General features: G+C 50.8%; 2 protein-coding genes across 3 annotated transcripts; one reads left to right on the forward strand and one right to left on the reverse strand.

Moving 5' to 3' along the window:
* The first annotated feature begins 24597 nt into the window (after window positions 1-24597).
* Window positions 24598-30104, forward strand: LOC110539353 (protein DGCR6). Of its 2 annotated transcripts, none has more exons than XM_060370025.1 (5): window positions 24598-24782; window positions 24854-25014; window positions 28195-28295; window positions 28866-29015; window positions 29655-30104. In XM_060370025.1, the coding sequence occupies exons 1-5, from the start codon at window positions 24673-24675 to the stop codon at window positions 29736-29738; spliced, it is 606 nt and encodes a 201-aa protein (XP_060226008.1). In that variant the 5' UTR covers window positions 24598-24672; the 3' UTR covers window positions 29739-30104. The 2 variants fall into 2 exon arrangements, with proteins under 2 accessions (XP_060226008.1, XP_021481877.1); XM_021626202.2 differs by having other exon boundaries at window positions 24601-24782; window positions 28875-29015.
* Window positions 30105-30563: 459 nt separating this feature from the next.
* Window positions 30564-48145, reverse strand: Prodh (proline dehydrogenase 1). The gene is made up of 14 exons (XM_021626201.2): window positions 47857-48145; window positions 43465-43673; window positions 40481-40515; window positions 39852-40001; window positions 38969-39033; window positions 38673-38789; window positions 38233-38312; window positions 37271-37352; window positions 35938-36030; window positions 35523-35669; window positions 34358-34533; window positions 32115-32213; window positions 31226-31314; window positions 30564-31118 (listed from the first exon to the last, which is right to left on the reverse strand). Exons 1-14 carry the CDS (start codon window positions 48124-48126, stop codon window positions 30931-30933), a joined length of 1800 nt encoding a protein of 599 aa, XP_021481876.1. The 5' UTR covers window positions 48127-48145; the 3' UTR covers window positions 30564-30930.
* Window positions 48146-70289: the final 22144 nt, after the last annotated feature.

Consider the following 70289-nt stretch of genomic DNA (forward strand, 5'->3'; position numbering starts at 1 on the left):
GCCCCAGTGACTGCCAGCTGAAAAATGAGCCCTTCCCAGGACTGCCAGCCGGACCCATGTGGTGGGCGGAGTTCAGGACTTAGCTCTGCCAACTCCCTTTTAGAATGGCTTCTCAGATGGCTGGTCTCTGGGGTGGCTTCCGGCAGAATGAACGCCTAGGTGTTGCAGATAACACCTTCAAGGGGTGGACTTCCAGGACCTTGCCCAGGGCAATGGTTAGGCATGGGCGGTGAGGAGGCAGCATCGGCTCACTTAGCAACCTCTCATTCTTGAGCACATCTACCGGGGCATTTCCAATGTGTCCGTGCACTGTGCCAGGCCCTGGAACTGCAGATGTAAAGGGGCCATGCTGAGCACGTGGCGGGGTTGACTCTCAACAAATGCTTTCTGTTCTAAAAAAGTGAATTGCATAGTCCATAACCCAAAATCACTGGGCAGAGGGGAAGAGAAAAAGTGAACAGTCTCAGGAGACCAGGGTAGACCCCAGAGGCATCCTGCTGGACATGTTAAAGAACTTACTTCCAACAGAAATGGGAGCCTCGGGGATCTGTGAACCAAGGGACTATTTCAAAGGGTAGGGAGGAGGAGAAGAGAAAAAAGGAGGAAGAAATGAGAAGGGGGGGGAACCACTGTGAGAATTTAGAATTGCCAAATATGAAGTGTCTATTCCCCCAGGCATAGTAAAACCTTTAAGACCAACAGAGGCAGAGGCCAGAGGAGCTCTGAGTTGAAGGCAAGTTGTGGCTACATAGTGAAACTCTGTCTCAAAAAAAAAAAAAAAAAAAAAAAAAAAGTCTACATGTTCATGCTCAGTGAATATTATTTTTTCAGCTGTTGACTCAATCAACGGGGCTCATGTCCTTCATTTCTTAGAGAGCATGAATGTTTTTACTTGGCATGTTGGCGCCATGAGTTTCTGGTTTAGTTTGCTATAGTGTTGGAGTGACAAACATGGTGACCCACAAGGGGCTGTCCCTCCAGCAACCAGCAATTAGGAAAGTGTCTTGCTGGGCAATGGTGGTGCAAGCCTTTATTCCAGCACTCAGGAGGCAGAGGCAGGCAGATCTCTGTGAGTTTAAGGCCAGCCTGGTCTGCAGAGACAGTTCCAGGACAGCCAGGGCTATACAGAGAAAGCCTGTCTTGAAAAACAAAGGAAGAAAAGAAAAGAACTTACAGGCCAATCTGATGAAGGCAATTCTTCAGGTGACATTTCTTCTTTCCAAGTGATTGTAGGCTTTTAGCCTCTCTGAAGTTGTGCTTGCAGCTTGGATAAAGCACTCAATGTCGTTGGGATGTCTGCCCGTGGCTAGAATGTTAGACACAGCTATGAAAGCTCAGCCTTAAAGAGTGTCAGAAAGTCAGCTATAGGCTTCACTCAGTCTGCCCTCTGTGTCTGGGGCTGGTGTCAGATGTGATATCTGGCAGCTGTGACTGTCATTCACTCTGTAGACGATGGAGGACTTGTCAAATTGACGACTGAATCAAAATAAATCCAAGACTTCTAGAAGAACGCTCAAGAGCTTCCAAAGCAGCCTGGCCTGACCACACTGGCCATTAAGTGCCTGGAAAGGGAAGCGATCTTGCTTGAACGGTCCCGCAAAAATTGTGCATTGTCTTGCTGTTAACGGCCGGCTTCAGGCGGAAGACGGGATGTGCTCTGGCGCCACCCACTGGCCCTTCTTGGATTACAGGCTCTTAAACAAAGGCACTTTCTTCCTCTCTTGGACATGCACTTAGGTTTGAAAGTGATTAAGTGATTTCTTATGGACTGTTTCAAGTGATAACTAGAGAATCACTAATACTCTTTGTGTCTCTGGAATCTCTGTTAACTTTTTCAACACCCTGACAAAATATTTTAGGTCCAATTGAAGGAGGAAGCTTTGGCTCAAGACGTCTGAGGGCTTAGTCCATCCATGCTGACAGGAGCTGTTTCTGTGCCTACGGTGTGGTAGGGTATTGTGCAGCAGAGATGCTCATCTTCCACAGCTTGGAAGCAGGATGAGACAAGTGAGGGCAAAGGACTGGGGACACAACATCACTTCTAAGGATGCGCCCCCAGAGACCCATCTCCTCCACTAGGCAGTCCAGTGGTCCAGTAGCCCAGCTCTCTGTGAACCTGTGAATGGGTTTATCTGCCGATGGCATGGAGACACTGGGGAACCAAGCTGTTCAGATACGTGCATCTCATATCTTGAGCACAGCCTTAGCCCGTACCACAGGCGAGAGCCATTTTGCTACCCACTATTAGAAGGTATCCAGGGGAAGATGAGGTGGAAGGAGAGACTGCCAAACCCCCCCCACACACACACACACGCACGCACACAGATGCAGCTAGCCATCATGGCCCATCTCTGCAGCCAACCGTGCCTCCACGGACTTCTGATTATCTTCCCCATTGCTCTCATGGAGGCTGTCTCACAGAGACGCACTCAGCACCATGCAAGATTCCAGCTTCCAGCTGTTGTTTCACCAGGAGTTCTCTGAACGCGCCTACGCCATGCACTGCTATTGTCCCCATTTTACAGACGGAGCGCTGAGGCTAAGGTAACTGAGGAGACCAAACATGTCCACTGTGTACCCTCTGCCGGCCATCTAAATCTACAGGATCTTTCCTCTCGCTCACCCCACTGTAACGAAACCTCCCCTGGACACAAGAGACCTGCTTGCCGGTCTGTTTTGTAAGCAGTCTGGTATAATAAGAATTCTGGAATTTGGGTTTCTTTGAAAAACAGATTTTTTTTTTTTTTTTAAATCCCAGGTGTGGGGATATGAGGCTACTTCAAAGCAGCTGACTGTGATTTGCCTCATGCTCTAGCAGAGGTGTGGTTTTGCCTGCTTCAGATAGTTTCTGCAATTGTGTAGCATTTGGATGTCAGGGAAATTTTCAGAGGGTGCATAAATGCTAGCACCCCGATAGGTGGGGTGGGTGGTCGTCAGTAGTTCAGGGAGTTTGTTGCAGTTTGTTAGTAGTAGTTATGGTTAAAGAAAAAAAAATGAGAAGAAAGAAATTAGATTCAGGGATCGATGTAGGCCTAAGATTATTGTTGCAATCCTTGTTCTGAGAATCTCCTGTGTAAACTCTACTTCCCAATTGTCCCCTGATATGTCAATAAGCAGCTTACAGCCAATTTACGAGCAGGGAAGAGTATAGGGCTGGACTTTCTGATATCCAGGGGAAGAGGACTTGGAGGAGGAAGTAAGGGATTCAGCCATAGGAGAGGTCCAAGACTTCAGAAGAGGGAGCTGAAGAAGAAAGCTACAAAGTGCAAGTATCTCTGGGATGTACACTGGAGGAAACCAGATTAGTTTAGAGAGCAAAGAATAGAGTAACAACTGCTCAGTTATTATGTTGTGGAGCTTATTATTAAACAAATATTAGAAAGTCTCAATTATTTGTGTGATAGCCAGGTTAAGACAGAAACTGAGAAACAGTTTTATGAAAATTAACCATACAGATCTCTCTCTCTCTCTCTCTTTCTGTCTCTGTCTCCCCTCTATCTTTCTTTCTCACCTATCTAGTGACAAGGGGTGAAACCATGGGAAAAGGGGTGGAGAGAAAAACTCACAAAGTAGCAAAGACCAGCTACAAGCAAAGAAGAAACAAAAGGAAAGAAATCAGATTCCAAGATCTCTTCTCTCCCCACTCCCATCCTTTTTTCTCTCCCATCTAGTAATAGCTACAGTCTGGTGCTCTAAGCTACCTTTGAGTCTCTGGCCTTGGGCCTGTGGACACCTCTTAAGGGTCTCTCTCCCTCTTCTTGCGGCCATCAGAAGTTAACTGTTTTTGCTGGACTCTGGAGCCTCCTAGTTAGACGGAGGGGAAAGGAAAAGATGGACAGAATGGCGGACTTTCCAGAGCTACAGTTCCCAGACCCATGTGCTCTACAGTGGGTCCCTATGCCCTGGAGCCCATCAGATGAATCTCACTTCTGGATGACCCCTCCCAGTGGAGTAGCCTGGAGGCATCATGTCTACAGCTCACCACAGGGGCATGTGAGGGGGTCCTCAGCGCAGCTCTGAGTGGGACTTGGAGCAGAGAACAGGGTCGCTCCTGGGCCTTCTCCCCCACCTCACCCCCATCTCCTACAGTACCAGAACCAGAAGAAGCATTCAAGTGGCAGTGTCTTCCCTTCCCACCTGTGACTGTGTGGAATGCCTGGACTACAACTCCTAAGCCACCCTGCTCTGTGACAACAATTTTCTGGTTCAGCAGGTGAGGTCATGGTGGGCTCAGATCTTGCTCTGAAAGTCTGAGTCTGGGTTGCCCATCCATAGACACCCTCCTGTTCATTTCATCCTTCTGTTGATATAACTATCCATCTATTCATCTGTCAGTGTCTCTAACCAGCTAACCAGTCCTATTCTGGTCATCCACCCATCCTTCTATCTGTGTATCCACACAGGTGTACGTTCATTCACCTATCTAGTTTTTCATTCATCCTCCCACCCACTTACCTACTTACCTTTACATCCACTCATTCATTCATCTATTCATCTACCCATTTTCTACTCCATCTGTTGTCTGGTATTGTAAAAGTGATAGAGCTATTGGCATTTCCTGGTAGAGGGGAGAAGGTAGTGAGTCCCTAGCCTGAGATTTAAGCTATTATTCCCGCCCTGATTCCCTTGCAGCTGCAAGTGACCATAGGAGATGTTAGTCTATGTAGAAAATGAAAGGTTAACTGTAAGGGGACTTTGTGATGCAACTCCCATGAGGTCATCATCCCTGATAGTGTGAGACTTTGTGTGATGCTCTTTTTGGGAGGTCACATGTTCTGTGAGTAACCGCCCACCTGAGCTTGCAAGAAAGCATAGAAAATTCATGAATTTGCCAAGGCAGTCTTCGGTGGAATCGTACTCTGGTCTGTCATTTGTACCCAGTCTGGCCTGAACAGACTTTTGTTTGCATCTCCACTAGAAGAAGTTAGCAAACCAGCCCAGCCTGGAGCACAGCAGAAGCAAAGGTGAGTGTGAGAGGAGCAGCTTTGCAGCCCTTGCTCTAGGTAGAAAGGCAAACAAAGAAGGCCGGGCCTATGAGGAAAATCCCCAAATGGCCATTGATGTAGGTTGCATGGCTAATAAGATGTGCCACGGACGCTGAGCTACCTGGAGACGGAGTGTCCGTGGGGGAGAATACCAGTGTCCATCGTCTTCTCTATGCCAAGCAAGATACTTGGCATGCTTGCTTGTGTGCAGATGAGGACACTCTGAAAAGGGCTAGAAGACTAGTGTGTTGCAGTTCCCGAGCAGCACAGACAGGGGGAGACTACCCCCAAGCTATCACTGCAGTTGTGTGACTGTTGCCCTGTGTAGGAAGACATGCACCCGAGGCCGCTGTGGAAGTTTGCTTCTGCATGGGAGGAGTTACACAGGAAAGGCAGGTGCTGGGATCATCCTCTGCATCAGCCTGTTCTTGGTGAGTAAATGAAAGGGTGAGGTGGAGAGCCGGAAGGAATGAAAGGGAAGGGTACAAGCTAGATCCGAGCTAAAGTGCAAAAGATGTGGACGCCATGAGGGGAGTCAGGTAATGAGGGAAAAGTGACACAGAGCTTTGGCAGGTCCAAGGGGCACTTTCAGACCTTGAGATATTTAATTTCATACTTTTCTAGCTTTTATGGTTGCTGACGAAAAATCTGGTGAGAGTCTGATATTTCTCTTTGCATGTGAATTGCTTTTACTGCTTTTAGTATTGTTTCTTTTTCTTGTTTTTTGTTTGTTTGGTTGGTTGGTTGGTTGGTTTGAGACAGGCTTTCGCTACATACCTCTGGGGGTCCAGGAATTCACTATGTAGACCAGGCTGACTGAATTCAGAGATCCAGTTACCTCTACCTCTTGAGTTCTAGGATTAAAGATGTGTGTCTCTGAGGCCAACTTTGCCTTGTATTTTCACATCCTGATTACGATGTATCAATGTGTCATGGAAAGTTTCTCCCCCGGATATGTCTGTTTGGGGTTCTAAACACTTCTTAAATCGAGATGCCTACTTCATTCTCCAGGGTGAGGGCATTTCTGCTATAATTTTATTGAATGGTCTATCTGTTCCGCTTGATTTTGCCTCGACTTCTTTCTACACCCTGAATCCTTAGGTCTGGCCTCTTGAATATAACCCAAACTTCTTGGAAATATTGTCACACTCCCAATTTTTTCCTTTTTTCTGTCTTTTGTATTATTGTTTTTACTTTTTATTGAATCCATGAGATCCAGTCTTCTGTGTGGACTCAGTCGTCTTTTGCTGTGCTTTCTGATGTAGACTTTATTTGACTGACAATTTCTTTCATTTCAACTATTCCTGTGTGGTTCTTTTTCAATATTTCTGATTTTTTTTTCTCAATATTTTTTACTTTCTACCCTCTGCTCCATTCCCTTTGGAGCCTGCTTTGTTGAGTTCATGACTAGATTTCCTTGGTTTGTGCATCTGTTTGCTTGAATCTTCTATAAGATTATTAATTTATTCAAACATCAAGACTCCAGATTCCCACCCATTCACTGTTCATGCATCCATCTGCCAACACATCTGTGCAGCCATCCTCTCGTGGGCACTCTCCCAGGTTTCAGCTCTCTCTATAATCCTGGCTTTTACCGTAAAGCAATTGACTGGGTAGCCATGGTCGTGAAGGTGGTTGCGTTCTTTCTTTGATGTGTTTTGTGCATCTATTGGAGTGCGTCCTTCAGTTTTGACTTCCCTGTCTTCTGAGTCCATCTGGGCGTTTTGTTTTCTTGACCTCCCCAGAGTGATGTCCGTGTGGAATTGTGCCATGGGCTCCGGGTAGAAATGATGCTGGCTGTCATAGAGTCCCAGAAACACCCCAACTTGGTCAGTGGTCAAGCTGCACACTGAACACCAAGGAGACTAGCCGGAGTCAAACCCTCTCAGAGTTTGGTGTATGTGGCACCCCTGGGAGCTGTGGCTTGTGGGACCAGCAAAGTACAACTCTCAGTCCCACAATGATCTCTGGGACCTTTGGATTCAGAATTTTGGGTCTCTCAGGGGACTCTAAGCCCACAGAAGCTGGAGTCCCAGCCCCGCACTGACTGCCAGAGCTGCTGGTACCACGGGCCAGCGGGTTACTTTCAGTTACATATACGCCCTATAAGTATACTTTCAAGAAAATAGAATTAGCTCAGATATTACTAAAATGTCTTCACACATCAGTTAAACCTTTTGCATCCCTCCTTGTCGTTAGTCATCAGGGTCTAAGTGTACATACATTGGGTTTTGTTTTGTTTTGTTTTGTTTTGGTTTGGTTTGGTTTGGTTTGGTTTTTTGTCCCTTCTAGAGAAAAGGTTGATGAACTCTTATGCTCATGGGCCAGATGCAGCCTTTTGTAAATAGAGTCACAACTTTTAGCTTCCGTGTTGTTTATGACAGTATTTGACCTGTGGTGGCAAAGCTGAGTGGTTAAAAACAACTGGAAAATATCCTGTCAGTCGAGTCCCATGACATGGAATGGGTGGTGACCACTAGCCAAGAGACAGAGAATGCAGAGTTATTTGTTTGTTTGTTTGTTTGTTTGTTTGTTTGAGCAGTGTGTATACCATGATGCTTTGTGTGAAAATCTGTGATGCTAATTTTGGTTGTCAGCTTAACTACATATGAAATCAACTGAAACCCAAACAGCTGGGCAGGCCTCTGAGGGATCATTTTTGACTGGATCGCTTGAGGTGAGAAGATCCAGCCCAATTCTGGGCCACAATCCAGCCCAATTCTGCTGGCAGCCCACATAAAAGGACACGGAAGAAGGACGGATTTGCTTTTTGCCTGCTTGCCCTCACTCTCACTTGTAAGCTCATCTATCCTGCTGCTGAGGCATTCCTCTCCTGGTGTTTGAACCTGCTTCTTCAGTATTCCCACATAGTCTGGCAGCTCTCTAGACCTCCCTGAGACCGGAACTGCTGCAACATGCAGTCTTGTGGAATTAACAGCTACGGAGTCCTCGGCCTTTCCGTCAGGAGACATCCGTTACTGGACTATCTGCAACACAGTCTGGAAGCCACTCTGATACCCCTCATCTCACAGCACACAAAGAATTTATCTTTAAGAAAGAATACATGAGCGAGGCTGTGGTGGCGCACTCCTTTCATCCCAGCACTTGGGAGGCAGAGGCAGGCGGATCTCTGTGAGTTCAAGTCCAGCCTGGTCTACAGAGTAAGTTCCAGGACAGCCAGGGCTACACAGAGAAACCCTGCGAAAAACTACACACATGCACGCACACACACACAAAGGAGGAGGAGGGAGGGATTGAGAGAGAGAGAGAGAGAGAGAGAGGTATGTCTCAGAAGTGCTGGCTGCCGCTGCAGCAATGGTACACCCTGGGGGGGTGTGGGCACATGAGGTTCAGTAGACACATGAGTGATGACTGAGACACACTCCATCCACACTTGGGCCTGTGTAAATTGGAACAGGTCTCCGCCTCTGGAGGTAAATCTGGCAAAGGGGTCGCCTCCTCCAGAAGTGGAGGACGTTCCCGTGCGGTCGGAAATAAAACGGGCGAAGTCTGCGAAGGCAAAATTTGGGGGTTTGAATGTGCAGTGTCTCCCACGGGCTCAGTGCTTAACACTTGGTCCCCGCCAGGTGGCACTGTTTGGGAAGCCTGTGGGAAGTTCAGGGGCCCAGCAGCCTTGCTGGAAGAGGCTGGTGGAGAGCAGAGCTGCCTGGTCCCTTCCTGATCACTCTGCTTCCTGGGTACTCTCTCCTGGATGCTCTCTTCTTACCATGTGGCTCCCAGAGATGGAATTCAGGTCAGCAGGCCTTGTCGCCAGAGTCTCAACCCATTGGGTCATCTTGCCGGTCCAGTTGCCTTTAGGTAGAACTCCCAGTTGATCGATGCCCTCACACAGTCTTAGCTACTTTACTCACTGGATAAGATACAGCAACTTGAGGAAGCCACTCAAAGGAGAAGTGGTTTATTTTGGCCTACAGTTCCGGAGGGATACAGTGTATCGTGGTGGAAAAGATGTCAATCATCACAAAAGGCGTGATGGTAGGAGCAGAAGGCTGGCTGATCACATTGCAGCTACACTCCCAGCGGTGGCGGCACCCATCCGCGCCCTGGTCCAGCACAGTCTCTCTACTTGCATCCTTGGGAACACCACGTCATCCACCATGACCTAAGTCTTCTCTCCCAGCCTTCCTCTCCAGCCGTATCGTCAACTGTACATCTCGCTGGGTATCCACCGTCAGCACACAGCTCCTCCTCCTGGCTCTCCACTCTCTCAGTGAGCCAGGGAGCAGTCTAGTCTTCACCTCCCCACATCTCACCATTGGCTCCCGCCGATGATCTTTACCAACAGCGTATCTCCGCAGGGCTCCTCCGGGTCTGGAAGCACTTAAACGGTAGCCTCCTTGCTCCACACAGCATGGCGTGCTCTCTGTGCAGCAGTGACTGAGATACGGGGCAAAGCCAGGCAAGCCCAAACATCACCAAGTGTCTTCTTGCTGTGCTCAGAGATCTTGTGTGGGCCTCCTTCACTGTCCCCCTTTCCCCAGGGGCAGCGTTTTCCCTTTGCCTTGATTTGAGTGGCAGGTATAAGCCCTGGTGATGCTGAGGGGCCAAGATGAATACTCAGAGCAGGTAGGTAGCCTGAGCTAGACACCGTCAGGTTAGAGGATGTCTGAGCAGGAGAGACTGTGAGTCTGGAGATGACCTCCCCTTCCTTGTGCCCACACTTACCTGTAGGTCAGGGCTTGCCTATCACACAAACGTGTAAGCTCTTTTTGGCTTTGTTTTATGGTTCATGAGGCTTTTTCTGGGCAGAAGTAGCCTTGGCTCCAGGACAAGCATAATTTTCAGTTTTTTATAGTTCCTCTTCCCATCGTTGTGACAAACTACCTGAAAGGGAACAACCAGAGGAGAAAAGATTTTTCCTGGTTTGTGGTTTCAGAGGGTTCAGGCCACTGCAGTGATTTTTAACTTGCAGTCCCAGGAAATGGCTAAGTGTTTTCACAGGGTGCTTGGCTTCTTTTATGAAATGCCTATTTACAAGTTCTCTGTCTGCCTCTCTGTCTCTGTCTCTGTGATGAGAGGTGGTCTCACTGTGTAACCCGGGCTGGCCTCACACTTAACAGAGCCCCATCTGCCTCTGCCTCCTGAGTGGTGGGAATTAAAGGTGTACACAACCCATGGCTGACTCGTTTGTAATCTAGTCTTAAAATACTATCATGGTTTTCATGTCAAGCCTAAATTTTCTTTACTTATCCCAGAATCCCCAAGTTTTATATTTTTTTTGTCCCTTCCCTCCCCTGTGTTCCACTCGCGTCTCTAGGTTAAGACCCATCTTGACTCTCATTAGGGACTCTTGACTGGGTCTGTGAGGTGAATTGGTTCATAGCCGATTAACTGGAGAAACACACATTTCTAATTTTTAATTGGTTATTTTTATTTAAAATTTTAAATTTATTTATTTTAAGATTTTACTTTAAAAATGATGTGTATGTGTGTGGGTTTGCGCACGCGCACCCAGTGCCCAGGGCAGCCAGGAAAGAGCACCCAAGCTCCTGGAGCTGCGGTTTACAGAAGGCTGTGAGCCACCCCACTCAGGGGCCTGGAGCGAAACTCTGGTCCCCTGTAAGAGGCAGTGCCTGCGCTTAACGACTGAGCCATCTCTCCAGGCCTGCGCACCGGAGGCAGGGTATCCCAGCATCCCAGCCTGCCTTATGTGACGGAGGATGACTTTGAACTCCCAGACCTCCCACTTCTACCTCCAGAGCACTGGGATCACAGGCACGTGCCTCTGGTATGCTGGGCGCGGAACCCAGGCCTCGTGCATGCTAGCTAGGCTTTCAAGCAGCTGAGCTCCCTCCCAGCCACCAAGTTTTGTTTCTATACATACCCGGAGAGCTTTGCAAACAAGTGAAAAAAAAGAAATGGCCAAAGCACGAAACTCTTACACAAAGATGAATAAAGGGGGTTTGGGACAGGTGAAAGAAAATCCTAGGGAGGTCACTAGGAAGGATCTGGAGGGAGGGGAGGTTCCTGAAAGCTTTATCACAGTGGTAGTGAACGGGGTAGCTGGGGCCAGTGACTCAGAGCTTGTAGCTGGCATTCTCACCGGCTTTGGGGCGCCACCTGGCGGTCTCTATTATAATGTTTTTCTCTGCCGCTGAGGTCAGAAGGATGGAGCCTCCCCCAGCGCCCCAGGCCGAGCCCCCAGAAGTAGGCTACCCTAGGCCGATAATTTCGACCACCACAAGGCATAGGTGCCCATCTGTTCTCAGGAGTGGGCGGGCAGCTAAGAAGGCTGCAGGGCTGCCCTGCCGGTGTCTCGGCAGGGACACAGTTCCAACTGACACCCTTAGCACCCGGGGACTTCCCCTGCATTTTAAAAGTCATCATCTCCGGCCAAACTGGGGCTTCTAACGTCGATGCTAGCAGAAATGTCTCCAACACATCCACCAGCCTTCAGCAGAACTTTGGAGACTTGGAAACCTGCCTGACCTGAGGTATTGCTCTGACAGGGCAGTGTCAGGTGACAACTATTGTAGGAGCGGCTTCCGAGGAATGCTGTTAGATTGGCGTCTGCCTTTACAAATCGAACCTCACTCAACCTGTGACCAAGTTCGTATCATGCTTCAAGATCATCTATAGCCACCCTCATTCCCCTTACACCCTGTGAACCCAGCCTCTTCAGAACGAACTGACCTTTAGGAAAAGCAGTGTGGGGGCTGGAGAGATGGCTCGGCAGAGCTGTGTGCTGCTCCTCGGGGCCAATCCCCAGCACCCGTTCGGTGGCTCACCCCCATCTGTAACTCCAGCTCCAGGTGATCCGACACCTCTGAGCACTGGGCATGCATGTGGTGTGCGGACACACAAACAGAAGAAACGCCTGGAAATAAAATTTAAAAACTAAAGTAAAATAAAATCAGGAAAAGCAGTGTGAATCATCAATCTTGCCATGCTTTGGACTGGCCGGTGTGCTGTTATTTCTCTTTCTCCCAAGTCACTCACTCTTCACAGCCCATTCAGGCCACTGACTCAGAACAACGGGTGTATGTGTAAGGTATGGCAGTTAAAGACCTAAGAGCATCTGCTGAAAGCAGGGAGATGTGGGAAGCAATGCCCACCCCACCCCCGTGGGGAAGGTGTTGGGACCAGCATCTGAGCGTGGACTGATATCCGGTTGTAGTTTTGTGCACTGTTCTGAGTCAACAGGGCCAGAAATAAAGTTTCTCCCCTTGCTAGACTCCTGTGAGAGTCCAGCACAAAAGCCCCTCACGCCTGTTCACTACCTTATCTGCCCTGGAATCAGAGACCAGGATGAATCAGGGTAAATCAGACCTGCTCTCGGGGAAACACCAGCAAGGATAACTTTATGTGGCATAAATAACCTCAATCTGGAACTCCCTCCACCCTTCTGAGTGTAGAGATGGGGAACCATTGCTAAGCTCACCTTTCTCAGGGCAGGAATCCGAGAAGTATCTTAAACCTCCAAGTGCCACCAGGGTCAAAGAGTTGTTTTTTTTTTTTCCTTAAGGGTTTCCTCCATGATAACTGTGGCACTGGAGTGTGTATGAGCAGGCCCTGGCCTAGATGCTGAGGCAGGGCCTGTGAGCCTGCCCCACACAGCTCACCCACACTGCCACAGAAGCAGAGCTGGTCAGACTGCACGTGGTACTGGAGTTGTTGGGGTCAGAGGCTGGGTGCTGGCAGCACTTATATGCCCGGCTCTGCCATCTATCCACACTGGACCCACTGAAGAGGCGAGGGTGTTGAGAAACAGAGATTTATGTAACGTGACCACAGTGTTGTAAAAGAGGCAAATGAAGAGGTCCGGTGACCTGCCATGTCCGCCTCCTGGGACACAGATGTGAGCAGTTTGGCTAGAAGGCAAGAGGCATGCACCAGACCTGGTCAAACTGTGGCCCAGCAAAGTCTGTTTGCTCGTCCACAGAGTGTCCCTCAAGATAGCCTAAGGAGGTGTCAAAACTGTGTGAAATCTCTTTCCCAAAGACAACTTCCTCTTCTAGCTGCCACCGGGGCCCCAGCCTTTTCTGTTCCCCACCATGAGCTCCTGGGGACACTCTGCAGTTGCTGTGGCCTATTGCCTCAACAGTCTGATAGCCAAAGCCAGGGACAGGATTGTCTGTCTTTGGAATATCTTTACTTCAAGAGTAAAGATTGATTGCAGAAGGATCTCAGCAGGTGCTGGCAACAGAGCAGAGACCTTCACAGACTATGCCAGAGGATAAAAGTTGTGTCATGTGTTTGTCAGCACAAAACACAGTTCTCATTTCAAAGAGAATAAGGGATAGTTTTTTTTTTTTTTTCTGAAGCCAAGTATGAGTGACCTTGGCCAAGGAACACAGGTTCAGGTCACCCCAATTGTGAAAAGGGTTTTGTGAAGTTTTTACAGTTATAAGAGAAAGCTACTCTCAAGGTTTGAATAAAAATGGCCCCTTCAGGGAACTCATGTTTGAATACCTTATCTCCAGTTTATGGAATTGTTTGGGAAGGATTAGGGGTTGTGGTCTCAGAAGAGGTGTGTCACTGGGAACAGAGTCTGAGGTTTCAAAAGACTCATGCCATTCCCATGTGCTCCCTGCTCCCTGCTTGTGGGCTAAGATGAAGCTGTCAGCTGTTCCTGCCAGCACGCCTTTGCCCTGCCATCATGGACTCTAACCTTCTGGGAGCATAACCCCAATTAAATACTCTCTTTTATAATTTTGTCGCTGTGTTTTGTCACAGCAGTAGAAACCCTAACTCATAAAGCTATAGATCAAGGCGCTTTCCAAATACATCAGTATAAATGCTAAGAAGGAAGGTTACAGCAAAGCCAGGAACCCTTTGCTGGGTTTCAGACACCATTCAATGACAGTCTTATCCTCTGGGCTGCTGGGAGCCTATTAATACATCCGAAGGTGCTTCACATGACAGTGACAGGATGTTAGGTTAGAGGAGGTGACCGGGAATGGATAGTAAGAGGCCTAAAGATAGCTCAAGATAATTTCGTTTGCGATCTGCAACATTCCCAAACTCTCTGCAGTCACAATCCATCACACAGCCTTACAGAATCTTCAACGTGGCTGTGGCATTCCTCTAGGAACTATTGCGGAGTTGAGACATGTGGGCTGGTTTGCTGAAGAAGGAAGCGGAATTCATTTTCTTTCCAAATGAGCTTTATTAGGAGAGAGGACCTCTACAACCCTGGGGCGATTAGGCCTTGAGCTGGAGAGCAATTAGGAGGGATGACAGGACTGGGCCTCAAACCTGAAGAGAGCCTCATTAAGAGGGATAGCTCAGAGTAGAGGAGCAAAATCAGGATGACGGGGAAACCCAAAGAGGGAAAAACAGGAAGGCAGGGAGGAAGCTAGGAGCCCTGGTATGAGAGCTAACACAACTACCACCATGTTCAGGCTGGTATCACTGTTGCCCCCTTCCTGTAAGGCAGCACAGTATGTCTGCCCTGGGTCCTGCCAAAGCACAACACCGCAGGGTCACTCTCGTCATTGAGCCGCAGTTGGAGGAAATTACTGAGAGCCAGTCCTTGTCCTGTCCACCCTGCTCTCTGAGGTGACGACAGATGTCACGGTGTCACTCCAAGCGTTCTGCCTTCCCCCTCACGGGGTGGGGCCAGCCTAAATTAGCACCTTCACCATTTCATTCAGAAGGCAAACCCCTTTACTGTAAAAGTACTCAGAACGCCAGTGCACACAGCAGGCACATCCAGGAGTGTGCGCGGTTGGAGGGAAGGGTTGGAATCACGTTGCTTCATTCTGGTTCTTAAAAGTAATAATAAAAAAAAAAATCTCTACAGAAATTTTGTGATTATGGTGAGTTAAAATGTTGCAAACCAAAACCAAGTTATCTTGGGCCTTTTTCATTCTCTCTGAAAGCCAGCGGTTGCCTGTCCCTGTGTCTGAGCATGAAAACCTTTAAAATGCATTCCTAGTAAACCACTATCTTCTACCAAGCCAAGAAGAGCTAAGGCTCGCTGGGAAGGTGGATGGGGCGGGGAGGTTCATGAGGGACATGCCCCATGGAAAGAATATTCTATGGCTTTTGTGATTGGTTGGCTCTTTGGTTTGTTGTGCTAGCTGATTTTGTGTTTGTTTGTTTGTTTGGTTGGTTGGTTGGTTGGTTGGTTGGTGTTTGGGGTACAAGTTTTCATATGTAACCCCGGCTGCCTTGAGTGTGCTATGTAAGAAAGGCTGGTTTTAAACTCCTGATCCTCCGACTGACTTCTCAAGAGCTGAGATTAGTCCCTGCTCACATTTATTGTAATCATTATAACAGTCTAGACTACGGGCAAGCCCAGCCCCCAGCGGATCTTCGCTAGCCCTGGCAGCCACCTTTGTACCGTGTTCTTGTTCTCTGGAGTCAGCCCGTGAGAACAGAGGTCCAGCGTGCAGCGTTAGAAGCGGAAGCTGTCTCAAGACACCAGCAAGGCCAGCAAAGGGTGCCCCTGAATGCGTCCAAGTGATTGGCAAGTGCCTCTATGCCTGTAGAAGGCCCCGGGGGTTTGCTTCTCCCCTCCTGCAAGGAATCCCAGTCCACAACGCGCAGGGTGGTCCTGGTGTCTCCAGGGACAAGAGGCATCCTGGTGCGGTTCCCCGAGTTAATGGCGGATGCTTCTAGTTCCCTCCCAGTCTGCCACTGAAATACAGATTGCATTTGATCCTGTCATGTTTATGGTGACAGCTCCTGGAGGTCACCAGCGAGACTTAGATGCTCAGATAAGCACTGAGCCTGTGGTGCACAAGCTGGGCCACGGGACCTGCCTCCCTGCCACAGATTGCCTCCCCCCATCGCTGCAATCTTCGTGCAAGGGGACTACAATCTAGGTTGCCATCCTCGGCGGCGTCCGTCTGGGAAATGTTCCCGGGTCTCACAGTGGGGTAATGTATCGCAAGGACTTGGAGGAGGCCTGGCTTCTTAAGCAGGAAGTGGGTCCCCGCTGGCCAGGCAATCCTCCTCCTTCACACATTCGCACAGGGTGTTTGGGCTTTCTGGTGACTGGTTTGCTGGTGTCCCAGAAGGTGGACCAGATGACGAGAGGGAGCAGTGCTAAACGAATCATGAGAACAGAGGAGTAAAGCTGAGATTCACCAGGATAAAGAACAGGAGGTCTGAAAAGTAGCTTTACAATAACTGTGCTCTAAAATAACTGACCCTGTTTGTTACACTCCTTGTCTCTATTGAATGACCGTTATAAATACACAAAAATGGCCAGGCGGTGATGGCGCGTGCCCTTAATTTCAGCACTCGGGAGGCAGAGGCAGGCAGATCTTTGTGAGTTCAAGGCCAGCCTGATCTACAAAGTGAGTCCAGGACAGGCAGGGCTACACAGAAAAACCCTGTCTCGAAAAACAAAAACAAGCAAAACAAAACAACAACAAAACACAGAAATGAATCAAGATGAACGTCAGACCAGAGAAGATGCAGGACTGCTTCCAGCCCCTGCAGTTTTCTACAGCCACACGCAAACCTCAGCGCTGTCCTGAGACCGCTACGCATGGTCAGGTGGGCCCTCTGCGCCACAACACGAAGCAGGTGCATGGAGCCGGCGTCTCAAGAGCCTCAGCAGTGCCCCTTGGTACCGACCCGGTGCGGAGGACAGAACCCCCTCCACTCCGATTTTGCTCTTCCTAATGCTCTTTCCGGGGGTGATACCAGGTATGCTTTCTGAAACACTTGACTTTACCGTTTCTCGGGGACAGGGGAAGCAAATGACAGAGGGGAACCAAGGCTTCAGTCACCTGGAGAATGTCACTGTCTGGAAGTGGGAACCCGGTTCACGCGTTTCCCTGAGCTCCAGTAAAAGAATTAAAGACAGAAATGGCCGCCAGGGGGCGTACAAGCCCGCAAGCGTCTTCCATGAAGGATCCGGATCGACCTGAAGACATGGGAAGGTCTGGCCTGAGCGGCCACCTTTCTAGGCCTGTGGGTGAGGCTATCTGCCTCAGGCTGCTGCCATCTCCCAGAAGTAGGGCCTGCCAAGCACAACCCAGGCAATGGAAGGCCCACACCACAGTCTGTGTGAGACATGTGGCCCGACCACACAGGAGCCAAACAGAATATCTGAAGCTACCTGTGGGAGGGAGGACAGGAAGGAACAAGAAAACATGGGGGGCGGGGGAATGCTTCTGGGCAAAGCCTCTAGGTGAAGCTTATTTAGGTCACAAGTCTGGGTCACAGGAAAAGACCAACAGCATATGTTTGATTAAGCTATGCTTAATTTAAGGTTTATAAATTCCTTAGATTATAAAAATCTACTTGACTAACAGAAAGTGACTTAGAAATGTGTCTAATCACTTACGTCTTCGCTAGCTGTGTTCAATGCTAGGCTTCTAAAAATTTAGATAAGGATAAGATAGGTTTGGTAAATAAGGTTTAAGAAGTCCTAGGGTCTATTCAGGCTGGCAGAAACTAATTTTCACTGACTTTGTTAAGCTTTGGCTATTTAGATAAACTGAGTCATCTAAGAAACTGTGATATTGTGTAATGGTGCACTATAAAAGGATCGGGAAAGTAAGTTTCCCAGTCTCTCTATGGACTGTATTTATGGTTTAAAATTTTATTTTGATGCTAAAGGATCTTAACTTAAATCTTCAACTTAAAATTTTAACAGGGACAAAAGTGTAAAATCGTAATCTTGTAAACAAGAAGCTGTCAACTCGTGTGTCTTAGTTAGGGTTTCATTGCTAAAAAGACCTCATTTCCACGGCAACGCTTATAAAGAAAGGAAATCATCTAATTGGGGCTGGCTTGCGGTGTCAGAGGTTTAGTCCATTATCATCATGGCATGAAGCATGGCGGCGTGCAGGCAGACATGGTGCTGGAGGAGCCAGGGTTCTACATCTTGATGCCCAGGCAGCAGGAAAAGACCGAATCAAACTAGGCCTTGCTTGAGCGTCTGAGATCTCGACGCCCACCCCCGCAGTGACACAGTTCCTCCAACAAGGCCACACCTTCTCACAATGTTACTCCTTACGAGCCAAGTAATCCAAGCCCATGAGTCTATGGGGCCTTTCCTGTGCAGACCGCCACGTCATTATACACTGTTAAAGATGAGTAAGACATGCAAGTTGATGGTCAGTCATCTTACACATGATCAAATTCTTTAATGTGCTCAGAGCCATGCTCATAGTCATGCTAACTACAAATATAAGTCATTTACAGGGACAAGCTTTGTTTAGCCTCCTGTGTGTGCTAGCGAGGTTAAGCCTGGAGCAAGTCACTAAGAACAAGTGAAGTTTGTTTAAAATCAGATGTACCTAATACAATAGCTGATGTCCCTCAACATCTTCAGAGAACTACTGAAGAGTGAAAAAACCTTCCCCCGATAGACAGAACAGCCAGCTCCTATAGATGGCTCTACAGTCTCCTAGGGTAGTCGTCCAGGCAGTGAGCGTGTCTCTGTCATTTTAACTGATGCAAAGGCCATTTGGATTACACTTTCTGCTCACATTGATCCTTCTCGGATATCTGATGGCGACTGATGAGCCTAGCTGTGGCTTATCAGTTTAGCAACAGCAAGCACTCAGTTCCTCCCCACGAGGCGACAGCTGCCTGGTCACTGTGGAGCCCGTGTCAGCAGGGAAACCAACATGGGGCTAGAGTGAGGTTGACATGTGTCCAAACCTCGGAAATCTCAGTCTTGAGGTTGGCAGGAGTAAGGACTGCGCCCTCCCTGTTCTGTGCCTGTGTGCCAGGAAATGTGTAGCCCTGCAGCCCCCACCCTCAAAATTCTTGAGGTAGTCACGGAGCCTAGCACCTAGAATTCCTCTCCACGCAGCAGGGAAAGACTGAATCAAATGAAAATGAAGTTCCATGCAAATGAAGCATTCCCAGCATCTCAGCCCCGGCCAATGACAGTCACTCACCTACCACTTCCCCAAAGATTTCCCCCGCCCCAATAAAGAGCTGCTGTGTCACAGAAGAACTGTGTTGCTACGTCACTGCTCCAGCTGTGACACTAAAAGAGAAGTTTCACTGAAAATCGCCTCAGAGAAGGTTTTCTCCCTTCAGGCATTCACCACCAGACTGGGATCCCGCAGACCTGCCCGCCTGGCTCAGCTTCATTCCTTCAAGCCCAGCACCTGGACACATTGGTGCCTGGATGCCCAAAGGGAAGAAGCGGGCCCCAGGCTGAGTCCACTTCGTATGTAGAAATCAGGCCTCCACAGACTCACAGACAGGCTTAAACCCACAGAACAGGTTTCAACACGAAACATTATCAAGCTATTATTCCTTTACCTTTTTGTAATTTTTCTTAATTCATGAGTTGTGACTTGGATCCATTGTCACAGGTCAAACAGACTCCAGATAAGTACTCCCGTCAGTTAACAGCTTAAGAGTTTCAACCGGGTGGGCTCACCTCTGACATTCTCCTAGCACCACCTCAATACTGCAGCAGTCAAGATGGGAATAGGCCTGAGGTCATGGGCTCCAAGCAGAGTTTTTGGGTCCACAGGGTGGGCTATCTCCTTCCCCTGGCCTTGGGACTCCTTCCACTGCTTCAGCTAGCAAGGCCACAGGCCTGGGAGTTTCCAGTGTAAGGTCTTCCCCTAAGCTCCTGAACTATTGTCCCTACTCTGTCTCTTTCCTAGCAGATTTCCAATCAACTGTGGCCTGCAGCACAGCAGCCCTGTGAACCAAGGAGCCCTGGACTTACTGAAGCTATAATGTCAGCTTTAAACACGTAGACGGAAACCAGAGGTTCTGATGGAATTTCCTACTGATTTGAGCCCTGCTTTGGACCAGTACTCCCAACTACCCCCACTTCACTAGCCCAAGGTGGTCCTCCAGCACTTGGGTAGCAAGCCAGGTGTACCCAGCCTGTCACTGGCAGGCCAGCCCTCCTGGGCTCCAACAATCAAGAAGCAGCCACGGAATAGATTACATTGCCATTATTATTAACAAAAGGCTAAAATGTCAAGTCCAAAGAGAACTCAATTTCCCCAGATTCTGGGGGTTAGACAGAAGCCAACATTCCTCAACAACTTGTGAAGCTGGTTTCCCTCTGCCAAAGGGGCCATTTCCCTTATCACCAGCATGATGCAGGATATTTGACCACACTGTGAACCCCAAGACTGTTGTTTACTGGAGAAACCTGTTTCTAGTTGTGGTGTGGCTCAGCCCTAGCACATGCCTTTAGCCCAAGAGCTTTCTGTTTGAACAGGATCAAATAAAATCAACCACTGGTCAAGAAGTGGAACAAGTAACCATTGACAGAGAGCGAACATAGGAAAAATAAAACACAGACAGTAAGAGGGAGTCAAGAGGACAGATAAGGGGGATGCACAAAAGGCTAACGGGAGAGGCATTTCAGCTTGAGTGGTTTTGAGACAGCATGGAGGAGAACTTTTCTTTTTCTTTTTGAGACATCTGATAAATGGCTTATTTTCATGAGAACCAAATTTTACATGGGTAAAGCAGATGTTTGTTTTCTCTGTCTCCCTGTTTTGTCCATCCTAATGCTCATGTCTAGATGTTAATTTCTACCTCTTTGTATTCCCTCCAGCCAACAAAAAGAAGAAAAAGAAAAAAAAATGTGATAGCTACCAGGAGCCATAAAATTAATTTCTCTAGATAATGAGTCTATGCTTCAAATCATTCTCCTAGAACCAGTGGGGAATGTAGGACTACTAAAATATAGTTATGCCACCTGTTGATAGTATTCCTAAGAACACTTTAATAGATGAAGCTGTATTGGGAAAACTGGTCTCTGGTCACTTATAATAAGTCATAAATTCTAATACAGTGTGTTATGAAAATGCCCAGCTACTCAACTATTGACAATCTGGGATTGGAATGCTGTGGGCGCAGCCCTCGTGTCTTGGTCTATGTCTTTCCCCAAATATATGAGAAAGAAGGAGAACGCATTACTTGCCAACTAAAACCCTCTCCTTCTGTTTGCTTCTGGGTGTTACCATAAGTCCTTGTATCATAAACTGGCTACTTGTTAGGGTTTATGGCAGGGTACCTTGACGGGTGAGGGCCAAGGTATGCCACAGAGATGACACCACACAACAGATCTCACACAAGAGATTTATTGCAGGGGGAGCAAAAGGCCATCTCAGAGCCAGAACATGAGACAGAGACAGACAGACAGAGGTCTGTGATGGTGAGGACTATTTAAAGGGCATTTGGTGACTGGTGATGGCAGCTGCCGGCACAGAGTTGCCGAAGGCAGACTGGGAGAGCTCCTGATTTCTATCAGGGCTCCCATTTCTTGATTATAAGAGGTGAGAAAATAGAAAGGGGTGACCAGTGAAGCACAAAGGGAGAGCTGTGCTCTTTAGACTGCACACTGCTATGGGGAGTGATCAGCATCTTTGAGGACTCAGGAAAGCTGGGATGCTGGCCAAGTCCTGGAAGAGCTGGCTATTTCATCCACTGTCCAGGCTCTGTGGAACCATCTGGTATTAGAGATATGCAAGCAGCAGCTGGAGCCGTTTGTGAGGCTGGACCTCTGGGACTAGCTGCTTTGAAGCTTCCTGGGATGTGGATTTGAGGACACACCTGGAACTGGCAGATACATATTAGGGGCAGAAGACGAAGCTAAGGCGTTTAGGGGGAATTTTTTTTTCCTTGGGTGTACATTTGATACTTTTAGGTCCGTGGTCTTGGTAGTTAGGAGATGGGAATTCCAAGACCAGAGAAAGGTGGAGGGCTTCCCACCCTCTGGAATGGGCAGCAGGTAGAGAACCTGAGATTGTTGATTGACAGGGATACTTATCTGGAGTCCATTCAGCTACTTATCTGGAGTTCATTCAGCACACGAGGAGTGGATTCAAGTTGATTCCCGGAAGCTTACAAGAATCTCTCTCTCTCTTTCTTTCTCTCTCTTTCTCTCTCTCTTAAATATTTACTTATTTATTTATCCAGTATTCTGCCTACAGATATGACTACAGCCAAAAGAGGGCACCAGATCTCATTATAGATGGTTGTGGTCCACCATGTGGTTGTGCTTGCTGGGACTTGAACTCAGGACCTTTAGGAAGAACAGTCAGTGCTCTTAACCTCTGAGGCATCTCTCCAGCCCCTTACAAGAATCTTTTTAAGTTTACAAAAAGAGATCCGTTTCAGACATGTTAGCATCACCACTGTTTGTCACCTGCTACAGAAATCCACATTATAGAGAAGGCAACAGTGTCACACCTTTGAGTCATAGTAAAGGCTTGGGGACCAAAAAATCATCCTGGACTAAAAGCATGAACACTATTTCCTCTTTTCAGAAAGCTGGGTGTGGATAGACAGATGTTCTTAGCATAATAAGAAACATCGTAAGTCTATACCTAGATGACAAAGGAAATTTTAAATATTGAGCTTGTGACTAAGATAATAGTAGCCAGTGCTTACCAGAGCTAGAGCAATAACAGAGAAATCCATTGATTAATGTTAAAATTCTGAACTTTTCAAGTCTTAATAAAACAATAACATAGAGAGGGAAAGAGATCTGAAACATTTTTCATTTTTTACATACCTCAAACCATTTTCTTATACCTTTATAGGCCCTCACAACCTAAGCATTCATGTCCCTAGACCTCTACATCTTGCATTTTTGGAACGTTTAGAACAAATCTTAGAACATTTCCTTAGAGCCTCACAACTTAAGCTTTCTTATCCTCGGACCTTACATAATCTTTACACCTTTTTCTACCCAATTATTCTCCACTAGACACAGGCAGTAGATTACTGGGAGCAGTCACTGTAAAGCCAGCACCTTTAAATAAAAAGCAAACAAGTGGTTGAGGTGCCTCTTCAAGCAAACCTGGCCTCCAGCTTCTCCCCGCCCTGCCTGAGTTTCTCAGGGGCTGGCCTTCCTCTCCCCCAGAGCCCTGTGCACACACATCATCTGTGTGTGCTTTAGGCAAATTCCCTGCCCCCCTTCCTTGGGACCGGTGAACCCGCCTGAGAGCTGCCCCAGTAAACCTGAGGTAATACTTTAATTGGGCTTGAGTTGGCTCATTTCACCAGCTGAGATAACCTATCAGTTACTCTCCTTGTTTTGCTTGGGTTTGGTAGCAGCATGCTTTGAGTTCCTGCTCATTTCCTCTTTTTGCGTACTTGGTAGAGACTTTCTTTCTGCTTTAATATGCTATTTTAATAATCCTTGACAAGTCTCATACTTGCAGTACTTGGCAAGCCAGTAAATACAACATCTTCACCCCCTAATCCTCCAAAGTCGGTGTTTTCTTTGTGGTTGCCATGAGGATTACATAAAACATCCTAAAGTTATGTTAATTGATTTTAGACAGATTTTCATTTAATAAATAAAAGTCACCACTGTAGCAAAGTCACAAACAAAGGCATCATACAGCTGGATAGAGGTAACTATTCAAAACACCCAGGCTCAAAGCCCTCTAAATCACAATGAAGTTCACACTTAGAGCGACCATTCTGAAGCTGTGAAGTTTTGCTTGGGGTTTTACTCTTTTGCTTTCTGTTACATTTTTATGCAGTTATCTACCACAGAAAGGAAAAAAGAAAAAAGATGACAGAGTTGAAAGGAGTACTTCAGCCAGCGAGAGGCAGGCCAGCTTACCACCTGGGAATATATTAACTTCTTCCCCCCTCCCCCCCACCACCTTTTTAATTTAGTTTTTTGGTGATTCTGATGCCTGAACCTAGGACATTATACAAGTTATATAAGTGGGGTGGTTTGAGTGAGAATAGACTCATATATTTGAATGCCTAGTCACCAGGGAGTGGAACTCTGAAAGAGTGGGAAGGATTAGGAAGTGTGGCCTTGTTGGAATAAGTGTGTCACTGGGAGGAGCTCTGAGGTTTCAAAAGCCCCTGTCAGACCTTGGCGCTCTCTCTCTTGCTCTCTGCCTACAGATCAGAACGTGTCAGCTACTGTTCCAGGGCCTGCCTGCATGCCACCATGCTCCCTGCCCCTGAGACTGTGAGCCAGACCCCGGTTAAATGTTTTCCTTTAGCAGAGTTGCCTTGTCATGGCGTCTCTTCAGAGCAGTAGAGCAGCGAAGGCATGGGCATGTGGTTTCCCACTGAGCCGTCTCCCCACCTGCTAATATTTTAATTTCATCTTCATTGTAAGGAAAAAAAATTTGCTGCATGTCGTATCCTTGGTTGGCAGGAGTTTTCCCTCTTACAACACTTTCAAAATATCAACCCATACCTTCCAAGATACCCACTCAGGATCCTGGAGTTCTCTCTGGTCCAGGTGAAGAGCTGCTTTCAAAATTACCTTTGCTGCTGACGTACATCGAAGTGAGACAGCCCTTGTGCTCCCATACCCTGGAAACCATTCTCAGAGACCACGGGATTCCGTAACTCACACGCATACATCTGCTAGACAGTATTTAAAACAATTGTCATTGAACAAAATGGTACATGCGGTGTACAATGCTCAGGAAAGTCTTTAGCGGAGATGATGATATGCTTTGTTGTTCGCGCAACACGCTGTTCACTGAGTTAAAGCACATCCCCAAAGTATGTATTATGTGCACCATATGAGGCTAAATACAGAGTTCCTCGGAGATAACACAGCAAGGGCCCGCTTCGCCCAGGACAAAGAGCGCCTTGGAGTAGTCTCCCTGCAGGGGAGGGGCGCGTCTCACCGCGCGCGCCGCGCCGCGCAGAGCGAGCCCGAGACTGACCGGAGGGGCGGGGCGCATGCGTCCTCCGCGCTGGAGATTGACGTAAAGGGGCGGGGCGCGCCGGGTCTCCCGAAGAGACCGAGTCGAGGGGCGGCCGGGTCCTCGCTATGGACCGCTACGCGGGCGCGGGGGACGAGGCGGCCGATCGGGCCCGGCAGCAGGAGCGGCACTACCAGCTGCTGTCGGCGCTGCAGAGCCTGGTCAAGGAGCTGCCCAGGTGCGCGGCGGCGGGAGGCCGGGGGCGGGGGCGGGGGCCGGGCCCGCGCTCACCGGGAGGTCCCCCCGCAGCTCCTTTCAGCAGCGCCTGTCCTACACCACGCTCAGCGACTTGGCCCTGGCGCTGCTGGACGGCACGGTGTTCGAGATCGTGCAGGGGCTTCTGGAGATCCAGCACCTCACCGAGAAGAGCCTGTACAACCAGCGACTGCGGCTGCAGAACGAACACCGAGGTGCGGGGGTGAGGGGTTGGGGGGAGAGGCGGGAGCTTCCCAGGGCGTCCCTGGCCGCAGGAGCCTCGGGTGCAGGGTTGCGCTGACTCTCTCAGCCTGCTGCCCAAAACCTTCTTACTCCGGTTCCCCAGAGGCCCCCACAGCCTTCTAAGCGGGATGTCACCGCTTGTGGGTCCGTCGACTGCTCCGTGTTACCGGTCAGATAAGCCGTTATTTCAGGGCCTTCCCATTTGAGTATCAGGCTTGATTTGCCTCGGGTGACCGACCGCGTAGAACCCTCCTCCTATAAATTATACTAGGCTGCTCCCGTCGTGCCATCAGGCCTCCATTTGATTTGCTCCAGCTTGACTTGACTCAGTATTTTAGGAAAGAATCGTGTGATGGCGTCCCCCGTGCTCCGCTAATACTTGGTTATAGGTCTTTGGGCTTTGTTATTGCTTTGGGTTTTGAAACTGAGCACTGAACTCAGGGCCTCTCACCCACTAAGCAAGTTCTCTATAAGCAAGCTACTCTTACATGCAAACTGTCTCTGCTTTTCTGGGACAGGCAATGTCTTGTGTGCGGCCAGACAGGATTTCCCCATTAGAGATAGGTGTTGGATATTGTTAAGATCGTCTCCAGTGAGACACTGACTTTGAAATTCCTGAAATGAACCGTATTCTTAGGATGTGTTTTGTATGGCTGTGGTGTATTGTTCTTTTATGCATGTTGTCTAATTGTGTATGTTTGTGTGTAGTGTTCATTTGGGTGTGTACAAACATGCATGTGTGCACTTGTGTGCCCATGCATGTGGAGGTCAGAGGTGGGCAGGGTGTCCTAGTTAGGGTTACCATTGCTGTGATGAAACACAATGACCAAAGCTAGTTTGAAGAAAGGGTTTATTCAGCTTACACTTCCACAGCATGGCTCGTCATTGAAGGAAGGACAGGAACTCAAACAGGGCAGGGAAATGGAGAGGCCATGGAGGGGTGCTGCTTACTGGTTTGCTCTCCAAGGCTTGCTCAGCCTTTCTTATAGCCCACAGGACCACCAGCCCAGGGGTGCCACCACCCACAATGGGCTGGGCCCTGTTCCATCAGGCACTAATTAAGCAAATGCTCTACAGGCTTGCCTATAGCCCCATCTCAGAGAGCAGTCTCTCAGTTGAGGCTCCTTCCTCTTAGATACTTCATCTTGTGCCAAGCTGACATAAAACTAGCCACCACAGCACAGGTTGTCTTCCTCCGTTTCTCTCCACCTTGCTCCACCTGGAGCTCACTGACTGGATCTTGTGGCTGGCTGGCCAGTGAGCTGTGGGGGTCTGCCCAGCTGTGTCTCCGCAGCCTGAGCTTACAGAGCACACTGTGGGCCCAGCTCCTGACATGGGTGCTGGGGATCCATACTCATTTTACCAGCTCCTGTCCTTGTCTGTTAAACTTGATTCAGGAACATCTTAGGGGTGTTGCCTTTATATCTGACAACCTGTAGTTTTCTTACAATATTTTGTGGGTGTGAAAGTAATGCTGGCCTCAGAATGTGTTGAGAAGTCTCTTTAATTTTCCAAAAGTCTTATTTCCTCACCAAATGTTTGAGTGGCTGTGCTTTTCTCCCCTCACGTTTTGCTAGAGGTATATGGTGTACGGAATTCACAAGTCTAACGTACATGACTCACTTTCTTCCTTTCTTTTCCCAAGACAGTCTCTCTGTGTAGTCTAGAACTGGCAGTCCTTCTGTCTCAGCCTCTCCAGTGCTGGGATTCCAAGTCTGGCCCAGGCCCGCTTTGCTCATTCTTTTCAGTGCTCTGATTGCCTTCTGTGCCAGTAGGAGGCTTTGCCTGGCTCACACTGTTACAGGCATCATTCTTCCAGCACTTCCTTCCTTCACCCAAAAGATGCTCGCTCTTACTTTTTCTTGTTCTCCCCCCGGGCTTGATTCTGGAGCTGGCCATTTTTCTACAGAGCCCTTTTGGTTGGGATGTTCTTGGTACCCACCTCGAGCCTTTGCCATTAATCTCTCAGAAGGCTTGGGCTGGGCTCTGGTGCACCTGGCAGTGAGACCCTCTGCTACCTTCAGCCAGATCCAGGTAGTGGTGACTGGAATGGGCCACCTTGTTTTCCTTTGTCACTACCATGGCCAGGCCTCTCCTGAGCAGGTAGCCAGTATGAAATCTGGGAACTGACCTGAGACTTTTTCAGTGTTGGATAAATGGACTGAAGATGATGTTTTCACACTTGTACTTGGTGTCCCAGACCTTGTGTCTACCTCACTTTCACTGCAACCTGATGGTCATGCAATCTTGTGCTCTCTACCTCATATTCACTGCAACCTGATGGTCACGCAACCTCATGCTCCTGTGTTTATGGTAGCCCTCGGTTAAACCACAATGATGAACGGTATCATTGAGGTACCTACAAAATACCAAGGACTGGAGGAAGCTGTAGGCACTGCCAAGCCATCAGACTTCAGGGAACCTCCTGAATAGATCTGTCCTGTGAATCTCTTCTAGGAGCAAGAGTGTTCAGATTGCTCAGCGCTGGCCAGCCGCGCTGCTATCTTACCCTGACTGGTGTGTGGCATGCCGTTTTGAGACAGCAATTCCTTACTCTCATCTCTCACTGCTCTCATCAGGGCAGGTAGTTTGTGCATGTCCATGTGTGTGGCAGTTTATCAGGATCCAGGTACTTCTCTTGGTGGTAGTGGGTGAAGGCCTCCCACTGGTGCAGACCCCTGGTCGGCTCACAGCATGGGCCTGTGCACCCCTCCACCTCCTCTGGCTGCCGAGCCAGGCCTGCTGTGCTTACCGGTAGGGTAGCACCAAGCTTGACTTGACAGGGCTGCACTGCTGGCAGACAGTGCTCCCTTGCTCCTTTTACAGGCTTTTGGCTCTTGAATATGTCAGTAGGTGTCCCTGGGTGATGTCTTATAGAGGGTGTCCAAGATAGCAACAGCCAGAATCGAGCTACCTGAGTCCAGAAACCACCTGCCTCAGCCACCTGCTGCCTCTTGTGCCTGCCCAACCTACCCAGCCCTCTCCAGCACCCCGGAGATGAGGGAGAGTCCTGGGCGAGAGAGTCCTCCAGGGACTAAACCTCCCACAGCTGTCCAGGAGGGGCCTCCTTAGAGCCTAGGACTCGCCCTGTCACCCTGCCGCCCCCCTTTTCCCAGCACCTGCTCTTGCTGACAGATATTGTCCCTTCCCAGTGCTCAGGCAGGCTCTGAGGCAGAAGCATCTGGAAGCCCAGCAGACCTGCCGGCCCCACAACTTGCCAGTGCTCCAGGCAGCTCAGCAGCGTGAGTTGGAGGTAGGAGTTGGGCCTGGCTCATCACGGGAACCACCTGGCTCAGTGGAAGGGCTGAGGGTAGTTCAGGAGCTGAGCTGATAGGCTGCTGGAGGCTTATTGAGTTCTAGCTCATGGCTTCTCCCCATGGTGACTGAGGGGTGCCCTAGGCAAGAGGAGAGTCACAGCAGTGACATCTGTCACTCCCCGTTCTGCCAAGCAAGCGCCTCTGTGGATAAAGCAGTCACCAAGTCAGGGACACTGTCCCTTTCATCTCAGGTGATGAAGCACAAGGTGGGATGACCAGACCAGTCAGGAAGAGGTCTGTTCATCTTACCAGGAAGCCCAGGGTCAGATGTAGACCCACAGGATATCAGCAAGCCATGGTGTTAGGGGGGAGGGTGGCCGCTCCAAAGGGTGAGTGACAGATCAAAGGCATTTCCAGCTGGGACTGTCACGGAGCTTTATGGAGTCCCTCTGCTGAGCCACAAGCAAGGATGCCATGGCCCTGTAACCAGAACCACTGTGGGTGGGCAAGGGCAGCCAGGAGGAAGGAGCAGGCAGAAGCCCCAGCAGGAGCCACCCTGACTCAAGCCATGGCAGGCCATGGAACATCGGATCCGGGAGGAGCAGCAGGCAATGGACCGCAAGATTGTCCTGGAACTGGACCGGAAGGTTGCTGACCAGCAGAGCACACTGGAGAAGGCAGGGGTAGCTGGTTTCTACGTGACCACTAATCCGCAGGTCAGCACCTCAGCCAGCCCTGCCACAACCTGTTTCCCTGGCCCCTGAAGGTTCAGTTCTATCTGGAACTTTTGTTTTGGGGTTTTCTTTCCTTTTCTTTTGTTAAGGGTTGGTGCTTTGCTTGTTTTATTTTTCTTGAGACAGGGTCTGCTGTACTGCTCCGTCTGGCTTTCACTTAGCATCTAAGTGCAAGGATTATAGGCCTATGTCAACACACCAAGTCCATCTGGAGTCTTAGCACATTGGTTCCTAGTGAAGCCTAGAGTCAATGATAGACAGAGGTGGGGTGGAAGGCCCTGTGAAGGGCACAGAGGCTAGTCCCCATTCCCACAGGAGAGTGAGTATGCTAGCACTGAGGCAATGCCCACGTGTCCAGCCTTGCAGAGGCTTCTACCTCCCTCCTGCCTGCTCTCCTCCTGTTGCCACTCTAGGTAAGCCAGTGTCAGAGACTGCTGGCCCTGCCTTCTAGGTGCCAAGCCCCCACCCTTTTGCCTGATCACAGCCAGCTCCCATAGGAAAACCGACTCCTTAACCTCACTCCCGGCCATCGTTTAGTCCTTTGTATCTGTCCATCTTACTCGGAGGCAAAAGGGCATGAGGTGTCATGTTGGCCCTGACAGTGCCTCTTTTACACCCCAGGAGCTGACACTACAGATGAACCTGCTGGAGCTCATCAGGAAGCTGCAGCAGAGGGGCTGCCCAGTGGGAAAGGCAGCCCTGTGACCAAGTGGAGGTCCCTGCTGTGCTGTTGCCCAGGATGACCGCGACCACAGCCTTTTGTGTGTCCAGCTGCCAGCAGGTGCGAGCCTTCCAAGAGAGACGGATTAGACTCTGGCTATGCTGGCTGCCAGCCAAGGTTGAGATTTGGAGGGGAGAGGCCCAAGTAATAGGAACGGTGTCAGGAAAGGGCCCCATGACTGAACACAGAAGGGCCAGCACCTTCCTCTCAGGGCACATCCTACATTCCCGCCAGGCTTGGGTTTGCCGTGTTCTGGTGCGGACCCTCCCTTAACAGCCTCAGCCCTGGGTAGAAGGGCTCCAAAGCCCAAGCACTGTATGGCCTAGAAAAATAAAGACCACAACACATGGTTTGTGTCCATGCCACCTAGGATCCTTTCCTCGTGGCTGTGGCCATGCTGGAGCCAGCAGTGGCAGCCACCAGTCCTCTGGGATACCCAGCCAAGCCCTTATGCCTTGCATTGTCATTTTTGGTCCGTCCATCCCCCTACCCCTACCCCCACCCCCGTTAAGGCACGAGAAGCCGCCTCTTGCTGTATGAAGCTAGAGAGCTTAGCAGGAGGCACGGGCCCTGCCACAGACCCAGCTAGGCCTTGAGTTACTGGAGTGACGAGCACGGAGGGGCTGGAAGGGAGCTGGTCCTCAGCATTTATGTTTCCTGCACTCATCCAGAATCCATGGGCTGGGATGTGGAATGCAAGAGGTTGTCACTGCAGCCAGCAGGGGGTATTGTTCCAGTGACTGGATTGGCATGGCCTCTGATGCCCAGGGCTGACTTCATGTGCCAGGCAGCCAGAGAAAGGTCATGGCTCTCAATTACAGGACCATTTATTGACTAAACAGGCTTCCCAGTCTGTCCTCTGCCCACCACAGGGAAGGTGGGCTAGACCCAGGCAGAAGGTAGTTCTGGACTGGAACTCTGCAGCCTGCAGAGGTGGTCAGTGCCTACTCAGAAGATCAGTGGGGCAGCTCCCATACCACAGTGTCTGCTCCTGGGGTGCAGGCAGTCCCAGAGGGCAGCTCCACCTCAGCGCCTCCAAGGCTTGGGCATAAAAGGGTGACCCCTGTCAGGGTAGGTTGGGCTAAGAATCCCAGCCCAACCCACAGCTGTGCCCTGCCTGAGGCCCCTGAGGTAACACATTGAGTGGAGCAGGTGTGGGAAAGGCCACTGCAGTGACTAGGCCGGGTGGTGGAAGAGGCTTCCAGTGCGCAGCCGCCTACAGAGCTCCTGCCACAGCAGCTGCCTCTCTCGCTGAGCACCCTTCATGATGCTGCTGTTCTCCAGGGCACGGCGGGACAGGTACGGGAGCACCTCCATCACAGGGCCGTAGGGTACATACTTGTACACAGGAAAGCCTGCCTGGCCTGCACATGCGCGCGCGCCCGCACGCACACAGACACACAATAGTGATGAGTGTCCACACAGCTTGGTGTGCCCGCCACCACGTGCCCTCCCAGGACAACCCCATTACCTAGTGGGAAGCTAATCTGGTCACACATCCCCAGCAGCTGTCCGAAGCACACCTGGCCATCAGCAGGATGCAGGCCTAACTCCTCCATCCTGTGAAGGGGCCAGGCTGGTGAGGACCCACCCCAGTTCCTTCCCCCTTCCCCTACGCTCTAGCCTCTGTCCTGTGGTGTGGGGCACGGATGCGCTCCACTCCAGCTAGCCAGGTCTTCCCAGTACAACTTCCCTGCCCGCAGGGAAGGCCAGGACAGCAAACTGCCCTTCCCCTTCCCGTTCCACTACCCCTGACTCCTCCACCAACTCCTGTGGCCCCTGTAGCACTCTGAGCTTTTGCTCTAGTGACTGACAGCCCCCGGCCCTGCCTCATTTTCCCTTGCTTGTCACACAGCTGCAGTTGAATGGAAGATGAAGACGTACTTTCACATGCTGTGTACATCGTGAAGACTTAAAAAAAAAAAAAAACACAAAACTTTGAAATGACTTCATTTTTAACCTCACTACTAGAAAATTTACAGCTACGACTGTGGATTACACTGCATTTCATATATGCGTGCCTATACTGTTCACGTATGTACATGCATGTGACCAAGGGACCATCTTGGGCATTGTTCCTTGGGAGATACCTGCTGAGTTTCTGGGACAGTCTGGTAACTCCAGGGCTCACTGATTAGGCTAAGCCCCCAGGGATCTTGCCCCTGCCTCCCCAGTGCTAGGGTTGCAAGCTCATGTCACCACGCCCCAGCTTTTTCACAGGGGCTCTGAGTCAAATAGCAGCCCTCATGCTTGCACGGCCAGCACTTTGCAGCCATTGCCTCAGCCTCCTTCCACTACACTTTATTAGCGTAGCTGGGGCAGACGTCCAACACCCTCCACGGCAGGCTGGCAGAACCTACCTGCACAGTGTAAAGCGCACCGTGTCCTCATTGTGGGACGCCACCATGACCTCTGCCCTGGGGTTGTGCTTCAGCTCCTCCAGAACATAGTTAAGGCACCTGGGACAGGGACAGTCCTACCTAAGCTTGGCCCCATGCCAACCACCACCTGAACCCCTCTTGGCTCTGCAGAGGAAAGAGGCATTGTAGACCCCAGGCTGAGGAGGATGAGGAAGACGAGGAGGTGGCAGCAGTGGCCTCCCCAGCTGTTGTATGGGAACCATTCCTACCTGGAAGGAGGAAAGGACATTTACTGTAGGGATTCAACGTACCAGTGCAGGAAACCCAGACAGTTACACAGTCACAAGGCCCTTCCGAAGGTTAGAAAGGCAGTAAGCAACTGCCGGGGGCCGGGAGCAAGGTGGGGGGCTTAGCTGCCAGCAAGTTGTTTAGGATGCTCAGGGACATAGCTTTCACTGAGCTGTCCTCTATGCTGGGGCGTGCTTTTCACAGATGCCACTGCTTTTGAGTCACCCCTGTTCATGTAAGTAACCCCAGTATACAAACATTGGTTGACCAAACTAGATTTGGATGGTATCAGTCCATTGTTGGCATCGTATCTGGGGCAAATAGACACTGTTTACAGCCCCCGCCCCCCAGCAGCAATGCTCTATGAAAAGGAAGGACCAACATTCCATCAGGGCTGGGAGGGTGGGAGGCCTCAGGGAGGGTGGGTATCACTGAGCAGCAGAGTGTCTCAGTGTGCTTGTCACCAAGGGCACTGCCAGGCTAGACAGCACACGTGCTCTCTGACCCAACACGTCGGTTTCTAGAAATATGCTCCAGCTGCGCCCTCAGACACAACCTGTGGCTGTGTGTGGGTACAGCAGCGGGGGCAGGGCATTCAGCGAGTCCCTGTTACAGCGGCCAGAAGAGACCGTGGAGTCTGAAAACGTACACCTTGGGTGTGCTGTGCTGGTGACGGCTGACACAGGAGACAGAGTAATTAAATGGGCAGAGGACAGAGTATACAGTGTAAACACTGGCATGTGGCAAGAAACGGGAGTCCAAGGAGACAGGGCATCAGATGTGCAATAAGCAAGCACGGCGCCTGGCTGGAGGTGGACAGGAAGCTGGACTGTGCACACTGGTAAGGTAGGTTTTGTGCACTGTCACGTGCTGTTCGAGGTCGCTGAGACGCTAGCTCTGGAATGGGGTTGACCCTGACACTCTCCAGAACAAAGCATGTTTTTATCTGGAAGTCCTCTAAACCCTCGTTATCTTTCAGGCTGGCCCCTTGGTTCTGTCACCATGAGAGGGAGTGTTAAAAACAGGGTATCCTTAACAGCTGGAAGTTAAAATTGACTCTGTTTATCTCATAATGTGAGACGTTTACAGCGGGAAAGGCGGAAGCTGGTCTTGCAGAGAAAATGGCTGTGTCTAGAGTTTTTCATCAGCTCCAGCGTAAGTGGCTTCCCAGTCGTTTCTGCTGGTTGTGTGCACACCCCCTCCATTATCTTTTGTTTGCTCTCTTGACTGAGCTACTCCTGCCGTCTCTGCTCGGCACTGTGAGCCTGTCGTTTGGTAATGTTTTACTCTCTCTCTCTGCTGCTTCTTTCTACCTGTAACTTGCTATCTCTTTTACTTTTGTTTGCTAGACGCTTAATAAATTCATCCAAAACTGAAAGCACAGCAACAGAGTTCAGAACAACCGCACAAACAGTCCCAGCGATAAGAGCAGAAAGACCAGGTGTGCCACTGTTGTTGGCTGCCAAGTGAGCTGAAACAGAGATTGAGCCAGCCACAAAGGGCACGCCAGGCACCTGGGATGGGTCTTTTCCCCTCCCCCTCACATCTCACGTTTCCCAGGCTGATTTCAAACTCACTTTGAAGCAGAGGATGACTTTTAACTATTGATCTTTCTGCTTCCTCCCAAGTGCTAGGATTAAACACGTGCACCATCATGCCTGGTTTGTGTGGTACTGGGGTGAAAATCCAGGGCTTCAGGCAAGTTAGGCAAGCATTCTACATACACGAGCTGTTATCTGTTGTTATAAGTGTCAGCAGCAGGCAACTGGGAGCAGAGAGGCCAGTACTTCTCCATAGTCAAAAGAGGAAAATGTTGATGTTTTGTTGGAAAAATGATATGACAGCAGAAAAAATAGCACCTTTGCCCGCAGGAACTGGCTTTTGCCTGAAGGGGCCAGTCACACTCAGGACCGAGGGTCTCGGGCATCACCCAGAAAAGACACAGGAGGCCTTACCTGTGGTACATGGCATTGGTGGCTTCGTATGTGGGGTTGATGGGATCCTCATAGCCGATCTCCACTGCCCTGGCACGCTCTTGGGCCATGTATGCACCACGTACCAGCTTGGCCCCAAAGCACCAGCCCTCACGGCGAGCCAGTTCCATATCCATGGTCACATTGTCATAGGCATCCTGCAAGGCCAAGCCCAGCCCCAAAATGAGTGACCCGCCCCCACACTGGTGGCAGCATGGGGGCTCCCTGCCTCGTGTATTACCAGCTTAAAGTGCCCAGGCCAACCAGTGACTGCCTGAGGGCCATGCCGCTCAAAGGACCTGGGAGACAAACTTCTGTCACCAGGGGAAAGTGACAGTGGGGCACCTACACCTCCTCCATGTAGCCTGAGATGGCCCTGTGAGCGGCTGATCCGGCTGATCCAGAGGCCTGGAGTTACTGTGTGCTTCGGAGGCACCTTGGCCGGTTAAGAACAAGTTGCCACATCTGGAGCTGCCCCATACACACGGTGTCCCCATGAACCCCCGCAATGGAACCATCTCAGGCTGAGGGGCCAGGTTTGGAGTTTTTCTGTGCTCCCATGGCTGCCTCTTCAGCCCTGTCAAATCTTCTAGGGGAGTCTACAGAATTTTTTGTTTTTAAAATCTTAAGGTCCTGTGATAAAAAAAAATAATGGACGGAGTCAGCTACGAAGTCTTCGGAAGGGCCCAGCACATCCTGAAAGAGCTCCTTGTCTTCTGTCCCCACACACTTATTTGCATTTTGTGCTATTACTGGGGGCAGGGCACCCTCATGCACAGGTGGAAGTAAAGGGCACTGGATCTGGGGATCAAACTCAGGTTAGAAGGCTTGCAGAGCGAGGGGTCATTGAGCCATCTTGCCAGACCACACATTCTCTTGACTTCGCCACAGGCAGGGTCCAGGGTAGTCCTTTGCAACTGGCACCTTGGCCCCAGCTTCTCCTTGGAGGCTGGGTGTGGCCACTGGTCAGGGCCCGGTTCCTAGATAGAGGAACTGAGAACAGGGTAGTAGCCTGCTTGTTCCTCCCCCTGTGCTGGCTGTGCTGCTCTGGGCCTCTGCATGGTTCCACAGAAAGGCATATCCCCACCGGTGGTGAGTCACACTGCCCCTGAGAGGGTCTAGAGGCAAGCGCTGGGGACAGCCGTACCTTGAGGTAGCACTGGAAAGTGTTGTAGATGAGCGGCTTATCCACATTGAACCTGCGCTGCATCTCCAGGGTCAGACGGCTGATGGCCGGCTGGAAGTAGCTCTGCTCAGCATCTATCATCAGCCGCACACCCGCCTCTTTGGCTTTCTGTGAGGTACATAGGAAGGGTCTGTAGCTCCAAGTTGAAGATGCCCTAATGTTCTGCGCCCCCCCCCCGCCCCCCCAGCTCATACACTTAGAGCTGCTCACTCACAATCTGGCCAGCACATCTATCCCACACACAGCTGCTCACACCTTGGCCAGCACATACAAACACACAGACACAACGCACACACAGCTGCTCACACCTTGGCCAGCACATACAGACACACAGACATACACACACCATCATGTGTGCACACATGGCTGTTCATACCTTGGCCAGCACGTCCATCCTCTGCAGCATCCTCTTCATCTGCTGTTCCTCCTCCTCAGTGAACTGTGACAGCAGGGGCTCCAGCTGGCCTGTCTGAGAGTCCAGCAGAAGTCAGGCCACTGGGGGCCACAGTGCTCCTCCTTGAGGCCGGATTCCCCTTTCAGCAGTGATGTCTTCTGCCCACCCTCCTGCCCCTTGTGGATCAGAGGCCATCTCTCAGTACCTTGCCTTAAACCAGTTAGATACAGTGACAAAAATGCCCCAAGCTGAGCACCAGCCAGCCCGCTGTCCTACCCATGAGGAAAGCTGTGCCCATATAAGCAGCACCACGCGCACGCAGGCCTGTTCCTCCAGGAATTTATCTCTATGGCCTCCCTAGGCCCCTGAAAGAGTTTTGCCACTGTAGGGAGCCAGAGAATCAAAGGAACCCCAATGAACCGGAAGGCTCCACTTGGAATAGAAAAGGCTCAAAAGGAACCATGGCTATGGAGTACTACTCAAATTTCGGCATGGGACCAAAATGTGTCCTTCAAGGAGCCAGACAGGTCAGTGGTGGACTGGTGATGAAAACTGGCAGGATGCCCCTGGACACCCTGTGCAGCAGAGGTCTCCCGCTCCTCCTGCAGCTGTGACCCAGGATGCTCCCACAATGCTACTGAGCCATCATTTCAGCGATCCCAGCAGCCTCGCTTCACTGAGCACAAACACCACTTGCCAAAGTCGGCCGGTGACCTTGGAGCAGTGATTTAATGAACACACTGCATCCTGAGGTTCCAGGACGGTGGCTCAAAGTTTGGGGTGGGCCCTCTGTCTCGGGGGCTGGGGACACTCACAGAAGAAACATCTGCAGGATACTTTGTTCCTCCCCCAAACAAGCTCTTTCCCCTGAATACAGGCCACACTGGCAACTCACTTAGCAAAGCTGAAAGTGCTATGACTGCTCAGAGCAGGCTGCAAAAGCTGATGCAGCTCTGCCTGGCCTTCATCTCAGCGGACGCTTTGGGGGCCCAGCCACCATGTTGGGCAGAAAGTCCGGATGACAGCCAGCATCACCTTCCACACATGTGATCAGGGCACCTCCTTGACCACCTGGCCTAACCAGGAGACCCCAGACAAGAACTACCAAGTTGGACCCTGTTCAGCTCTCAAGACACACAGGACCAGGTGGGCTGGGGAAGACCTTCCCTCTAGACACCCGTCCTCTCCTTGTGTGTAAGGGCCCACAGGGGTCCCTGCACCACCGAGCACCGTGGACACTGGGTTTGTCTTTGTGGTGGGGTCACAGTGAGTCCCCGGGGTAGGCAGACAGTGGGACTGGGGTGGGAAGAGGTACCTGCACATTGGGGACCACCAGATGCCTGGAGAGCTGGGTCCTGCTGTCAATGAGGCCGTTCCAGTCCAGCAAGTCCACAGTGCTGAGGGATGAGGCATGTCAGCAGAGCAGGAGGCCTGGCTTACCCACAGATACTGGGGTGTTTGGGGTCTTCAACACACATGAGCCCATTCCTCAAAAGACTGCTCCCAAACTCAACCTTCACAAACCACCCCAGTTTAATTAAAAAAAAAACAAACAAACTGAATATTTGCCAGCCAGCCATGGTGGCACATGCCTTTAATTCCACCACCCAGAAGGCAAAGGCAGGTGGATCTCTTGTGAATTCAAGGTCAGCCTGGTCTACAGAGTGAGTGCCAAAACAGCTGAGGCTACACAGAGAAACCCTGTCTTGAAAAACAAATGAGAGAGAGACAGACAGAAAAAAAAAAAAAAAGAATGCTGCTCTCAGAGAGCCAAAGCATGACCATTTTTGCAATGGGTCAGTAGCAATAAAAACACAGAGAATTCTATGGCCAGACTAGACTTGCAGAAGAGTCAAAAATGCAAGGCTAGGCAGAAAGCAGCCCTCACTCCAAGAGGCTGGCCAGGCTAATGTGCAGGGCCGTCTGAGTGCCACTGGCTCTACCTCCAGCCCGCATCCTGACTTGAGTGGGGGCTCCTGGTGACTTCAGTCCCAGCCTCTGCCTAAAGGGTGGGACATGGGGTTTTACCTCTACCTGCCAGTGTGGCTCTTAGGAACCTGCGCTGGGACTCAGGTCGTTCTCTAAGAAATGTCTTCTGTGCTTGCTGCCTGTCTCCATGCACTCTCGGCTCACTATTATTGTTCAATAATTTCAGGAAGCACTTCCCTTGACACCGTCACTCCCCTGGCCCATCCTTTCCTGGGAGGTGACCAGGAACAGAAGCTCCTGGGGCTCTGCTGAGCCTGTGACTATCCAGGGGTGGAGGTCGGCCCTTACCCAGACACTCCCAGCGTTTCTGGTGTGAACCACCTCTCAATCTCGGCCCTGGACGCGATACCCATCTTTTCGATGCTTTCCTTGAGAAATGAGAAGGCAGAGTCAGTACCGCCGTCTCTGGAGGACCACTGGCAGCCACCCCCACTACGCACCTGCTTGACAGTATCACATCATCTGACAGCAGGACTCATTCCAGGCCCTCATTTCTACTCCCAGCTGGCTGTGACCTTTCCTGTCTCTGTCACTCCCCACATCGGCCACCCTCCCAGCCATACTCTGTAGACAGCGGGGCTGCCCAGAATGCCAACCGCAGCACTGTTTCCTCCCGCCCCCTCCACCTCCTGCCCCAGCGCTACCTGCAAACAGCTCCAGGAACCCCTGCCTCTCCCCCCCCCGTGGCCACTGTACACAGTTTCAGGGGAAGAGGGAGGGGCACTCACCTGGAGCGCCACCACCTCCAGCTTCGTGTCCACAGCAGCGCGGCCAGCCTGTCCCTGCTCTGCAGCCATTTGTTGGAAGAACCGTCTCCACCTGGTCAGCACGTCTGAGAACTGCAGCTGCCAGTGCAGGTGTGAGCCCCACTGCAGGTGTGCCCAGCTCCTCCATCCAGCCCTTGGGCCACCTCCGTAGCCCCAGCTCACAGCTACCAAACTCTGAGCACATCTGCAGTCTTTCTGGGCACACGGCAGCCCCAGGATCTGCAGGGTGTCTGCAGACCAAATGCGCCACCACTTACCAGAAACTGTGGTCTCCCCAGTGCAGTGAGCTTAATGGCCGAGAAACCACCGTCACTGGCTCCGCCTGTCAGAAGCCAAAGGAAGAGCCATGAGTGCCTCGGAGACGGACGCCTGAATCAGAGGAAGGACCAGGTGCACTGTCCAGCTCCCTGTTCTTCAAAACTAGCCCTGCAGCCAGCTCCTACCCACAGTGATACCCAGTCCCCTGAACGCCCTTGCGCATGGCTGTTCCAAAGGCTCTGCCACACCAGACAAAGAAGCCAGAGAGACCTGCACATTGCTGGTGGGCTCCTTGGCTCAGTTTCTTTCTAATGCCTTCAGCACTATTGTGGGGCACAGAACACAGATATGCCCTTGGAGTAGGGGCCGAGCCACACAACCCCAGGGAGAGCAGTCAGGGAATAAGCAGGTGCCCCTCAGCAAATGCCAAAGTGTACTGACAACACTGGCTGCCCAGTCTGGAAAGCAACTGCTTACTAGTATTATGCCTTGAGAAGTGCAATGCATGCGGAGGTGTGGGACCCACCGCCACACGAGCAGGACCCCTGGGACCCTAGGGCACCAGTGACCTCATGGTTTAACTGGCCTCCCCACCCGCAGTCCTCCCATAACAAGGGGTTACCAGTCACAGAGGATGGAGCCTAAACCTGAGGGGTGGGGATTCCAGTATCAGGACAGCATATGCAGGTCCAGGTCCAGGGTAGGAGCATGCACAGGAGCAAGGGCACAGCAGAAGGTGCCCTTCAGGAGCTGCCAGGACCCTCGGGAAGCACTGGAAACCTCACAGTCCCTAAAGGTCCTGAGCATAGCCCTTTACTCCAGCCCTAGCCTCCTCCGAAGCCCACGGTGCTGCCCAGCAGCTAGCAATGCAGGGGAGCCCACCTGAGGCCTCAATGCACTTCAGTATGTTCTCCATGTAGTTATCACACTTGGCTTCATTGGCATAGAAGTAGGTACGGGCACTGATGACACCATCTCTGCGATCTCCAAAGGCGGGGTGGAGCTGGTATTGCTTCTCCCTCTTATTTGTGCCTGAGAAGGTAGATACATGGCCTTATTGGGGATGCCAGCCTGGCTCAGAGCTTCATCTTCAACATCCTGCCCACCCCAACATACATAGGCCAGCATCCAGAGCCTACAACCCCCAAACAGGCCTCGCTGAGCATCCTGAAGCTGCCCTCCTGACAGCCCCTGTCGCCCCCTCCCCACACTTGGCTCCCCAGTGTTAAACATCATCATGGGGGCAAAGAAAAGGCCATGAAAGTTGAGCCTCCATCACAAAGGCCTGGACTGTGGCCTACTGAAGGCCAAGGAGGCTAAGTCTGCCTGGAGGAGCCTGCATCTCAGCAGGTATGTGAGGATGCAGAGAGCCAGGACCATAGCTCCAGCCACAGGAAGTTGCCTCTGACCTTGTCCTTTGCCCAAACGCTGGCACAGGCCCTAAGCCCGGATATTTCCTGGGCCACCAGACTGTGTGTTGGGGTGAGGAGAGAACTGGTTCCTAAACTCACCAGTGCCGTCTCTCTCTACTTGAGAGGTGCACGACCTGCAGGACAGAGGAGGCAAAGGTCAGTTATGCCACCTGAGGTGCTGGTCACCAGGAGGCAGCTGAGCCTTGGACCTGACCTTGAACCCAACAGAAGGCTAGTTCAAGGAAACAGACCAACTTGGATTAACCTAGCCCTTCCTCAGGCCTGGCATGACCACCTGGGCCAGGGAGGGGTCGTGCCCTCACGAACCTCAGGCTTCCTGTGGGTGCAGCCTTCCTTACTCGTGAGGTCAGGCAAGGCAAGGAACAGGGACAGAAGCCACCTTGAACAAAGGACTCCAATCCAGCAACAATACCTCCTTGCTCTGGCCTCCACCCCAATATCTATGGTCTCCAGAACAGAGCACCACAACGCCCTGGCTGCTCCCACCCTACGACTTAGGCTTATTTTCCAAACAGCAACCAGAAATTTTCTTAGAAGATGCAAATGAGTCCTTCTTATCACCTAATTGAAAACCTCAGGCCGGGTGGGGGTGGTGCCTTCCTAATTCCAGCAATCAGGAGACAGAAGCAGGCAAATATCTGAGTTCAAGGCTAGCCTGGTCTATCACAGAAAAAAACCTGTCTCAAAAAAGAAAACAAAAACAACAACAACAAAAACCCTCAGGTCCCCATCATACTCGGAGATATCAAGTCCTCACCAGGGCAGGATGCTGAGGCCCCTCACAGGAAATGACAGTGTTTCTTCAGAGCAAGTAGCAGAGACGGTCAATTGCACCTTTCAGGTCTTACCATCAATGAGCCTTATCCATCAAGGAACCTCACTATTCAAGTAAACCTGGGCCATCCTCCCCTGTCCTGGGCCCTCCTCCCTTGTCCCAGGGCCCTTATCTGGAGACTTTGAGCTAGAAATCATGGTGGGGTTGGGTGTCTGGGGAGCCCCACAAACACCTCAACCCACAAGGCCCACAGCCCAGGGGACAGAAGCTAGGCAGACAGGTACTGCCCCATCTATCTCATGCTGATAATGTGTAGCAGGAAAAGAGGATGAAATGTCATTTGGTGACAATGCTCTGAGTCTGTAATGAGGAAGCAGGCGGTCCCCGTGTGTCACCGTGTGTCCCTGGAGGATATGGGTTCCGTAAGAGTGGCCTCAGGTACAACCAGACAAACGTCCCCTGAGGGCTATCAGTGCAGAGGCGGGCACAGTCCTCCCTGAGCAGAAACCTATCAAGGAAGGACACTCAGATCCTCAGTGACCCCTGATGAGGAGGTTGGTTGTATAACCCTACAGCCCACAATGTGTTTTAACCAGCAGGTATGACTGCCAGGCCTGGTCTCTGTGTGTTTTGTGCCTTCTTCCATTAGCTAGGGATGGGCCTCGATCTTTGGACGTCTGTCCCGCAAAGAACCCTCAAGTAGCTCCCCACACAAGGGTCTGAGGAGCTGGTCACTCCGGGTCAGGTGCAACCAGTGGCCCCTGCAAGCTCTCTTCTCCCCTGTGGCCCGTGGAGCTCCCCAGTACAGACTCAGAACACTGTCACGGAGTGACAGCTCTCCCTCTTCTGAGGCTGCGGGGTGGGCGGCAGGCAGCACAGCTGGGCACTATTAGATCTTGAAGGGTCTATTTCTGATGTCTCAGAACCCAAGCAAAGCTGCTATGCGACAAGCAGCCACCACAAACTGAGCAGCCAACAGACAGGCACAGACAAGAGTAGATCCTGCAAGCAGGTAGGGCAAGCAGGCCCACCACTGCCTCTCACAGCCAGCTGGTCTCTGGTGAGAACACTCCATGCTCCCCTATCGAGGCTTTGGCTGTGGGATCCGTTTGGTTATTCAACAGCAGCCTTGGAAAAGGCTTGCAGCCAAATCCCCAGGCATCCCTAAGGTTCACAGGGGATGTTGGGGCTGAGTTACCCCGCCTTCGGAATGGCCAATCACAAGGCTGGGCTCCCCAGGCCGGGGCCAGGCTCGGACATTCTGTTCTCAGGGCCAATGGCCTCACATGACTGCCTCTGTCCAACCCCTCCTGTTAGCCACCTGGGGAGGGAGGAGTAGGGTAAAGTCAAAGGTCTGACAGGGCCTGTCCTAGATTTCACATGTTGTTGCTGCAGCCAGAGACCTGGGACCCAAAACCCAGGCAAGGGCTTGTCTGCGGGGGATGACAGGCAGCAGCACTTTGCAAAGAAAGGGCTGGTTTTGCACAGGCCCCTGGTGAGTCAGCCACCACCTCAGAGGCAGAATAAGGCCACTCTGTCCTGTTGCCAAGAGGGCAGGTCCATGAGCTGTGCTTTCTACTCGCTGCCTGGTGAAAGGCCTTGCAGCAAGTTGGTGCCAGCAGGAGGAGTCTCCAGGCTGCCCTGTCACACTATAATACTGCCTGCTACAATTCTCCTGACTACGGGAACCTGGCTGGACCCAGTCAGCAAGGTTCTACGCCCTGCGGGCACAGCCATCTGCAGATCAGGAAACTATTTGAGGACTAGTTGGAACCTGCAGGCCCAGTCAGCCACTCAGGAATCCTTGGAAAGAGAGATTGTAGCAGAGCAGGAAGTGGGGGGGGGGGTACCAAATGCTTCTGTGAGGGGCTGAGTAGCACATATTCTCAGCCTCAGGGGCTACAGGCTTACACCACGGAAACTGCAAAGGCAATGTGAATTTTATATAGTATTTGTATCACAAAACACTAAATACCTTGTTTAAGTATTTTCCAACCACTTAAAATGCAAAACTACAGCCTCAAACTGCACAGGACTACGAAGTGAGCTGGATACGGCCTGAGGTGGAGTCTATAGATCTTTCCCTCAACCCTCCTCTGGCGCCGGCCCACAAAGGCACAGTGCTCCTGTCTGCAGGAAGCAAGCATTCTAGACACAACCCATGAGGGCAGCTGGCTGCTGATCAAAGGCTGTCCGGGCCTTGGCCACCCGATAGCTGAGGCTGAAACCCAGTGGTGCACTGCAGGGTCACAGCTGTGCCTTGCAACACCAGAAAAGCAGGCCTTACTCCATCTCCTTGCGCTCCGCCTCCTCGGGGCTCAGGTCGTCCTCCAGTCCATAGTCTAGGATAAAGCCAACGCCAAAGGCTTTATTGTGCCGGATCAGAGGCTTGATAGACTCCTGGTCCTCGCCAGCCACAAAATGGCCGTAGAAGGTCATCTTCATTAGTCTTTCGAACATCCTCTGGCCCAGAAGCTTCCTGGCAACAGTGAACAACTGAAAGACAAAGGGGAGCGGCTGTCTGGCCACCTATCCCTGCCCCCATCCTGGCAAGGCTCCTGCTCGATCCTCCCCATTTCACCCTATGCCACATCCCTGCACGACATAGTTTGTAGAGGCCACTCAGAGCAGGCTGCTGTTTTCTCAGCCACTGCAAGCCAGTCCTTATCCAGGCCAGCATGGGAAGATCACAGGGCCACTTCTCCAGTGCTGGCTCTCTGAGGCTCTCAGCACAGGCTCCCCTTACAGCTCTGCCCCAAGGGGGCTGGCTCATGGATCACCCTTGGGTAAAGGAGGATCCAGTCTCCCCAGAGGCAGCAGTAGGCATTTCCGTGACATTTAAATGGAGGGAGGGGGTGTATGTGGAGACAACACAGAGGTAACTCTCAAGAAGGAGCTCTCTCTCACGATTTGTTCTCATTCTAACCCACCAGAACGGGGCTTGGTGTGAGGCCAGCCCTCACACAGCTGCTGAGCAGTGGCTACACCCAAGATTCAAATGGCTGGAGAGAGGTCTGTCTGTCCACCAGACACCATAAAATGGAAGTTTTCCCAGAGCTAACCAGCTACCCTGACAGACATGACCTGAAACAGACGGCTGCATGCTGCCAGCCATGTTTTCCCTGTCACCCCTCATCCCAGGTCACATTACTGGAAGCCTTCCTTAGACCCCAGGGGGAAAGGGAAGGACGCACACATCACGGGAGACGACCAAGGAGAAGCAGCAACAGGGTCCCTCCTCCACCATGAAAGCAGACTGACACGAGGTATTGTGGGCTGGGCTAGGGGATATTTCCTAACCCAGATTCAGGAAGGAGGCTGCTCAGCCAGGCAAGACCATGAAATGGAGAGCAAGGGGAAGGGCAGCTTTCCATGGGGGGAGGGCAGCAGAGAATGGTGACAAGCAAACTCCCGAGTGCTCAGACGCAACCCCATGTACACAGTGTAGAAGTCCCTGTGTCTACTTTTGCCCTTCCAACTCAGCTCCAAGAAAGGAAAAGCCTGGGGTTCTTCAAGCCCCATGGACAATGAACCCTCTCCCGTGTGGGGAACCCCCTTTTAGTCTAAGTAGAAACATTTGCAAGTCAAACACCTTCCCCATCATGGCCCTGCCACTGGATGATGGGCCTCCATGCAGGACCTGGCACTGCGTTTATCAAGAGAGTTATAACCTCTGATTAAAACACCCTGACCTGCTTTCCATGGGAGGAGGCTATATGAGGGTATGGCCACGTGCAGTCTCACCCCGGTCACTGAGAATGGTGGACACACACAGGTAGGGTTGGCAATTTTAAAGTGGACTCCAGAGCCAAGCCACCACTTCACATGCATCTGGATGTCCCTTAGGCCCTGGGCTGTCACTACCTGAGCTCAGGGCAGCACTGCCTCCTATCCAGGCGAGCGGATCCTTTGAAAATTTACAGACTTACACTAGTAATTACTTTCACTGCAGAAGACTCAAAACAAGCCAGGCATGGTGACGTGCTTCTGTAATTCAGCATGTGGTGGTGAATTACAGAAGATCAGGAGTTCGAGGCCAGCCTGGACTACATCTCACAAGGAAAGATGACTGTGGAGATGCTCAGTTATGATGAGCTTGCCTGGAGTTTGACCCTCATAGCCCACATGAGGTGGTATACGCTTGAGGTCCCAGCCCTAGGGAGGCAGAGACAGCTAAGTTCCTGGAGCTCACTGATTACCCAGCCTAACCTACATGACAAGATGCAAGCCAGCTTAAAAAGATAAAACCAAACCTGCCTTAAAAGGAGTCAGACTTGATAGCACACTCCTTTAATCTCAACATTCAGGAGGCAGAGAGAGGCAGGTCTCTGCCCTATGTGGTAAGTTCTAAGACAGCCGGGGCTGCAGAGAGAAGCTGGCTCAAAAACAACTTCTTAAAAGTCTGACAAAGAAACCCCGTCTCAAAAATAAAAATATAATGGACAGCACCTGAAGAAGCTTGTGCTCTCATACATGCAATCACACACAAACACAATGCGCACACACACACACACACCACTACAAACCATAGGAAAGCCTCAAGCGATGTCTAGAAAATGATGACGGTAAAACCATTTCTCTTGTCTGGCCCCAAAGAACCAGTGCCATTTGCATTCAGTCTCTTCTCTTGCCCCAGCTTCCAATCAACAGTCAAAGAGAGCCTGACTGTTGTTCTCAGTTCTTGTCAAATGGGATGCTTCATGGTCCCCAGCAGAGCACTAACCCTGGGTGGCACTTCCTATCTCAGCTTCTGTGGCATACAGCCCCTCAAAACAAGCCTGGCGACCCACTGTCCCAGGCACAGCCACGTAGCCGCATGGCCTGGGTGGCTCAGCATAACTATTCCTCCAGCCAGAGAATGAGGACTGTTCTCAGTCTAGCCCATCAGTCTAGACTCATGAACCCTTTGGGGATCAAACGACCCTTTCTCAGGAATCCCTTATCAGATATGGTACATTTCAGGTATTTACATGATCCATGGAGTAGCAAAATTATGAAGTAGCAGTGAAATTGATTTTATGATTGGGGGTCACCACAGCATGAGGGGCTGTGTTTGAAAGGGTTGTAGCACTAGGAAGGTGGAGAGGCACTGTTCCAGGACTTGTTATGGAGAGCTTCGGCTTGGGGCCTGGTTTCTGAGTGCCGTTTCCTTCAGCCGCGGGCATTAAAGCCATTAGCAATGATCTCAGCACAGATATCACAGACAGACTCCTAGGGCACAGGCTGGACAGATGGCTCCTGGCTAGGGATAGTGTTCTCTACTTCCTCCAGGCATCTACTGCATTATCCCCAAGCTCCAGCACTACCTAGAGCAGGCTCCAGAGAGCCAAGGAGGTGACATGTCCCTCCCCTGGTCACCACAGTACCCTGACTGGCATAGAGGTGTGGGGCTCAATCCCCAGGCCCCAGGGATGCTGCTTCTCAGCTGGACAGCTGGTAATGAATGCCCCAGGGTAAGGCGCAAATGGCCCAGAGGCTGTCTCTTCCGCTTCTCTCCCTTCTTGAAAGCCACTGGGCTGCTCATCCTGTCCCAAAGGCAAAAGCAGGCACCTATGGGACCCCATGGTTGCCCACTCTCTTCAAGTTGTTCCTGCCCAGCTTGCTACATTCTCCCTCCAGGCTGAGGTGCAGCAGTACCGGCTGGTCACTTCCAGCTGCAGGCTTGATGCTGATCCTCCACAAAGTCCCTGATACTCGCTTCCCCTCTGTGTACCCTTCTTCTCTGCTGCCACACGCATACCTAGCCTCCCAGGGTCTCCTATACTCACTCGCAGGCTCCCAAGTTTACAATGAAGTTCTTCCAAGGGATTCCGGCCAGCACCTCAATTCCATCCCAACATGGCTGCCGGGTGTAAATCAGCCCTACCTGGGCGGCCTCAGCGAACTTCTAAGAATTGCTCCAGCTCCTCCAAGCTCCTGAGAAGTCACTACCCGCTATGAGTCTGTATCCTTACAAACATCGAAGGCACCTTGACAGAACTCATCACTAACACCTCACACTGGCTGAAGGCCCTCACACTTCTCAAAGTTGCCATGTTACAGCTTAAAGTTACATGATTGCTAGTCTCTGAGAACCTCCCGCTTCTACACCGCCTTCCAGTTTGGGCTGGCAGCAAGCAGACAGAGGCTGTGGTGCTGTCTGGACCATAGGCGTAGATGTGTTACCCTCGGGCCTCTAATCAGAGAAGAGCGCTGGGCAAGTGGAGGCAGAAGAATCAGAAGCTTCTAAATCCAGGCTCTTCGGCTGTGTTTAGAATACACGTAAACATACGAGGAAAAAAAATAAAGCTGGGGAGTTTGTCTCCTCGTTTCCCAAAACTGTTCGAGAAGTAGCTGTGTTTGGGAGTGGGGTGGTCATTCTGGTGGAATTCTGGGGTCCTAGCCTACAGAAGCATTTCAGTCTTGACGAACTTGGAGACGCGTGGAGGACACCCGATTTAGCACAGGTGGCGGCTCAGATCTTAAACACTTCCAGCCTGTGTTTCTAACCGGTAGTGCTTCTAAGTGGGAAACTTCATAGGGTCCGAAAAAGCACGCAGGAAACGGCCCTCTTCCCTGCCTGCCCCCCGCTTCGGACCGCGCTTGAGTGGCCCTGCCTGACTCTTCCAAGCTCCGTCACCCGCTGGCCGCGCCGATGTCCCCGCGCGGCTCCTGCCCACCTGCCCACCCTCCCGCGCACCTGCTCGTGGTGCGCCAGCAGCACCGGCGACGCACACAGGCGGAGCACTAGCAGGTTGCGCGCCAGCTCCCAGCTCCGCCGGCTGCGGTACGCCTCCTCCGTGTTAGTGAAGTCCACGACCGGCACAGGCCGCCGCACAGGTTCGGCCGCTCCGCATCCCCGCGCGGGCCCCGGGCTTGCGGGAGGCTGCTCGCGGGCCTTCGGTTCCGTTGAGAGGGCGGCGATGCGCGGTGCCACCGAACGCGGCAGGAAGACGCGCCTCAGGGCCATGGCGGAGCCAAAACGCGCGCTCGGAAGGCTTAAATTCCGTCCGTCAGCCACGCCCTAGGCCACGCCCCGGACACGCCCCATTCTCGAAAGCCCCGCCTACCATTCGTGGCTCCACTCCCTTTTTAAGGAGCCTTGTCCAGCCCGGAAAGCAGCCCTGTCTGCTCCTGAAGCCTTCCCTGGCGCTCCGGTTTGGCGTGTTTCCCGTGCCTGACCACGCCTCCGCGGCCCGCAGACACTACTCCTCCAGAGCCCACCCCCAGCTTTGCCTCTCCTGGCCCCCAAAACCCTGACCCTTGGGCACCGGACGTTTCAGCTCTGGGATCTTCCTGTCCACAGGCTGGCCTTGCGGGTCCAGAGTCCGCCTGCCAGACGCCCTGCCACCCTCGAATCCTCGGTTCTGAAACAGCGGGGCCTCGAGGCTGAGAATTCTGTCCTGAAAGGGGACCCCTCTCCTATCGTCACTCCACCCCTGGCTAAGGTGCTGTGTCTTAAAAGCTGCCCTTTCCGGTTTCTTTTTTCGTCCTTTAGACCCACCGTCTGCCCTCGGGGCAAGCAAGAGACCCTAGGCTCCACCGTAAACTCATGGAGCTCCAGCGGTTCGGTTTCTTCCTCCTTTCCTCTCTACATTCGTTACTTCCTGTGCGCCCCAGCAGCAGATGTCACCTAGCGACCCTAACTGCCACTACCTTGGCACACCCCTCCCTGTCACCCCATGTTGCCCCTCTGACATTCCCATGCTCCCACGGAGACCTAGTCTAGTTGTTTGCGAGTGGCACCGTGATCCCCAGTATTCCACACAAGGCTTGGCCTTGCCTTCCCTACACACTCACACGCGCACTCGCACGCACGCACTTGAAACAACCTCAGACATCTCTGATATTGCCGCGTGCCCCTGGAAAGCACAGTTCCCACCTTTCTTGCCTGAGCACAACTTCCTAAGGCAGGATCCAGGTCTTTCCTGCCGGAAACAAAGAGGAAAAGCAGAGCATGTCAGGGGCGTTTAAGTTCAGAGGCCGAAGTCAGGAGTACCCTACAGCAGCTCAGAAACTTGACTAAGAAGGAGCAGGCTGGCCTTGGAAACGTCTCCAGAACTATCCACCCATCCTCCTTCAGGGTCTAGCCTAAGCTCTCCGCACTGCTACCACACTGTTTATCTCTTGGCTAGCCCCAGACTGCTTCCTGTGGCTGTGAGACATCCACCCCTCCCCCTGCACTCTCCTCCTGTCCTCTTTCTTCCTCCTGAGGCTCCAGGGATCCTGACATCCTCAGCAGCCAAGGCTCTCTTCTCCTTCACTGCTGCATTCCAGCTCTACTCACTGACACTTCATGTGGCTTTGTTGAGCGAAGGAAGGACAGAAGTGATCATAGGCTCTAAGGGCTGGCTCATCCTCCAGGCCCTTCCCTAGTATCTGAATCATTCTGAACCACACCTAGCTCTCATCCAACACCTGAATGCCAAATGGCTGATTTGGAGAGTTGGGATCTTCTTCAGGCACAACTAGGGCTTGAACCCACTGGCTTCGAAATAGCTCTGTTCCTGTGCCGGACACAGGCACCCCTTTGATGTCATGTGTCCTCCAGTGGTCACATCCAGTGGTCCGGGCTGCATTCCGGGATCCTGCACCTGGTGACAGGTAGTGAACCCCAAGTTCCTTAGCCCCATCTTCACCAGATCACATTTAGCAAGGGAGACACGGATGCTCATTGGCTGATTACGAGACACACTCCCAACAATGTGAATGTGCCATTTGCTGCTGATCTTCCCGGCCCGCCAGGAAGGCCACTCTAATGCGCTGTTATGAGTGTAGAGGAAAGACAGCCTGCTTCTCTCTCGGTTGCCTAGTAACCAAGATGTCATCATGTGTCCCCTGCCAGGTCCATTTATAGCACCTGGCAGGCCCGCAGGAGCTATAAATGGACCCCTGCCTCCTGATCTCTCCCCTTTCTCTGTCGGGGAACCCCCTCCCCTTCCCCATCATGTCTCTCTCCTCCCCCTCTCTCCATCTCCACCCAATAAACCTCTTTCACATAGTATCTGTTGTACGGATCATTTTTTAATACCCAGCCCTCCAGCTATGCCACCTGTCACTGCACCATAACAGGGGGACAGTGGTGGGTTTCCTCATTATATACACTTACAGCAAAATGAGATCAAGCCATGCATTACAAACAAGACGGGCAGGGCTCCTTCTTTTGAACCCCAGTTAGAGCTGGCCGATCAAACCCAAGACACCTTCCACTGCCCAGAAGGGAACACTTCAGACCAGCTGCTTTTCTAGGGTGGGCTAAAGTTTGGTAACTCTCCGGTGGTCACAGACAGTTTTTAAAGGTCTGTTGCTGTGGTTATTGTTATTATTGTTTGAGACAGGGACTCATAATCATGGGCTCCATAGCCAAAGATGACCTTGATCCTCCTGCCTCCTCCTCCCAAGTGCTGAGATTACCAATGTCCACCACTATCTCGGCTTATGCCATGCCAGAGGTCAAACCCAGGGCTTTGTGTATGCTACCCTAGCACTCTGCCAGCTGAGCCGTATCCCCACTCTTTGAAGCTCGTTTTGAAGACACACGCATTTCTGAAGCCTTATGCTTGGCCTTGTCCCAAGGATGAAGCGTATTAAGGAAAAAGCTGCAACTTTCTTGAACGTGTACAGACTGGTTCTTGTCTTTATACCCTAGGCAATGTGTCTAAACAGCTAGTGCCACAGCACCTACACTGTGCTGCATTGAGCTAGGTATGATTAACGTGCTGGTTTCCGTGAAAATGGCCCCCACAGACTCGTATGTTTAGAGGCTGGTCCGCAGTTAGTGGAATTATTTGAGATGGAAATGGAGGGATGCAGAGGTGTGGCCTTGTTGGAGGAGGCGTGTCACTGGAAATGGGATTTGATTTTTCAAAAAGTCATTCTAGTCTCAGCTTTTCTCTCTCTGTCTGTCCGTCTATGTCTCTGTCTCCCTCTCTGCGTCTCTGACACCCCATCCCCACCCCTGTCTGCCTGCTGCCTGGGGATCAGGATGTAAAACTCTCAGCTATGATGCCTTTCTGCTTCCAGCCATGATGATCACGGACTAACCCTCTAACACTGTAAGCAAGCCCCCAGTTAAACACCTCCCTTTGGAAGAGCTGCCTTGGTCATGGTGTCTCTTCACAGCAATAGAACAGTAACTAAGATAATACTAATTTTTATAAATTAAAAAATTATTCTATGTGTATAGGAGTTTTGCCTGCATGTATATCTATGTAACACATGTTTGCCTGGTGTCCACAGAGGGGTTATTGGCTCCCCTGAGGCATGAGTTACAGGTAGCTGTGAACTCTTGTGTGGGTGCTGGGAACTGAACCTGGGTCCTCTGGAAGGTCAGCCAGTGCTCTTAACCGCTGGGCCATCTGTAGCCACATGATCAGTAAGCTTGAGGTGAGCTGGAGTATATGGAAGCTGTGCTTGGGTTCTATGCAAATCCTATGCCGTTTATAAATGAACTTGGGAAGACTTTAAGGTTTATGCCCACAGACACCGAGTAAGTACACTTGTAATCCTAGATGCATGTTAATTCATTCCTGCTCACGGCCAGGGGTACATGCCCGTAATCCCAGCCCTGGAAGGCAGAGGCAGGAGGATTTCAGGTTTGTGTACTTGGTTATATAGCAAGAGTGTTTAAAAAAAAAATACTGTGTATTTGTTTTTTGTTTGTTTGGGGGTTGTTTTTGTTTTTGAGACAGGGTCTTCTATCTAACTTTGGCTGGCTTGGAACTTGCAATGTAGAACAACTGGCCTCAAACTCAAGATCCACCTGCTTCTCCTTCTCAAGTGCTGGGATTAAAGCCATATTCCACGACACCTGACAAAATTAAATTTAATGAAAGAAGCCAGATTCAGAAAACCATATGTTGCATGATTCCATATATATGAAGTCCTCAGATTAGGCCAATTCATAGGGACAGATACCGCATAGACAAAACCATAGACTAGATTGGCAGTTATGTGGAGACGGAGGGGAGGTAGGAAGGGGAGTGATGATCAGTGGGTCTAGTGTGAATACAGAATAGGAAAAATATTCCAGGACTAGATGGCAGTGGCATTCACTTAGCCTTGAGACACAGTCCTTCCGAAGCAGCCTCAGGAGACTGATGCCAGACCCTCCGTGGATAGCAGAATGGAGGGATGCTCAAATCCCAGAATTGAAATGTCATGGATTTTCCATAAAACCTCTGTGTGTCCTCCCCGATACCTTGACTTGCCTCTAGATGGCTTACTGTACCTCATCCAGTGTAACTGTTGTGTACCTGCAACCCTATGTCATTTAGGAAATGACGAGAAGAAAAGTCTCCTCCTGTTCAGAACAGAGGCAGATTTTTTTTTTTTTTATCAGCTACATTTGGTCTTTGGTTGGTTGAGTCTACAGATCCAGAAAACAGGATACAGATGGCCAGCTGTGAAATAAAAGCCGTTCAACTGCGCCCTGTAATGAATGAATTGTATGCTATGGGAGTTGTTCCTCAGTAAAGCTGCTATGTGTGTATCTGTGAGTCCAGCTCACACGACCTGTGGGTCCAAAGCACACTGGCTGAACCTATCAACAAATCAAACAGTCAAGAGCCTCTGCCATTCCGTAAACACTGGAAAGCTGAGTCTGCCCTCTGCTGGAGCCCTGTGCAGGTGGCTCCTGCTGGGCCAGGAGCTGCCCCCTTCTGGAACGGTAGGGGAAAGTCAAGGGGGCTCCTGTAGGAGAACAGAAGAATGGGGCTCTTTCCTGCAGCTCCAGAGACTGAAGGCCATTTTAGCGACAGCCTCTGGAACAGAAGGGAGCCTCAGGAGGGCAGCTCAGAGGCTGGCCCACTTTGAGTACCACAGGCTCCTGGGGAAGAAGCTAGAGAGCAAAGCAGAGGGGCATGTTGTTTCTAGCTCAATGACCTCAGGACATGTGCACCCCTTGTGTGCAAGCAGGAAGCCTCCTGGTTTGTTTGTTTGTTTGTTTGTTTTTTCTTTATTTCTTTCTTTTTTTGAGACAAGATTTCATGTACCTAGGCTGGTTTAAACGCTCTATGTAGCTTATGTAAGTTGAGGATGATCTTGAACTTCTGATCCTGTTGCTTGCCATCCGTTTCCCAAGTGCTAGAATTACAGGTGTAAGCCAGGTCCAAACCCAGGGCTTCATGCATGCTAGGCAAATACTTCACCAACTGGGCCACATCCTCAGACCTGGTTCTCCCTCTACCAGCACTCAGAGACGTACAGTTTCTCCTTCAGCCTTGAGCATGACATTCATTGAAGCTTGTCTCAATTACTGTTCTGTTGCTGTGAAGAGACATCATGACCAAGGCAACTCTTACAAAGAAAAGCATTAATTGGAGCTTGCTTACAGTTTTGGAGGCTTAGTCCATGATCATCGTGGTGGGAAGCAGGCAGGCACGGTGCTGGATGGAGCAGTAGCTGAGACCTTTACATCCTGATCTGTAACAGGTAGCAGGGAGAGAGAGAGAGAGAGACAGGGACTGGTGTGGACTTTTAAAACCTCAAAACCATCTCCAGCGGCACACCTCCTAATCCTTCTCAGACTGTTCCACTAACTGTGGACCAAGCATTCAAATATATGAGTCTATGAGGGCCATTCTCATTTAAACCTCCATATCCCACTCGCTAGCCACCATAGGCTGATAGCCATATTATGCAAAATGCATTAAATCCAACTTCAAAAGTCCCAATAGTCAGGGCTAGAGAGATAGCTCAGCTGTTAAGAGCATTGGCTGCTCTTCCAGAGGACCCTGGTTCAATTCCCAGAACCAACATGGCAGTTCACAACTCTCTGATCTGTAACTCAAATTCTAGTGGAGCCAACTCCCTCACACAAATGCCAAATGTACATAAAAAGAAAAAAAAATTAATTTCCATAGTATTTTAAACTGTTTAAAAGTCCAGAGTCTCTTCTGAGACTCATAGCAATCTCTTAACTGTAACCCCCTGTAAAAGCAAAATAAAGGGGCTGGAAAGGTGGCTCAGTGGTTAAGAGCACTATCTGCTCTTCCAGAAGTCCTGAGTTCAATTCCCAGCACCGACATGGTGGTTCACAACCATTTTATACATGAGATTTGACACCCTCTTCTGGCATGTGGGGATACATGCACTCATATATATAAAATAAATAAATCTTAAAAAATTAAAAAGCAAAATAAAAAGCAGATTAGCAGATTACATACTTCCAACATATAATGAAAAGGGGTGGGGGAGGGAGCATATGGGAAAATGCTGAACCAAAGCAAAACCAAAAGTCAGCAAGGAAAACTCTAGATTCTGCATCTCCATGCCATCAGCAGGATTCTGCATCTCCATGCCATCAGCAGGATTCTGCATCTCCATGCCATCAGCATTATTCAGATCTCCCACTCCTTCCAACTTTGATCATTACAACACATTTCTTTTTCTTGGGCTGGTTCCACACCCTGTCTGCAGCTCTCCTTGGAAGGTACCCTATAGCACCGGCAGCTCCAACAACTTGGGGTCTCCAGTGCAATCCAGGCTTCACACAATGGCCCCTCTGGGCCTCCATCAGGGACACCTGTCATATGCCTGGCCTCAGCAACTTTCCTTCATCACAGAGGGAGATTTCACAACTCCTTTACTCCTGTATGGTTTTCTGACTCTAAATCCAGAACCACGTGGCTGACTGACGCTGCTGGGGCTGGAACCTGGCCACTCCTTGAATTACATTTGCATAAGCCTTCTTCGATTGTTGATGTTTTCCCTCTCTGTGTTAGCTTCCCTCTAATTCCTTTTCAGGGGTTGACAGCTTAGCTGTGGGGTCTCATGCTGAGGGTTCTAATATATTAGGTTTCTCTAGAGAAACAGAATAGACACACACATATATATGTGTATATATATATATATATATATATTCTCTTTCTATTTATAGAGAGAGGCCACACCTACTCCAACAGAGACACACTTCCTAATCCTTCCCAAACAGTTCCACTGTGGACCAGGCATTCAAACATATAAGCCTGTAAGGAACTGTTCTCATTCAAATCACTACAGAACTCCACCAGATTTATAGTTTTGCCTTGTGCCCCATTCCTACATTGCCGAGCTCCCTGTGCTCATTCTGATTTGTGACATTCTGCTGCCTGCTCTCCACCCACTGATAGGTGCCTCTGTCCACAGGTAGAGCACTCACTCACGCTGGCTTAATTGTGAGCCTGTCTTCTTGATATTAACCCACACCAAACCTGAGCCTTCATTTACTATCCCTACACATAAATTCTTCATCATACATTATCCCCTTATCCATCCCGTGGCAGTGTTCAGAAACCCCGCTCCGATTCCATTTAGCTGTGTCATTTTGTTCTTTTTTTTTTTTTTTTTTTTTTTTCAGAACTAGTAAAATATGATTGCATTTTCTTAGGTTGAGATTGTCTGTGCCTGTGTGGATGCAATCACACATCCCCACTTTATATAATCACTCTCCGTGCATGTCAAGAAAGTAGCCTAACTTCTCTCCAGAGCTTTTTCTTGTAAAACTGTATATACCATCTACTGACATGAGCACCTTCCCAGGCTTCCCACACAAGCCCTATGATTGCTACCTCATTTGTACAGGAAAACTGAGGCTCAGAGAGACCTCGTGGCTCACCCGAGGGCTCATGACAACATTAGAGGCAAAGGTGCCAATCCTGAGTCTCTTGCCTTTTCCCAGGGTCTAAGCTCCATCCCAGGGGAACACAGGCCCAGGAACATGGAAGCTGCCAGGCTGACAGGTACAGCAATGGAAAGATGGGAATGAAAGTGAAGCAGAAGCCAGAGGAGTGCCTCTGCGGTGAGAAGGAGGGGGCTTGAGGTGCGAGATGGCTTTTGTTGGATGGAACAGCCGGGATAACACCATAATGACAGCGGTACTGACCTCAGTTTTTGTTGTCTCCTGAGCACAGCCTGTGAGCAGCTCACAAACTACAGAGTGAGGCCATACTCTCACCAGACTTCCTGAGGAAGTGGTCCAAACTTCCTCAGGAAGCGACAATAATTCGGTGCCTACGCTGTGAGGTTGTCAGTGGGATGTGACGGGCACTAAAGGCGTTTCCTTAAAACCCAACATCCACTCAGTACTCACTAGCCCAGAACCAGGGCTCTCCTAACTAGGGGGATGCTGTGGGAAGAGCTCAGGATTCATGGTCCCCATGGGCTGCCAGGCACTCCTGAGGCTCGCCAGCAGAGCTGAGAGGTAGAAGAAGTAGTGGCAGTGGGAGAGCAGGCTGCTGACAGTGCATTTTCTTTTCTCTTTTGAGAGGTCTCTTGTAAGCCAGTCCAGCCTCCAGCTAGTTGAGGACCAGGTGTCTTATGTGTCAAGGGATCAGGCCCCTCAGCTGTGATGTTGCCTGAATGGTGGCTCATGGCCTGGGAATGGGGTTTGCAGGGACCTCATTGAGAGACAAGTCCTAGGTAGAATTTCAGGAGCAGGAACATTCCAAGAGGCCATTATTTTAATCTCCCTGAAGCATCTTCATTACACACACAGACACACAGACACACACACACACACACACACACTCAGGATGTCAGGGATAACTTTACATGGACCCCCCAGGATCCTGTAGTGTGCTCCTGGGTTACCCCTACCTGACTCACCCCTCTCTGCGGCATCATGTCCCTCTGGATGAGTCATTGACTGCAGGCTGCTCTAGTGAGGTCTGATATGCTGGCTCAGAACAGGCAGGGTCACTTCACACCCTTCTGTCTGGCTTTTTTTTTTTTAATTTGTTTTTATTTTCATTTATGTGTATGTGTGTGTGCCTGTGGATGCCTGTCTTCTCACTTGCGCACATAGGTGAGAAGAGGCTGGGGACTGAGCCCAGGCTCCTTAGGCCCTCAGCCCTCTCTCCAGCTCGGGTCTCAGTCACTGTTCTGTTACTGTGAAGAGACACCATGACCAGGGCAACTTATAAAAGGAACAGTTTCTTTCTTACAGCTTCAGAGGGTGAGTCCCATCATCAGCACGGCAGGCAGCACGGCAGCAGGCAGGCACGGTGCTGGAGGGGTAGCCGAGAGCTTTACGTATTATCCAAAAAAAGGAGGGAGGCAGAAAGAGAGAGAGACTGAATCTGCAGTGTTTGAAACCTCAAAGCCCACCCTTAGTGACATTCCTCCTCCAACAAGGCCATGCCCCCCAATCCTTCTCAAATAGTCCCACCATCTGGGAACCAAACATTTAATCGAGTATATGAGCCTATTGAGACCATTCTCATTCAAACACCATATTCCACTCCCTGGACCCCACGGGCTTGTGGGCGTATCATAATGTGAAATGCTTTCAGTCCAACTTCCCAAGTCCCCACAGTCTATCACAGCCCCATCACCGTTTAAAAGTACAAAGTCTCCTCTGAGACTCAATACAATCTCTTTACTGCAACCCCCTATAAAAGCAAAAGCAAAAAGCAAATTATATACTTCCAACATACACTGGGACAGACTGTGCACTACCATTCCAAAAAGGAGGAAATGGAAGCATAGTAAGGAAATACTGGACCAAAGGAAGACTGAAAAACAGCAGGGTAGAATCCAAATCCTGTAGCTCTCTGTCTGATCTCCAAGGGTTTAAGTGAGCCCAGACCTCCAACTCCTTCCAGTTTTGCTGACTGCAGCAAGCTTTTCTCTCTTGGCCTGTGTTATGCCCAGATCTTAAGGTCCCCAGAGACCACCAGGAGCCGGACCATGTATGCAAGAGCAAAGAGCTTTATTTGGGCTTAAGCTGGGTCTGGTCACAGTGGATCAGAGAGGAGAGCCCTGAGCAGCTGCACTGCAGGGTTTTTATTGGGGGTTGAGGAAGGACCAGGAATTTCCAGCTTAACAGTTACTTTTCCAGCTTAATAGTTACATGATTGGATAACATTCAGCAAGGGCAAGCTTGTTACCAAGTGATTGGCTAACTCACATAACTAACATTGAAGGAGCTATCTATAGATCTTAGGACTGTTATGTATTTTCCCTGCCAAGAATGTTTTACTACAAGTTTGGTGGGCTGCCCAGCACAGATGCCCCACCCTGAGATAAGACACCTTCCCATTTTTGTGGTTATCCTCAGGCTGTTCCTTGGGTGGGTCCTGGGACTGATGACTTTTGGGGCTGGTTCAGGCATGGTCCTCTCACCTGGTTCCACTCCATGTCTGCAGCTCTCCTTGGCAGATATCCTGTGGCTCTGGCATCTCCTACGACTTGGGGTCTCCAGGTTTCACCGTCACAGCCTCATATACTGGTCTCTCTGAGTCCCCACGCAAGGACACCCCTGACACACACCTGGCCTCAGTGGCATTTCTTCACTGGAGGGAGATTCCACAAGCCTTTCAATTCTGTATCCTTCCCAACCACTTGGCTGAAGCTGCCAAGTCCTGCCTGCTGGGGCTGGAACCTGGCTCCTCCTTGAATTACATTTGCATCAGCTTTCCTTTGTTGCTGCTCTTTAGGAACAGCTCGCTCCTCAAGCCTGTTCTTCTCACAAGCTGCATTAGCTGGATGAGGTCCTGGACTAAGGATAGCACTCTCTTTATTCTATTTCACATCAGGTTTTTCAAACTTTTCATCTCTTTGAGCACAAGAGTTGGCTCCAACATTAAATTTCCTGGTACTCTTTTTTTTCCCCCTTCAAACTGTATATTTTGCATTTTTTTTCCCCAGCTTGCTCATTTTTATTGTAGATCTGCTTAAGAATGATCACTAATAACCATGTGACAGAGTTGTTACTAGGCTATCTTGAAAACTTCTCTGCCAATGATGTTAGTCCAAAACTCTTCAATTTAGCCTCTGGCAGAATTTTTGGACAAGGGCAAGAAGAGCCATTCTTTGCCAAAGTATCATAAAAATGGTCTCTAAGTCAAATGCTCTGAAACCTCTTTAGTTAAGCTTCTAGAGTCCACATCGCTCTTAGCAATACTGTCTTTCAAGATCCTACTGGGATGGCCCATTACAGCCTAGTTGCAGCACTCAACTGCTTTTCTTCTCAAAATCTCCCATATTTCTCCAGTAAATACCAGTTGGGCATCCCAGTCCCTGGCACCAACTAAGAAACACCACAACCAAGGCAACTTATAAAAAAGCATTTAACTGAGGTCTTGCTTATGGTTTCAGAAAGTCCATAACCGTCAAGGCAGAGATCATGTTAGCAGGCAGGCAGTCAGATGTTTGAGCAACAGCTCAGGACTCACATCTGAGCCACAAGATGGAGGCAGAGAGAAAGCAAGACTGTTCCTGGTGTGGGCTTTTGAAACCTCAAAGGCCATCTCCGGCGACACGCCTCCTAATCCTTCCATCTGGGAACCAAACACTCAAATACGTAAGCCTATAGCCCCCCCTCCTGCCCCTGAGCCACAGAGACAAGGCCTTGCAGGAACAGGGTAAAAAGTGACATGGGCTGATGTGGGTAGCTGGAAGAGGGTGTCCCCCTCTTGAGAACAGTGGCTAACGTAGAGCGGCCATAGGAGACACGGAGTGAAGTGAGACGCCCCTCCTGCTCCTGCACCCAGAGAGTAGCAGCAAGCGTGAAGGCCGGCAGGGGTGGGAGGTGGGTGGGAAGGGCGTGGGGTGGGAGCTGCTCTCCTGCCCTCCTGACGCTACGGCGGGAGAACTAATGAACACAGAGCAATGGAGTGCTGGAGTCACTAAGCCCTGGTTGCGTGGCAGTGTCCTCGGAATCTGTGGTGATTCGGGTGAGAACGCCCCACATGGGTTCAAACATTCACCTATTTAGTTCCCAGTTGGACTGTTTGGAAGGATGAGGAGTGTGTCTTTGGAGGAGGTGTGCTGCTAGGAGTGAGGTTTCAAAAGCCCCCAGCAAACCTAGTCTCCCTGTCCCTGTCTCTGTCTCTCTGTCTGTCTCTGCCTGCCTGCCGCTCAGGATGTAGCTCTCAGCTCCTTCTCCAGCACCATGTCTGCCTGTGTGCCATCATGCCCCCTGCCCTCTGGCAATGGACTAAAGCCCTGAAACTGTAGGCGGCCCCAATTAAATGCTTCTGGTCTAAGGGCTGCCTTGGTCATGGCATCTCTTCGCAGCGACAGAACAGTAACTAAGACAGAACTGAAACACCACACGAGGGGAGGCTCATGAGACTGCAGCTAGACAGAAAGTCAGAGACTGGGAAGTGTTTGGGAGGCCTCCTCAGCGTTATAGGAGTGAGCAGCTGCTGGGTGAGGAGGACTCTCACCAGCCTAGCTTAAGAGAGCATCAGTTTCTCAGTCCTGTGGAACAGCCTGTAACTTGTACAGAGCACGCAGACGTGGTGGCTCACGCCTGTAATCCCCGCACTCAGGGAGGCAGAGGAAGGTGGATCTCTGAGTTCAAGGCCAGCCTGGCCTACAAATCGAGTCCATGTCAGCCAAGGCTTCACAGAGAAACCCTGTCTCCAAACAAACAAACAAACAAACAAACAAACAAACAGATGTGCAGAGAGCCCCAGGGTCACAGATTTAGGAATTATCACCGCACTGGGTTGGGTTTACAGTGATGTAGTTGCTTTTAAGTCACACACACACACAGACACGCTCACACACAGCCCCATCAGCAGCCTCCATCAAACTCGGTGGTTCATCAAGTTGGACTTTAGTTTGTCATGGGTTCCTGTTCCGGGGTGAGCAAATGTGTGTGCCGTGTCTCCCAAGGAAGTCTCTCACCAGCAGCCCTTCCCAGACAGGCCCAGGAAAATTTGGGAGCACTGGTGGATCTGGAAATGTTGGGGGTGTCGGAGGCGATGACAGGATGCCTGGTCAGCTGGGGAGCACTGGAGGTTGGCTAGGAGAGGCTCAGAGGCAGGCCCACCCTGTGGCATGCGTACCAGGTCAAACACAAACATACCGTAGAACGGCACTCCAGGACTCCAAGTCTATTTTCACCCTAAGACCCTTGGCTGTCAATGTATGGACTTATTTCTGGGCTCTCAATTCTGCTCCATTGGTCTACATGCTTATTTTGAGGCCAGAACCATGTGTTGGCTATTGGACTTTGTGGTATATATATATATATATATATATATATATATATGTTACATTGTGATTCCTGCAGCTTTGATCTTTTGGTCCAGGTCATTCATGGTCCCATAGGAAGTTAAAGTCTAGATTCATCCATTCCCGGATCTGTATCTGAAGGAAGTGACAACAGCACGTTCCTCTTTACCGAACCCACGTGTAGAGTAAACCTACTTGTTCATTCCAGATGAATGGATGAGGCACACATGGTTTGTGATACTTTTTGGACATTTAAAAAAATGAAATCCTGTCATTTGGACGAACCTGGAGGATGTTCAATTAAATGAGAGAAATCAGGTATGGAAAGACGAACGCTGTTCTCACTCATGTGTGGAGACTGAAAAAAACAGTTCCCTACCCACAGAGGATAGAATATGGGCTACGGTGGTTCATGGGTTCTAGTGGCAGCCAGATCAGAAGTTCTGGAGTTCTACTTTGCAGCTGGATGACCAGGGTCAAGAAGATCACAGCATGGCTTTCAAAATAGCTGCAAGAAAGGAGTCTGGATGTTTTTGCTGCAAAAAATATAACTGTCAGAGGTGATAGATAGGCTAATTACCCCGATTTGATTATTACACAATGTATCTAAACATCCAATTATGTGTTGATTATAAGTAAAACGTTAAACATAAGTAGAGAGAGCCTTACTTCAGCCCTTCAGCCCTGGTGCAGCACCCACACTCCAAATCAACACCACTCTAAACACCGTTATCTCCTTTCTGGCTGGAAACCGGCAACGGGCTTCAGCAGACACCAAGAAGAGGACGGATGGCATGGATGGGTGCTCTAAATCCCATCACCATCAAGAAGCAGCAGAGGATGCTGGGCGTAATTCTCTCTGGTCTCTTTCCTGAGCACACGTATGTACATGTCTGTAAGGACACAGGGAGGACAGTTGGCCCAGGCCACATGTGTGGGGCACATGGCTAGCCACCTCTAGGAGAGAGAGAGATACACACACACACACAGTGGAGGGTTCTGCCACTGCAAACCCTTCTGCGTGACCCCGATGTCACCAAGGGCTCTGCCTGATGCATTTGCACCAGGCCTTCCCTGTCTGTCACCTGCCATGAATTCCCTTCCTGGGAATTCTCACTTTTCCTGTTTTTCTATTAGTGGTGTTCTAGTTCAGCATTCATTCATATCTCCACAGGGGATAAACATCCCAGAATAAACCTGGGGCAGCTCCAAGAGGCAGATGCTGGACAGGCCATATCAGGGACATGGCTCTCCGTTTGCTGAGGGGGCCTGGGGTAAGCTAGGAGACTTTAGTAGCTGTCTCCACTAGTGGAGATGTGTGGAGACACCCTGACACGTGTTCTGGATGGATGGCCTGGAAGGGCTTGATCTGAGAGGGCGAGACAGAAGGACAGAGAGAGGAAAAGAAAGGAAAACAGGCAGCAAGCTTGAGAGCTTCCGTTCCACAGGGTCTGTAGAGCCACAGTGCTCCCCACCGGCACTCTTTATGGCCTCCCGAGCCTGCACTCAGACGCAGACACTGCTCTACCGACGTGGACAGCTCTGCACAGCCAGCATGGGGGCATCCCACAGAAACTAGTGGAGAATAGTACCCATATTTTATGGCGGTAGCCACCGTTCACTGAGCACTTGTCAGCATGGCGTCAGGGTAGTCTCCATGGAAGCCCCAAAGAGGTCTCAGTTACGCACTGTTCACAGCAGGGGTGAGCATGGGAAACACAGGGCTTTCTCCAGGATAGGATGGGCCAGAGGAGGCCAGAGAGCAAGCAGGTCTCCTTCCTCTCCTGTCCCCCAGGCTCCAGCTTCCTAGTCCTATCACCTAAGGAGTCTCACAGCCTCCCTAAACCCTGCATCCTATTCTGGGCCTCAGCTCTCCCAAGTCCCTTAATCCTCCCTCAAGCCCTACCTCCCCACATCCGGTCACTGCTCTGGGTCTGGCCTCCATGGGCCCCTAAGGTTATATTTTTGAAATGTATTCCTAACAACAGACTTGCAACACAAGTCCACCCATTTTTGACATATTTTGCTATTTATAACTGTGACAAGTGTTACCCTATGCTACTGGACATCTGATTCATTTCAATCATACGGTATGCTAGAAAAGGACATTCTGCCAATAAATAATGGCATTCACATACATTACCTTGTGCACAGGTGATGGAGTTTCAGGATATTTACTTCAGTGTGGCTAATGTATAGCATGAGAGTATCTTTAACTTCAGTTTGCTTTCTTGGCTCCTAGACTTCTAAACGCTGGTGTGTCCTATGCCCCAGTCCTCACACGGCTTCTCTTCTGTCTCCACTGAGGGAGCATTACTGGGGACCCCTAAGAGGTACTATCTCCATCCTTGATTTGGTGTTTGTAGTCACAGTTATAGAAACACTTGCTCACTTGCCCTCTCCTTAAAGAAACCCACGCATTAGATCAATTATCCGCAAAGCCAAATATTTTCTTTCTACTCCTCCAAACCTTTCCATGGTCTCCAGGACCTACTCCACATCCAGGAGCATCACGCATGTCCAGGGGCCCAGGAGACCGCAACCTAGAGCAAGAGCCAGGCTCCAGCTCAGCCCGGCCACTTCCTTGGTGTTAGTTAGTCTCTCTTTAAGCATACCTGGTGTCCTGCTGGGGCCGCTTAGCTTGAACTGTACTGAATGATACAATGAATGGAATTTATATTTATGACTAAAGCTGTCTGCACACCAAGCAAGCACGCAGGGAAAGGACCACCGTCTGCCCCGGAGGCCCCCACTGAGGCCATAGTTGAAGATCAGGATACAGGAAGGTGGGGGTCTTTGGCATCACCTCAGATGTCTGAAGTGGGGAACCTCCGTGGGGATTCAGTGAGGTTTCCTGCCTCCTAACCGTGCCCACTCTCCTGCCTTTGTTGCTCCCCACTGGGGGGAGGCAATCAAGCTCTTTCCTGCTAGCTTCTAACCTCCGATGTCAGCTGAACCCTCTGGCCCTCTCTCCTCCGAGGCCCCCAAAGACCACCATGCTTCCCAGCTGTGTAGGCATACTTTCTATCTACTTTATTGGGATTTCTTATACCTTCACCTCCCTTCCAGACCCCCAACACTAGGTAGGAGAGAGAGAAGGTTAGAAGGGAAAGGGGACGTAGACCTCTTTAGACCTAGATCCTTGGGGCAATTCCGATCTTCGTAGTCAGTATCCAGCAGTCCAGCTAAGCAGCTAACAGCAAATTCACAGCAGCAGAATGAACCCGCAGCAGCCTTCTTCCTCCTCAGACTCCTCTTCCTCTCAATGCCCTGGTATTTATGCCCTCTCAGGGTCTTGAGAATCAAACTGTCTTCAGCTGGCAAAGATCATGCCTCTCTGAGCTCTCACGAGGCAATCATAGCTGTGGACACACTAAATGCAGCCCCGAATCCCACACTGGGAATTAAAGCAAAAACATATTTACATAACATAACTGAGTTTTAAAAGAAACTAAAACTTCCACCACACACCTTGTGGGCAGGCCCTGCTGGCTGGGCAAGGCTAACTGCAGGGATCTGCCTAGGCTCATGACCTCTTCTGATGCTATCTTGCTTCAGATGGCTCAGCCCTTTGCCTGAGCTAGCAACTGATAAGGCTTCCAATCTCACAGATGGCCAGGCCTGGAGTAACAGAGGCAGCCAGCAGAGGGCAGCAGAAAGCCATGGAACCATCAGCTCCCTGAGCCGCTTTCTTCTCTGTCCAGGATGCCTCAGGCTCTGGCCCAGCTGCGCAGGAGAGAGCATCAATCACGTCTCATGTCCCCATACCTACTCCAGGACCAGCTGCATCTTTTACTGCCCTCTGAACCTCCTGGCTGGCTCAGAGTCCTGTGTAGGAACAGGTGAGCTCTAGGGCTCAGCCTCAACCTTCCCAAACATTTGTCCCCCACAGCACACAGCGTGAGACCTGAAAGGCAAGTGGGCCAGTGGAACCACATATAACATCTGTGGACATCACGGAATGCCTCTTGCAGAGTGGTGGACCTGTGCAAGCCTACAGCCACACACTGAATGAGGTCTAAACACACTTACAGGCCACCTTCCCTCTGGGGTCCCTATAGAAGTGGGCACCCCCCCCACACACACACACACCACCGTTGCATGTTATTTTGGACCCAAGATTATGAGGACTGTGGCCTGAGCTGTGGCTAGTCTCTTGTTGTTATCCAGGGTTGGGGGTCTCACTCCTTCAAGATAGAAGGTTCTAGTTCCTTCCCATTGGCCTCCAGGATGAGGTCTCAGAATTTGTCACTGACCATCATTCTCTGGTGTCCATGTGTATGACAAGTCCTTGCTCCAAACTGGTTACTCCTCAGTCCTGCTCCCTCACTCAGAACCACGTACCCTACCTAGAGCAGGCATACCCAGTCACCTCTGGACATAGCTCCCTGTGGCACTGCCTGTTTCTGCCTTTCCCAGAAACCTTCTGCCCCAAAGTCCCTAACTGTCCTGTTCCCAAACTTTTCTTACTTATGGTTTCTAAGGCTGTGCTGAAACACCATAGCCATAAGCAACTTAGGGAGGAAAGGGTTTATTTCATTCACACTTCCATATCATAGTGCATTATCAAAGATAGCAGGGGTAGGAACTCGAGAGGCAGGAGCTAATGCAGAGGCCACGAAGAAATACTGCTTGCCGGATTGCTCCTCACAGCTTGCTCAGCCTGCTTTCTTATGCCATCCAGGACCAGAGACACTGCCCCCAATGGGCTGGGCCTAACCATATCAATCATCAATAAGAAAAGAAGGAAGGAAGGAAGGAAGGAAGGAAGGAAGGAAGGAAGGAAGGAAGGAAAGAGAAAAGGAAGGAAGGAATAGTCTAGGTTTGCCAACAGGGTAGTCTAGTATGGGCATTTTCTAAGGCTTCTTCTTCCCAACTCTAGGTTTTATCAAGATGACAAAAAGCTAACAGGACACCCCTGGAGCTGCTGCACTGAGGCCCCGTCCCACTCCCTGCTCCACCTGGCTTCCTGCAGAGGCCAGTCCTGTCTGGGCCTGGACAGCTGGGCGTGGTTGAGTAGAAGCCAGGCCAAGAAGGCTGCACAGTGGTCTGAATACAACGACATTGGAGCCTAGGGTGGCTGATGGACTGCTAGGGAAAAAGCCGGATGGGTATGGCTGACTCATGGGCGGTATGGCAAAGGAGACCTTGAAGAGCAGAGCTGAGCTAATGCAAGTGTTGGGTTCTCTGTATGTCATGTAAAAACGCTTTTGTTTTACTCCCAAGTGTGGGGTTTTTAGTTGGGCTATGGTTTGTCCACACCTGTTAAATGTGATCTTTGCCAGCTGGTAACGACCTTCCACACGCCACACAAAGAGGGGTGTGGTCTAGGACACAGAGTGTAAATACGAGGCTGAGAAAGAGACTGTGTGGTGTTCAGTGGAGTTTGGTGTGGAGTTCAGTGTTGGCGTGTGGTGTGTAGCAGTTTGGAGAGACCAGAGACCAGAGATGGTGTGGTGGTTTGGAGTTGACAGACAGAAACGATTTGGGGCGCAGCGGCATGGAGGAGCCTGCTAGCTGTGCCTGCGGTTGACGGAGATTGGTGTAGAACCCTAAAAGAACCCCTTGACCCTCTAACTAGCCAGGAGAAGTAAAGGGGTCTGGGCCTCCTCTCCCCACTAACCTTTTCTCTCTCCTACTTACTAATAAGGTTGGGGGGGTTGGTAGAAGGAAGGCAGAGGCCTAAACACCCCAAGTAAAGTCAAGTTTTAAAAAGAGGGTGTCACCGGTGGCTTTCCACCACAGCCGGACCCTGAACACGGGGCTCCTGAAACCCACTCTGTGGGACTCTTCCCAAGAGTCCCTCTTCCCCCACATAGTTCTGTGTCCTGCCCTGCTTCTGACCCCAGTGGAGAGGGACTTCCCGTTTCCATGGTGCACTGAAGGCAACTTCCTAGAACCCTGCCTGATGGGTGCCATCCCTCCTCCCTGCCCCACCCAGACAGGCCCTCTGCTGAGCACGGGTCACATCCCTTTCAGCCTGGGAATTGTAGTTTGGGGAGCGCAGGCAACTGGAGGGTCTCCCCCTCCATCTACCTGCTGAGCCTTTGCCGCCCTCTGGATGTCCCACTCCAGGGAGGCCCACAGAGAAAAGTCTTGCTTGCCTAAAGACCAAAGTTTGAAACCAAAGGTTCCTGCATACCTTATCTATACCTATGAGTGTATGGTGGCAATTCTGGGGCGTATGCACATGACTATGGATGGAGGGGAGTCGCCTGTTTTTTAAAGATATGTTTGTTTTGTGTGTATGCGTGTTTGGCCTGCCTGCATGTCTGCGCCACGTGTGTGCCTGGTGGTAGACGGCACCAGACCCTTGTGAGCTGCCATGTTGGTTCTGGAATAGAACCTGGGACCTCCGGAAGACTAGTCAGGGCCTTTGACTACTGAGCCATCTCTCCAGCCCCGAGAAACATTTTTTGGTTTTCCTGTTTCTCTGCCTCATCAGAGACAGCGGTCTGGGTTGGAGTGTTGCCACTGCTCTGCCTTAGCAGGGTGAGGGGCCGATATTGCCTCTGCTGAGAAGAGCTGGTCTAGGCACGTGAACTTGTGGTGAAGTATCTTGTGGATTTCCAAAAAGGAAGAATAGAAGGGGTGAGGAACCCAGATCTCTCTCCTAAAGTCCTGGCTGCCTTGACTCCGTTGCTAGGAAAAAGTCACCACTCACCAGACAGACAGGGGCACAGGGGACCCCCAATTAGGCTGCAGTTCAGTGGGCCTCCAAGTCTCAAGGTCCCAGGGTAACAGAGGTACTCCAGAGCTTGGCGCTACAGTCAAACGCCCTCTTTCCAATTATCTGCAATGGCTTTGCCTTGGGGATAATTGGCTCCCTGCAGCTTGGCTCAGCCCCGGGCCGCTGGAGGAAAGGCTGGCTGGGCTGGGACCAGAGATCTGGTGGAGGAGGGCTGAGCATCCCCGAAGTCCCTGTACCTGCCACCAGCGCTGACATTTCTGCAGAGACGGCTGGAGGGAGGGTGTGTCCCTCCAGCCATAGAGTGCCTTGTTCTCAGTTTTGTCTAGGCACTAGGGAGACCTCTACAGATGCCCTGCCCTTTCCTGGAGACAGGCTCCAGTTGCCACTCACAACTGCTTAATCCTTTTCACACATTTGTCCCCAAATACCTGCTGTTCTCGGGGCCCCTTGTCTCAACATCCAGGAGCCTGCAATGGCTGTCTGCAGCTCCCTATGCCAGGGAACAGTCTACAGTCTACAGTTCCCTGTGCCAGGGCACATCAGGCAGGCTCGGTAGGGCCTGAGTGGTCCCATGCAGCAAAGAGAGGCATGCCAGGGGCCTATGGTCTTAGCTGGGTTTCTGGTGACTTAAGGAAGGTAGTCCTGGCTCTGTTCCCCTTGGTGGTCTGTGGTGCCCTCCTCTCCTGCATGGGCTGGGCTTTCTACTCGCCACTGCTCTGGAAAGAGCCCCCACTGCACCTTTTTTGGGGTATAAGGCACCCTTAAGGCATCCCTGTCTGCTTCCTCTCTGGGCTGTGCATAAAGCCACCACCTACAGTCAGTGGGAGCAGCTTGGAGCAGGGAGGTGGGGAGGAAGCTCAGCTCTCCGCACCATTGGGTACCACTGCAGCTTATGGGAAAACCCAATAGGCTCCTGTAGATGTAGCACCCAGATCTGTGACTGTACAAGGGGAAGGCTGTCCACACAGATGACGAAGGATGGAAGCCCTCCAAGACTCAGAGGGCTCCTGAGCATTTCTCTAGGCAAGCATGGACTGGGCTTCCTGTGGTAGCCTGGAGGCTGGCTGAACTGCCTCTCCCTACTGGGCCCCTAGCTTCGTGGCTTCCTCATTTTGGAATGAGTCGAGAAGTGAAATGAAAGGGAAATGGCATCCCTTGCCTCAGCAGGATGAGACAAGAGGAAGCCTCGCAAGGGGTGAGATGAGGGCAGGAAAGCCTTGAGCAATAGTAAGCACACGTCCCAGGAGCCAGGGCCCTATGGGAGCTTGCCCTCCATAGCTGTGCACAGTGGCCAGGGACCATTCAAAATATGTGCAATGCTGACACCATGGCCCGGGGAAGGTTCTCATTGGAATGGAGAGACCACAGCCATTCCTGACTACACAGAAGGAATTCTGAATGCCACCCCGCCATGCCTGGCAGCTCCCTCTGTGTAAATAGCTCTCACCCACTATATTCTCTGCTGCCAGCCTCTCCAGGGCCCCTCCTCTCAGCCCTCCCTGTTCCCCTGAGCCCTCTCTCAGATCCCAAAATGTAACCTGTCAAAGATTAAAGTGATCCCATCCAGTGGCCTTAGAGAAAGAGAAAGAGAGAGAGGCCTCCACCGCGGTGAAGCTGGGCATGAGGGGCACCGCAGGACGCAGTCTGGTGATCACACTGACAGAAGGAAAGCCGGGGTAGCTGGGGCTCTGAGACTCCAGCTCTAGGCTCCTCAGAAGACCTGGGGACTTGCAAGGCTCCAGGGCTCTGGCCTGAGGTAGGAAGTATGTCATATCTTTTATCAGTTCCCTCGGGCCCATGACTGGGGTTTTCTCAAGTCTGAGGACCTTGAGGGCGGGTGGCCTTGGACATCCTTTCCCCCTCCTCAGGTTGTGGCAGAGAATACACAGGATAAATTAGTGGCTCAGTCCAGCACTGGCTTTGAATTGCCAGTGTGGCTGGTGCACACTCTCACAAAGTCCTACTTCATGCATGTTTGCGGGAAAGAAATAGAGATAAGGGAGTTTAGCATGTGGATAAAGGGCATTTCCTCCCTCCCTCTTTTCCTCACTCCTTTCCATCTGGATTAGAGCTTTAAAAACAAAACAAAACCTGAAATACAATTTCTACTTCAGGATGGTAGTTCTCATTGCCTCCTGTACCTGGGGTCAGGACCAGGAGCGTTATATCGAGTATTGTGGAGTCTGAGGGGAGGAGCCGGGAGGGAAGGTGAGGCCAAGGGTGAGAAACAGGAGTGGTTACAGCCTCATCTACAACAAGAGAGACGAAGCCACCAAGGCTCATGGTCCGCTGTGTGCATAGCATGGATGGCTCTGCCCTCCCAGCCATCCTCAGATATGCCTAATGGGGTCTGCTCCTGTGCCCTTGCACGCGCAGGTGACCCTCTCTGTCCACGTCTGGCTATCCCCAGTCTCTCTCTTTAAAAAGCTTTTATTAATTCTTTAAGCATGCATACAATGCTTTTTTAAATTTTAAGTTATATCCACCCCCACTCA

Source organism: Meriones unguiculatus, chromosome 17 (genome assembly GCF_030254825.1).
Source record: "Meriones unguiculatus strain TT.TT164.6M chromosome 17, Bangor_MerUng_6.1, whole genome shotgun sequence".
Classification (NCBI taxonomy): Eukaryota; Metazoa; Chordata; class Mammalia; order Rodentia; family Muridae; genus Meriones; species Meriones unguiculatus.

Coding starts and splice junctions, on each gene's coding strand:
- LOC110539353 (XM_060370025.1), top strand. CDS start 24,673: ATGGACCGCTACGCGGGCGCGGGGGACGAGGCGGCCGATCGGGCCCGG. Junction 24,783..24,853: donor CTGGTCAAGGAGCTGCCCAG/GTGCGCGGCGGC, acceptor GTCCCCCCGCAG/CTCCTTTCAGCAGCGCCTGT. Junction 25,015..28,194: donor GCTGCAGAACGAACACCGAG/GTGCGGGGGTGA, acceptor GTCCCTTCCCAG/TGCTCAGGCAGGCTCTGAGG.
- Prodh (XM_021626201.2), bottom strand. CDS start 48,126: ATGGCCCTGAGGCGCGTCTTCCTGCCGCGTTCGGTGGCACCGCGCATC. Junction 40,002..40,480: donor AGTAGAGAGAGACGGCACTG/GTGAGTTTAGGA, acceptor CTACCTTCTCAG/GCACAAATAAGAGGGAGAAG. Junction 32,214..34,357: donor ACCAATGCCATGTACCACAG/GTAAGGCCTCCT, acceptor TCCCTGTCCCAG/GTGCCTTAACTATGTTCTGG.